The 62,438-nt window shown below is 35.2% G+C and overlaps 2 protein-coding genes and 2 long non-coding RNA genes across 5 annotated transcripts in view; 2 read left to right on the top strand and 2 right to left on the bottom strand.

The window, feature by feature from the left end:
* The first annotated feature begins 2,370 nt into the window (after positions 1-2,370).
* On the top strand, positions 2,371-19,237 carry POU1F1 (POU class 1 homeobox 1). 2 transcript variants are annotated; one of them, XM_032277188.1, is made up of 6 exons: positions 2,371-2,637; positions 5,765-5,836; positions 14,364-14,588; positions 16,621-16,785; positions 17,514-17,574; positions 18,780-19,130. In XM_032277188.1, the coding sequence occupies exons 1-6, from the start codon at positions 2,496-2,498 to the stop codon at positions 18,988-18,990; spliced, it is 876 nt and encodes a 291-aa protein (XP_032133079.1). In that variant the 5' UTR covers positions 2,371-2,495; the 3' UTR covers positions 18,991-19,130. The 2 variants fall into 2 exon arrangements, with proteins under 2 accessions (XP_032133079.1, XP_032133078.1); XM_032277187.1 differs by having other exon boundaries at positions 2,374-2,637; positions 5,687-5,836; positions 18,780-19,237.
* A 4,195-nt stretch (positions 19,238-23,432) lies between these two features.
* On the bottom strand, positions 23,433-51,307 carry CHMP2B (charged multivesicular body protein 2B). The gene is made up of 6 exons (XM_032277189.1): positions 51,036-51,307; positions 37,474-37,565; positions 34,159-34,353; positions 29,069-29,171; positions 25,295-25,401; positions 23,433-25,101 (listed from the first exon to the last, which is right to left on the bottom strand). The coding sequence occupies exons 1-6, from the start codon at positions 51,067-51,069 to the stop codon at positions 24,991-24,993; spliced, it is 642 nt and encodes a 213-aa protein (XP_032133080.1). The 5' UTR covers positions 51,070-51,307; the 3' UTR covers positions 23,433-24,990.
* Positions 43,109-48,121, bottom strand: LOC116550987. Its single transcript, XR_004268653.1, has 2 exons — positions 43,430-48,121; positions 43,109-43,394 (listed from the first exon to the last, which is right to left on the bottom strand). It is a non-coding gene; the product is annotated as an uncharacterized LOC116550987 (long non-coding RNA).
* Positions 51,308-58,919: 7,612 nt separating the features above from the next.
* Positions 58,920-62,438, top strand: part of LOC116550712 — a 16,770-nt gene continuing 13,251 nt past the window's right edge. The window contains exon 1 of the long non-coding RNA XR_004268543.1: positions 58,920-58,956. This is a non-coding gene — a long non-coding RNA (uncharacterized LOC116550712). The remainder of the gene's footprint in view (positions 58,957-62,438) is intronic.

Genomic DNA, 62,438 nt, shown 5'->3' with positions numbered 1-62,438 from the left:
GCCTGACCAACATGGAGAAATCCCATCTCTATTAAAAAAAAACAACAACAACAACAAAGGAGGGAGGGAGGAAGGGAGGGAGGGAAAAAGAGAAAGAAAGCAAGCCAGAGAGACAGAGAGAGAGAGAGAATGTCGACTGAGAAGCTACAAGATAGCCTCTTTGCCTCCTTGAAATTTTAAGGCCTGAGATTTTTGAGGTAACAGAGGCAGAGAGGTGTGCCTCATTTTCTATTCAGCCTCTATGACCTGACTTGCTTCTTTTCTGTGGGTGCCAAGAAACTCCTATGTCTCCTGATAAGAAACAGTTCTTTTTGCTCGACATATTCCTGATTTTTTACATCAAAATCATAATATAATTAATTAGTTGAAAATGCGAGTTGGTAATGCTTTCAAGATGTTAAAAGTTTGTAATACTTAAGCTTAGTAATTCCACTTCTAAGAATCTGTCTTAAAGGGGTACATTCAAAATAATCCTGTGGATATTTTATATAGTAGAAGACTATAATAGAAACATTTATTTTCTGGCTTTACCTCATTTTATCAGAACGTTTATTTAATTTTTAAGAATCATTATGGAAGAAATTCTGTCTAAGATTGCAGTTTAAAAATGTTTAGATAGCATGGTAAAGTACTGGGAAAATTTTGTATTGTTTGCTAGGCAGGATTTATGGTACTTCATAAAGTATCTTCAGTACACTCCATGAAGTGTATTTTTCAGATACTTTGCCGACGTATTCCAATGACTCTATGTAACAATAGTAAAACTATTAAGAGAAATTTTCAAATTCTATTTTCTATAAATATCATTTAGCTTAATTTTTAACATATATAATATCCAATAAACAGTTTTATTTAATTTTCTTAACAGGAGCTCCTTATAGACATACTGAAAAACCACTTTTTGTATATGTAAAGTCTGAAAATTATCAGTATTCTGCAAGAGTATAATAATGCTTTTGATTACTTGAAGCTTCATCTCATTAGAGAACATTAATAGAGCTTCAAAGATACAGAATTCAGAATGAAAAAATTTGTCACTTTTAGAATAAATATTTTCACTCCATATCTAATGATTTGGGCAAGCTTTTACATATTTTCCTCCAAAATACCAGCCACTTATTGACAAAGTGTTCAATTTTTTCAAAATGTATTATCAATATTAATATTAAATTTGACACAGAGCAACCAATTCCAAGTTACCTTGAAACGTTCCATAGCACAAAATAAGTGTCTACTCATGTCAATAATATCTATTCCTATTTGGTTACTTCTATTTGGCATATTACTTTAGTACACATGACATAAATAGTATTTTGTTTACTCATTACATACATAAATCATGATCATTGTAAAATTTTGATGCTGATATTTGTGTTTGAAATAGTTGTTTGTAGCGCAATGTTTTTGCATTCTCATATAAAGTAAATACATTTCGTGTGAGAAGTTTGCATCTAGTTAGCAGCTACCATGGTTACCTCAGGCTTTGTGGCAGAACCACCAAGATTTCAGCCTCTGGCAAAGTCTGGCTTAGTGATGTTGGCAAGGTGCATTAACTCACATAGATGTTGTGAGATTTGCATGACATAACTGTATAAATACTGAGAATGTTGTCAGCATCTAGTAACAGTTTACCAAGTGTTGGGTTCTTAAAGAGCAAATTGAAATCGAGGTAAAGATACAACTATCCATATCTTACTTGCATTTGAGTTTGGTGAAAAAGTGACTGCAGTTCTTGCCAAAAGTAATGGCAAGAACTGCAATCACTTTTGCACCAACTTAACGCTACTATATTTTATCCAATTTTTCCCATTTATAATATAGTACAACTTATATTGATTATCATAGTTTTTAAAAGCTGTGCATTGTTGAGTATTAATCAGTAATTGACCACGTTTTCTCATATTGAGTCTTATATGCTTCTCAGTATAATCTTATATATTCAGTTTCTTAAAATTATGTATAATAGTATGCATGTCTTTTGTTTCATGTTGTTTTGTAGATTTATGGAGAAGTTGTTAAAAAAGAAAAATATCTCATGTTTATACATTTGCAATTTTGTTAGTAGCAAAAAGACACCTACTATTTTTCAATTCATTGTGGCATTATTTTTTTTCTGAGGGACACATTTTCAAAGTTGTTGATTCCTCTCTAAATGATCTAAACTACTGAAGTTGTCAAATAAGGTTTCAGATTTCTCCCTTCCCCCTCCATCTGTACCCCAGAATCAGCTTCCTTCTCTGCCATGGATTATGTTTGGGTGAAAAAGGAAGACAGTTCAGATTGATAAAGCAATACTCCTGAGAAAAAACCATTAACATGTATAAAGGGATTTCCTTGCAATATAAATACTAGCACACGCCCTCCTGGTGCCTCAGAGCCTTCCTGATGTATATATGCAGGTAGTGAGAATTGAATCGGCCTTTTGAGACTGTAATATAATAAAACTCTGATTTGGGGAGCAGCTGTTCTCCTTATTTTTCTGCTCTCCTGTGGGAATGAGTTGCCAATCTTTTACTTCGGCTGATACTTTTATACCTCTGAATTCTGACGCCTCTGCAACTCTGCCTCTGATAATGCATCACAGTGCTGCCGAGTGCCTACCAGTCTCCAACCATGCCACCAATGTGATGCCTACAGGTACTGACTGCTTTGACAGTTTACATATGGCCGGGCCTAAAGATTTCAGAATGAATGCTTTGAATCTTGATAGTTAAAGATCTCTTTGCTTCTTTCATTTGGCCCCTCCAATTTAATTTGTCTTAAGTGAAATAGTAAGCATATCTAAATAGGCAACATGCCGAAGAATTTTTTAAAGAAATATTATTAAGTATAGTAATTTAAATCGTTGTTGGCTTTGTTGTAATGATGAAAATCTGTTTTCCACATAAGAAAAGTGAACTTGGACATTTCAAATCTGAAAACCATTTTAATTGAAATATTTATAGAATAAGAAGCAAATGAAATGAATATTATAAAATAACGTAATATTTAAAAGGTGTTATTTCTTTATCTTAAGGATTTATTTGGCTGTTAGATTACATTTACTACTTCCTAAAGACAGATATAAACCTTAAATTAAACACAACAGAATAATCCAAATATCAACAACAATAGATTTCATGGAATAAAATAATTGAGTTTTAATAAACATATTTTTAGTATGAGACACAGAAATTTTAGCCAGAAATAACATGGCATTTAAAGTCCATTAATTAAGGTAAATTTTCTCAATTGTGTTCTGAAGAGGCTGCTTCATTTCTAAACAAGTTTTAACATTGGTTTTAACTTTTTAAAAAGTTAGGTGACTTTTTAAAAGTTTTAACTTTTAAAAATAAAAAATAAACTTGAGAATTCAAAAATTCAAAACTTAAACTTGAGAATAATTGTCTCAACACAATCAGCCATATACGTATGTTTTGCCAGTGTGTTCATTCTTTATGCAGTCACAAACTGTTTTAAAGTTGATTTACAAATAGAAAAAGACTTGAATTGAATAAATTTTTTCCATTAAACAACAATATAATTGCTGAATGCTTTGAATCTTATAGTTAATAATCTCTTTTCTTCTTTCATATTACCCCTCCAATTTAATTTGTCTTAAGTGGAACAAACTTTCCATTGGTTTCAAATGCAATCTGTCTCATATTTAGGAATATAATAAAATTATGTACATTTATAAATCAAATTTGAGTTGATACTTTTATATTCTGATTTGAAGGATTTCAGCTATATCTTTTATTATAATTAAGCTTTTCCCAAATATATGTGTAAGTTTGGCATCAATCTGCTGAATTTTAAAGAATCTGGAGAATAGATATTTGGACTTTGGTAAAATCATTTAATGTAGAGATTTTTCAGTGTTATCTTTTAAATTAAATTATGGGAATCCACCAGATTGGTCCAAATCCACGAGATTCCCATAATTTAATTTAAAAGGTAATACTGGGAGTATCCTCCAACATAATTTTTGCAAAAGACAATAAAGGGTTTTTATCAAAAATACACGCTATAAATAAATCTAAGAAATTACCACATTGCTAATCATATATTTTAAATAGTATGTCATTCTATAGATTGAGAATAATAGATTATTTCTGTGTTTGAAGATAATTTGGCCAAAATGGAAATAAAATTCAGAATTGAGGTAATAATCTAGTAAAATCTAATTTTGTGCTCAAAATGCCATTTATTTATTTAAAAATAAGTAACAATGTATTTAGTAAATTAGCCTATCCTGTATTTAACTTCCTAAAATCTGGAAAGCAAAAATTTATTAAGCTTTAAAAAATTATTAATAAAAGTGACCTACAAATGTTTTAAATGATAGTAGCATTGATTTTTAATATTTTAATGAAATTATAAGCATCTATACAAGTGTCTAAGGAACTATAATAGAAATACTGGCTTTAATGGGAACACTTGAGTATTAAATGTGTTTAATAATAATTTGTTTAATTTTAGAATGCACAGTAAGACTTTTATATGTAAGCATTATATTGCAAAATAACTTTAGTTCTTTTGACTTATTAGTTATAAAATAAAAAAATAGATATTTAAAAATTAAAGATTATTCTCTATTTTAAAATAATATATTTTACTTTATGAAGAGAAGGCATGTGTTTAATTACTAGACTGTATATCAGTATTCTCAAAGGAGTCTAACTCTGTACTTTATAACCTCTCAATTATTAAAGAAGATAGTTATATTTATGAAAATTAACCAATATATTCAGAATATAAAAGAAGAAATTGAGAAAGTAAAATATATAAGGAAATATTGACCAGTGTTTTTATTGTCAATATTTTATGATCCCTGTCAACTTGATGATTTTTGTTTAAAACTTGATAAAAGTCTAATAATTCCAATTTACTTTCAAAATACACATTGATTCCATGAAGCATATAACCATTTATAAACAGTTACGTTTATATACAGCTTTATGGATGTTAAGTCACTCAATCAATGAACTTATTTTTTTGACCGGCTTTATCATTAGAATGGTTGTATCAATTGTGCATATATAGAAACCTTACTAAAGATAGCCTTCCATGTCAGTACATAAAAATAAACATTTTTAATGTTTGAATAGAAAAAAAGAAAACTTACAATCTCATGATTTCAACATCAAAGTAAATAGATCATATATTGTCACAGGTTTTTAATAGCACTCTGAATGTGGTGAGATTTTTAAGACTATATCTAAAAGGCTAGTTGCTCTGCCATTTCCACTTTGATGAAACAAATTTGTTAGAGAAATAACCAAAAATACATTGTTGAAGAGTTAATTTCTGTATTAATTCATACAGACTGCTTTATAATACCATGAGACACAAGAATTTTAAGAGACTTTTCTTCTAGTCAAGGAGTTGCAATGTCTGCATTGAACAGAACCCACAAGAATTCTGCAACTCCCAAAGAGCCAAGGTCCAAATTGGTCAGTCCCCCCTTCGTGGAGCACTGGTAGCCATAGCACACAGAGCACAGGATAATTAATGAAGTCCATTTTGATGACTTATTATCTTGTTACATGAGACACACTTTGATCCCCCCCTTTTAACCTGCTCATCAGAGAACTTCCCCCAAATGAGAAAAAAAATCATTAGCATATAACTTTAAGAACCACATAAATGTGTACTTTTGAGATAAAACGAATGTGTCTTGAATCCTCATACATTTTCTTACCAGTCCCATCTATTTTGTCTTTGATCCAAACTGCTGAATGTTTGCGCACACATTTCTTGGTGACAACGTTGGGAAACACAGCAACAGGACTTCATTATTCTGTTCCTTCCTGTCATTATGGAAACCAGCCATCAACCTATGGAGTGATGGCAGGTAAGAAAAGTTGTCTGTTACATGTTATTGAATTTGGGGACACTTAGATGTATTTTCCGGGCCTGAAATAATTGTGATCAGAGTGAAACATGAAATTCCAGTTTCTTAACTTTGAAAATTATTGTTAAAAATTACCACTTCTTGTTTCATGCTCTGTAACATCTTCATAGACCATAGGGATCATATCTAATTTCCCTACACACATAACCCTGAACTGCCGTGCTTCTTAACTCTTGCTTTTGCTTTGTATGGTTTTTATTCAAATTCACTATTGTCAAACTGTTAGTTGTAACTTGATGTGATTGGTAGGCTTACCTGCACTAAAAAAAAAATAGTAGCTACTGGCCTCATGTGGCTACTTAAATGAAATAAGATTTCAAATTTGGTTTCTCAGTTGCACTAGCTACATGTCAAGTGCTCAGTAACCACATGTGGCTAGCTACCGTATCAGGCAGCACAGGGTTACAGAACACCCACTTCATCATTATATTTCTTCAGACATTTGGTCCATAAAGATAAATAAGACATTGATTGATGCTAAGAGTGATTGGCAGGGGCTTTAGTGATAGCTGTTTCAGGCTTTAGCAACCCTTTCTGAATTGCTTCTCAGTGAGTCTTAACTGAGATTGAAATCATCAAAGTTATCTACTTCAAGTATAGCTACCTGTTTACTGATTTTTATAGGAAGGCATTGAAGCACAGTTTTTGAGGAATGGGCAGATCTGGCTTATGAGATCTACTCGCCAAAAACTCTTGCTTAATTTCATGGCATCGCCACGTAAATGATTTTAATCATTTTAAAAAGTGCAGGGTTTTATTATGCACAGGATTTTCATTTGTTTATTTTTAAAGAAATTATTTGATATTTTACATGTTTTACTACAGCAGGGAAAGAACTCTATTGATGACAAACTAAAACTGTGATAAAATGTGTATGTGTGTGTGTGTGTGTGTGTGTGCATGGTATGGGTGTGTATGTGTGTGATACTGAGGGAGAAACTGTGGATAAAGGAATCACCTATTAGTGAAATCTTTTCTAATTGACTTGTGTTTTTCTTATCATCCAGGTAAGCAGTAAAGAAACAAACAACCAAATAGTGATTTATTCCTATAATTTTGAAGTGAAATGGAACAAATAGTTCAATTTTAATTAAATTGTTTAATCTTTGATGTCTTAAAATTTATTCATTTAAGACTAAATAAAACATTAAAACTTTAAAATTATAATTCAGAAAAATGTTAGCTTTCCTACATTCTATCAATCTCTTACTGATTCTGAATAAACCAGTATCCTCATATTTATGGTTAAATGAGGACTGGTGTTCTTAAGGATGACCTGTAAATCCTGATATCTTTTTTTTTTTTTTTTTTTAATTATTAAGAAATAAAGCCATTTTTTTTCCTCCCAGAAAATTATTTATGATCAACATGTTTAATTAGTATTCATAGTTAATGAGAACAGACCTCATCAATGATGAACTACTTTCATTATGAAATAGTAAAATATGTGCATTTATCTACTGGAGGTGAGGGTGGAATGATTTCTGTGGCCTTTACAACGTTTTGATTATGAGACAGGAAATGACAAACACATGCTGCTGTTTCCTGGAGGAAAGGCCTTCGAGGAAGTCCCAAAAACCAAAGTCCATCTTTAGCTTCTCTCTTAGCCCAAACAGAGAGGCAGTCCCTGCCAGCCCATTAAGGTTGCCACCAAGATTAAAACCAGTCACAGACCAGCAGCCAATAATCTCTTGCCCAAATACCTTCAGATAATTTTTGCTATCACCTCCCACCCCGCCAAATCAGAGAGGGCCAACAGCTGGCCTCAGGAGTTTGCAGGTGGCCTCAGAATTCTCACACCCTTCCTGCTTCCAGGATGAGAGCCATTGTGCCAGTGTTCACATTGAGCGTGTTGGAGCTCATGTCTTTTGAAACATGTTTCCTCAAGCAGGAGCTCAGCAAACCCTCTTCCATGAACCTCTTCCTCATTGGGTGAGCCTTTCGGAATGATTCAAAATGCTGGCTTAGTGACATCAAGAGCAAAATACTTACACCAAAGTGTAGAGGTATCATTGTTGTCTTAAAGTTAAATATATTTTGTGACTGAAAGAAAAACTCACCATGACAATCACAGAGATATTTGAATATTTTTGAGAAGGATTTTGTTAAAATGTGATATGCTTTAAATGTCAGAATGTCTATATTTGGACATAATTCAGTATTAGATTTGCTTCATGAGAGATTAAATCTTAGAGAATCTAAACTCTCCTGCTTTTATCTCCAGACAAGCTGCACAAATTGAGTTACAAAATAACAGGAATTCAGACATGAGAGAGAAAAGGTATAAAGTACACAATAGAGGCCTGATTATGTCATTTGAATTTTCTGAGAAGTCTTAAGGCATGAATCAGATCAGCCACTTTCACAGAATCCACAGAAGTGTCTTAACAACAACGACAGGGTGTCACATACTCTACATAAAAGTGAAGTTACAGAAAGAACCATATTTCTAAAAGATGTGAAATCACTTTATTTTCATATGTCATTTCATTACCCGTACTCCTACATTTAGTTTGAGCAGTTCATTAAATTAATAACCCACAGGAAGAGATATAACTCATATTTTGTCAGGTTGGCAGGTAGAATTTTAATGATCAGATGAATTCACTGTTCTTAATAGTCCAGATGCAAAAAAAAAAAAAATAAAGAGAATGGCTAATTGGGAGTAATGATTATCCATGCCATTAATTAATTACTAAAATTTGTCAAGTGACTTAAGGACTCTGAGTTTCAATCTCTACATATCTAAGCTGTGGTGGGTACTACAACTCTGTTGGAGTTGAGTAAGCAAACTTGTGTCAGCTCAACATGATTTCTCTTTTGATCTTCTCTTCAGATACTCTTGCAGCTAAATTCCTTCTGTCCCTTCACTCCTGAGAGTTTAGAGAATTCAACACCTTATAGTACAAATAACAGAAAACGGAGAATTACAAATGCTGTTCAAAATATCTTCTTTGAACAAAACAAAACAAACTTTGAAACAAAAGAAAACAAAATATCAACAAAAGGTTATCAAAACCCTGACTCTTGGGTTTCTGAGATCATTTCTGTTCTCCAGTATCTGAAGCAGAGTAAAATTCAGAAAACAAGCTCAGTGGGCGTTCACCCTTTCCACTGTCCTGTGGAAAGAGCAACTGAACCTCACTGTGATGAGTGTTAAACCCACCGTCTTTAGATGATATAATGACCAATCCAAGAAGTGGTGTGAAAGTCCTTGCTTTAAAAATTAATTTCAAGGGAAAAACGAAACAAAACTCTTGGGAATTAAACAAGCCGATGAGCATCCAATTCTTTTTGATGACAAGTGGATATTAAAAGAAAAGATTGATATGGCTGAAAATATTCTCACTGCCTGGGCTAATACAGAAGAAAACAGAAATCAGCCTAACAGTTGACAGGGGGAAGTAGTCTATTTTGGAGCCCATTTTTTCGTTCTTTGAAATTTGATTTTTTTTTTCTTAATTTACTTCTTTTCCTTGGTTCTTTGTTTTATTTGGCCCCGAATATGTTCTGGTTGTAACGACTCTAAGAAGACAAGTAATTCTGAAGATGTTTTGCTTCTGCGTCATGAAAGGTCTTTGGTAGCAGTAACATGATGTATTTTCACTTCTGGAGGAGGGATTGGAAACCCTTTCCTGTAAAGAACCAGACAGTAAATATCTCAACCTTTCTAGTCTTTGTTGCAACTACTCAACTCGGTCACTGTAGCAGGAAGGCAGTCACAGGTGGTATGTAAACGAATAGGCATGGCTGTATTTAAATTAAACTTAATTTTCAAAAAATAGGCAATGGGCCCCTGTTGTACGTGGATAGGATTTGCCAATGCACAAAAATGAAAATATCACAGCGGAAGTTTATAATTTCCTTTGAATTTTCATGCATGAGGAACTAGTGGGAGTATGTAGACACATGTTCCTGTACATGTTACAGCACAGCAGGGTGGTGTATTTTACTATGTCCCTCTGCTTCCCGTTTTTGTTTTTGTTTTTGTTTTTTTTTTTTAGGCGGAGTCTTGCTCTCTCACCAGGCTGGGGCACAATGGCAGAGTCTCGGCTCACTGCAACCTCCATCTGCCGGGTTCAAGCGATTCTTCCGCCTCAGCCTCCTCAGTAGCTGGGACTACAGGCCCGTGCCAAACGCCCAGCTAATTTTTGTATTTTTAGTAGAGACAGGGTTTCACCATGTTGGCCACGATGGTCTCGATCTCTTGACCTCGTGATCCACCCGTCTCGGCCTCCCAAAGTGCTGGGATTACAGGCGTGAGCCAGCGTGCCCGGCCTTCCCCTGTTTTTTTAAGGCATCCAGGCTGTAACCTGAGATGTTGTCAGCTAACCACATGCTGCAAAGATCAATCTGTCCCATGCTATGGTACATTGAGTCAGCGCCTAGTAAGGCAAGCCCTATCTCTGACCCCCATTGCCTGCTTTAAAAGATTTACCTCTGTTCTTCTCCCTCCTCTGTCACACGGAAATAGATACACAGCAATTTACAAAGGTTCTGGTGAATTAACTTCAGTGTGAAAATGGGTTTAGAACTGCAGTGTGCAAACACTTCTGAGCTGTGTGTGTGTGCTGTCCAGGCCTCAAAATAATTTTTCTTTATCCATGTTTCAGAAAATGTTTTTGAGACCTCCGCTGCACATGACTCACCACATCTTTCATTTTCTTCCTATTTTTTCCAGTAATCTAGGTTTTAAAAGGATTTGAAAAATATATTGCTATACATATTATCCCAGTCGCTCTCCACACTCACCCAAATGCAGGCTCAGATGATAGAAACAGAAGTTCGTTTGTGCTTTTAAATTGTTGTAATTAAATTCGGTGTGAAGTTAGTTCCAGGAAATCTGTGACATTGCAGATAATTGTAGATACTTTCACATAATGAAAAATAAAAGTGGGCCAGGCATGGTGGCCCATGCCTGTAATCCCAGCACTTTGGAAGGGCAAGGCGGGGAGATCACCTGAGGTCAGGCATTCAAGAGCAGCCTAGCCAACGTGGTGAAACCCCGTCTCTACTATAAATACAAAAATTAACGGACATGGTGGCAGGTGCCTGTAGTTCCAGATGCTCAGGAGGCTGAGGCAGGAGAATAGCTTCAAGCTGGCAGAGGTTGCAGTGAGTTGAGATCACATCATTGCACTCCAGACTGGGGGACAAGAGCTAGACTCTGTCTCAAAAAAAATTTTTTTTAAATAAAAAATAAAAGCGTATCACACATCACATTTTCTTTTTTGTCTCTGGGTGCCAAACCTTGGAACATGGTATTTTCTGTGTACTTTTCATAGATTCCATTCAAATTTTTTTCCTGTGCGTCCACTTTCCCAGAGTACTTATAATTTATAAACCACCTTTAAATTTTTGTGGCCAGGTGCTGTGGCTTATGCCTATAATCCTGGTGCTTGGGAAGCGGTGAGTTTGAGACCAGCCTGAACAACATAGTGAGATCCCGTCTGTGCAAAAATTTTTTAAAAATTAGATGAGCATGGTGAAGCATGTCCGTCGATGCTACTCAGGATGCTGAGATGGGAGGACGGCTTGAGCCCAGGAATCTGAGACTCAATGAGCTATAATTTTACCACTGCACTCCAGTCTGGGAGACAGAGTGAGATCCCATCTCTAAAAATAAAAAAAAAAAAATAAACGAACGAACAAACAAACAATTTTATGAAAATAGAAATGACATACTTTATATATTTTTATTATAATATTTTTGTCTGAAAGCATTTGTTTAACATAGCCAAAGGTGTTTAAATGAAGATAAAACCTTTTAAAGAGAAGTTATTTAATTTACCTCAGTACGGACTGCCTGGACAAATGGACCGGGCAATTATTTTGGTGTGGCTTACTGCAGTGCTTACTGGACTTCAGTTCTGGTTTAAACTGCAAAGTTAATTTGTTGGGCACTGGAGGTAATTTACTTAATTTCTTTCTACTTAAATTTCCTACATTGTAAATTATGAGAAAAAATATATATCTTTCCTAACTCATTTTTTGTATAAAAATAAAGAAGATGACAAATGTGAAATTAACACAACACAAAGTGTTGCATAAAACATTTGTAGCAGTACATGATTATGATCAGCAAGAGAAATTGAAAATAATAATCAAATTTGATGACAGATTAAGATCTTATGATATGCTTATGTAAAAGACACACAATTTATATAAAATAAACATAATTTAACATATTAAATGAGTTATCCAAAGTGGCTTAAAATATTTTAAACGTACAAAAATCTAACAGTAGCCTGGATGTTCCTTATACTCTTTCTCAGGGTATTTTATTATTAAATTTATTAAGTGATGCCTGATATACCTAAATAATGAAAGAAGTGAAGGTTGTATAAATATATGTGAGAATCAATTCTGGAAGCATAAGCACCAGTCTTCAGATAAATATTAAATAAATGCTAAAATAAATGTCACCAGTTTTCTTTTTACAACTATTAGTTCTTCTTTCAATTTAGAAGAAAATTAAAATTAACAAAAAGCAAACAATGAACCCACAGACAATAAACATTTTGAAGAAAAGTGATATAATGAAAGTTGGTAAAATTGCTTTTAAAAAAGTTCCCTGGTCTGACCAAGATGCCACACAATAAAACAAAAAAATGGATATTTGGCCGGGCGTGGTGGCTCACGCCTGTAACCTCAGCACTTTGGGAGGCCCAGGTGGGCAGATCACGAGGTCAAGAGATCGAGACCATCCTGGCCAACATGGTGAAACCCCACCTCTTCTAAAAATACAAAAATTAGCTGGGCGTGGTGGCATGCGCCTTTAGTTCCAGCTACTCAGGAGGCTGAGGCAGGAGAATTGCTTGAACCCAGGAAGTGGAGGTTGCAGTGAGCCGAGATTGTGCCACTGCACTCCAGCCTGGCGCCTGTTGACAGAATGAGAATCTTGTCTCAAAAATAAAATAAAAAAGGATAGTCAACTGACTTTTATAAAAGTAAACCTGGATAATTTTGGTTTATAAAAGTAGCAGGAATTTTTTAAAGACAAAAATAGCTTCTTTCACATCTTTTTCCCGGCTTTAAAGCAGACAAATTTATTGTATGCTAATTTGTTTAATCTCTCATTTGTATGTTTACTTTGCTTTAGAAATAATATATCCTATTAGATGGGGTGCACTTTATAATTACATGCTTTTATATAAATAATATAAACCAACAATTTGCTGAATTATACTCTTCTTTGCTCATTACGTATTGATATATTAATGTAAGATTTATGTATTCTGGAAAAATATATTATTACTCATGTCTGAGTTGAGAATGTATGTGTGGTGAAATTATAGGTAGCATGAACTCTTGATGTATTTTTTCAGTAAGTTTCTAAGAATAATTATTGCATGTATTCCATAGTAATTTATTTTAAAATATTTATTTATACTTCTAAGAAAATGATTAATCACTCAATATTTTTATGTAAAAATGTCTTTCTTATACAATCATCCTTAGATATATGTGGGATATTGGTTCCAGGACTCTGAAGGATATCAAAACCTTTAGGTGCTCAAGTCTCTGGTATAAAATGACGTAGTATTTCTTTATAACCTAGGCACATCCTCTACTTTAAATCATCTCCAGATTACTTATAATATCTAAATCAATGTAAATGTTATGTAAATCATTATTTTATTGTATTGAGTTATTTGTATCATTTTTATTTTTCTGATTTTTTTTTTTTTTTTTTTGAGACGGAGTTTCGCTCTTGTTACCCAGGCTGGAGTGCAATGGCGCGATCTCGGCTCACTGCAACCTCCGCCTCCCGGGTTCAGGCAATTCTCCTGCCTCAGCCTCCTGAGTAGCTGGGATTACAGGCCCGCACCACCATGCCCAGCTAATTTTTTGTAGTTTTAGTAGAGACGGGGTTTCACCATGTTGACCAGGATGGTCTCGATCTCTTGACCTCGTGATCCACCCGCCTCGGCCTCCCAAAGTGCTGGGATTACAGGCGTGAGCCACCGTGCCCGGCTTGTTGTTATTTTTCAAGAAAACTTCTCAGCAGAGCACTTAGTCAAAGCATGTACTGCCATGATTAAAGCAAACCCCATAGGTTATTGTTCAATGAATTGAGAAAACAGAGTTCAATACATAGATTCTAGTTAGAGTTTAACCTCAGATTCCCAGGAATAGATGCCATTTAAGAGAAAAAAATGATAGAAAATGTACACTCTGAAAGAAGTTGTTTCTTTTTATTTTAGTTATTGGCAGTCCCCTGCTTCTTTCCTTTAACCCTATCTTTGTTTTTTGCTGCTCTGGAGAAGGTAGAAGATAAATAATTTCAATTCTACTAAGCTAATTTGACTCCTACTTCAGAAGACTGAATGTAAGGTAACCTTTTAAGTACTGAGGCTGGCTAGAGCAGAATAAAGGGCCACATCAGGCAAAAACCTTCCTTATACAGAAACAAGGAAGAATTACAAATGGTCTTTTTCATTTTTTTTTCTTTGTTTACTCACAGGTAGTTTAACCCCTTGTCTCTATAAATTTCCCGACCACACCTTGAGTCATGGATTTCCCCCTATACACCAGCCTCTCCTGGCAGAGGACCCCGCGGCTGCTGATTTCAAACAGGAACTCAGGCGGAAAAGTAAATTGGTGGAAGAGCCAATAGACATGGACTCTCCAGAGATCAGAGAACTTGAAAAGTTTGCCAATGAATTTAAAGTGAGAAGAATTAAGTTAGGTATGTGCTTGTTAAATGCAACAGGAAAAATAACTCGGTTTGCAAATCTGTTTTACTGTTAAATCTCTGATATGTTGCTCAAAATCCTAAGATGATTCTCATTCTTCATCTGTGCTGTAGGTAGTTGTTATGAATATCCTCCAAAACCCTGTGTTTTCTTATAATTTCTTAAGAGCCTAAATACATAATTTTTAAATTCGGAATATTCTTTCAAAACTTTCCCACCACAAGATTAGTTTTGAAGTGTCCATTTTTATCTGTATTTTATTTGAACTTTTGAATAGACCATACATTCATATGATTTGAAAGTAAAAAGAATATAAGCGACATGGATCCCCTCTGCTTTTTCCTGTTTGTCATTGTTGTGAGTTTCTTCTATGTCTCTCCAATGATATCTCATGCCTATGCAAGCAAATATATATATTGTGTCAAACATAAGTATTATTTGAAGTTTTCAGTGGTAATTTTTCTAGAACTCCTTTTCCTTTGTAGAGATGTCAAGTTCCACTTTATGAATATACTGCAATTTATTTGACCAGTCCTCTACTGATGAAATGCAGGTGGTTTCCAATCTTTGGCTATTAAAAACAATGCCACGATGATTAACCCTATAAAGGTATTTTGCACCCATATAAATATTTGTGTAGGAAAAAGTTAGAAGCATAACTGCTTGATCAAAAGTATGTGTACTGGTAGTTTTTATAGTGGTTGTCAAACTGGTCTGCAGAGACGTTGTACCAAATTTTACTACCACCATGAGAATATTTTTCACCATCCCCTGACTATATAAACTGCAAAAAGCATGAGTTTTAAAAATCTTTGTGTTTTATCCTTAATGATATCTCCAGCACCTAGAAGAGTATAACTAGAACATAAAATAAATAAATGGTGGTTGAAGGAAAAGATATGCTGTTATTCTTTTAGATCTTTGCAAATCAGACAGGTCAAAGTGACATCTCATGGTTATTTCATTTAAAGTTTCTTTTATTATGAGTGTAAACTGTATTACTTAATGTGTTTGACAATCAATTATATTTCCTTTTCTGTGAACTGTCTGTTCAAAGCCTTTGCTCATTTTTCTATTGAGTGTTTTTAACATAAAACAACTATAACAATTAACTTTGGTAAAATTGCATAAAGTTGTGTATATTTTTAACGGATAGAAATGATAGTTCAAACCTCTGCACTTGCAAAATGAACCATTGGTAATTTAATAATAATATTTATTGATGGGCATCATATGTAACCATTTTATATATATTGGTATATAGCCTTAGGTCTTGAAATAATATGTAGCTATTACATGTAATAAACATAGTAACAGGAATATTTGTGAAATTCATTTTCAGTTTTCTGTTTATATTGCTGCGAATGTTTCAAACTATATGTTGATTATTTCAACTGTACTCTAAAAATGTTTGGGACAAACAATAGGATCTTTTGTCTGAAGATAGAGGCATTACCAAAAACTATAAACAGGGTCAGAGGTATACATGAAATGTGTAATCATGACCTCTTAGTAAATATGTTTTTAGGGGAAGTAGCATAAAACTTAGTTGTATTTAGTACCCTTCAATGATACCATTGAATCTTTTAGAGTTAAAATAAAAAATTTTGTGATATATAACCAAATATTTGATGCATTATAGTTAATATATTAAAGATGTTTGAGCATATATCATTTGATACTTAACAATAATGATAAAAAGAGCCATAATTTTCAAGTGTCTTATTAAGTGTTTAGGAGATACCTAAACACTGGCTAAATATGATGAATGGCAGAGGTTTCTGTCTGAATTATTTTGATGACTAGATAAAAGGAATTTATTAACTAGAAGAAATATGTTCCAAAGCATTGGACAGGCACTTCAAAGTACAATGAACCTCACTAAATAATTCTACTTTGCCAAGAATATATAGTTAAAAAGCAGTATGTAATAGTTGACAGAGATACAAAGATCTGTGTGACAGCGAACCAAAATTAACCTTTCTTGGAAAGTTGGAGCTGATGGTCTTTATCGCCCCTTCACAGGATACACCCAAACAAACGTTGGGGAGGCCCTGGCAGCTGTGCACGGCTCCGAATTCAGTCAAACAACTATCTGCCGATTTGAAAATCTGCAGCTCAGCTTTAAAAATGCATGCAAACTGAAAGCAATATTATCCAAATGGCTGGAGGAAGCTGAGCAAGTGGGAGGTACTAAACCGTCTCTCTGAAGGCTGTGCTATGTTTTAACCTAGCAATAATGGCTTTGATCAGTAGGATTAATGCTGAAGCAGGAGGTTTGAGGGATTTTTTTCTCCTTTTCTCTTTGAGATTAAAAATAAACATCTTGCTACATCACACTAAAAACAGACACCAAAAAGGAAGGCAATGTAAGTATAGAAATAAATTGATTGAGGAAAGAGTAACCTGTATAAGGAAAACTTACAAGGTAAGGTGGCAGCAACATGAAGTGGTAAAATACTTTTTTACACATCCATATTTTTGTCTCTCTTTTATACTAAAGAAGCTGTATATGAATCACAAATATTAGTGTACACAAAGCATTTGCACACACCAGTCTTCCAAGTAAATAATATAAGCAATTGCTAGATATGCAACTTAATGAGAAAATTACCTACTCATACAAATGTCAGGGCTGGATAAAGAAGAGGTTTGAGAGTATTTACAGCAAGGATTCCGGCAAAAGTAAAGTGAGGATATTGTTTATAGAAGGTGTCTTTGCAAAATTAATGTTTATTTCTGTGTTAACATTTTTCTTGAAGCTCTGTAATAGAAAATGACTTAAACTGCAAAAATTAAGACAAAAATGTCTGGCATTTTTGTATTGTTTTACCAAGAAAATTTGAAATCCAAATCTGAGAGTGTTTTTGTGGAAAGTCTACTTGGAGTTTGTAATTATCCTCTTTTCCACATTATAGCTTTGTACAATGAAAAAGTGGGAGCGAATGAAAGGAAAAGGAAACGAAGAACAACTATAAGGTATTCTTTATATAAAGAGTTTCTAGAGGACAAAATTGGTATTTTATAAATGAAATGAGCATTTGATTGTAATGTAGGTATAACATAACATATTAATGTAAGGTGATTTGGGAGGCCGAGGCAGCTGGATCACCTGAGGTCAGGAGTTCGAGACCAGTCTGGCCAACATGGTGAAACTCTGTCTCTACTAAAAATACAAAAATTAGCCGGGCATGGTGGCAGATGACTCTAATCCCAGATACTCAGGCTGAGGCAGAAGAATTGCTTGAACCCAGGAGGCGAAGTTTACAGTGAGCTGAGATCACGCCATTGCACTCCAGCCTGGGCAACAAGAGCGAGAATCCATCTAAAAACAAATAAAATAAAATAAAATAAAAAGATAAAAAATACAAATAAATATAAGGTGAATACAGTCAAATGAAGAACCAGGATAGGTTTTAAAAATCATAATTTAATACCTTAATTGTGAAAAATAGAGAGCTAATAATTTTTAACATTTGATGGAAAATTTTGTATTGATTGATTCAAGAACACTTTTGCTCCAGAAATTTTGAATAAAAACAGAAAGCAGACAATCATTTCTAAGAGAGTGGCCATATCTGCCATCCTTGTAGATATAACTTATGGCTGTGACAATGTACTATCTATGATATCTATCTGTATTATTTTAAAATACGACACTAGTAAGTGTTTCAGCCTCTTAAAGTTCAACATGACTCTTGCATTTCAACCCAAAAAGATTGCTTGTTGATCTTTTTGTAGTTTCTGTGAGACATGCTTAGGAAATGCTAAAAGACAGGTTTTGTTTTGTTTGGTTGGTTGTTCACTGGAGATTTTCTTTATTGCGCACAGCCCTAAATGATTTTGGGAGAGATTTAGAAATGACTGGGAAAATGTTCACTTTCTTTTCAAGAATTCAGTGCCCTCTGGTGGCACAAAGTGGAATAAACATAGAAAGCCTAGGTCCCCCTACTTATTTCTTTCTGTGACTCTCTTGTGTAACTGTACCTTGCGTAAGACAACACATCTACATATTTAGCAAATTGTACATTTGTCCTTGTTAAAGTGTTTTGCAAGTGTGTTCAGAGTCTTAAAATTTCCTTTTCATCTTAATATTTAGGAAATTAAACCTAACTTAATTTTAATCTGCCAAAAACTTCACTAAAAACAACATAATTTCACCTCCTATCTCTACCCCACCCCAGTATTGCTGCTAAAGATGCTCTGGAGAGACACTTTGGAGAACAAAATAAACCTTCTTCTCAAGAGATCACACAGATGGCTGAAGAACTGAATCTGGAGAAAGAAGTAGTAAGAGTTTGGTTTTGCAACCGGAGGCAGAGAGAAAAACGGGTGAAAACAAGTCTGAATCAGAGCATATTTTCTATTTCTAAGGAGCATCTTGAGTGCAGATAAGATTTTCTATTGTGTAATAGTCTTTTCTTTTCCTGTTTTATTCCTTTCTCATTCTCAACAAAAACAGAAATATTACTTGGTTGACTTAAAATCATTTTATACCAATAGCTTTTACAGAAGCTTTACTTTTCCACTTTTTTAAGCTATTTAAATTATTTTGATGGTATTTACTTAAATAATTATTCTCAGAAGCTACATTATACATTTTAAGCAAAATATATTAACAGTAATAAAACGATCTCTCTCTCTCTCTCTCTCACACACACACACACACACACACACACACACACACATGGATATATCAGCGTATGTATGGGTTTATAGGTTCCTTTTCCAAACTTATTAGCTTTTTAATATTTAAGTCAGTAATGACACATATTTAAAGCACATTGCAAGAAATATCCAATGTTCTGCTTACTGCCAACTCTACTAGTTTGTCTGAACCAAAAGTTTTGAACTTAGAGCTGGAGGTGTCTTATACTTTTATTACTACATTTAATAAACCTCAATCAGAATTGACACCTTTGAAGCTAAAATTTAGGGCATATAGCTGATAGAACTGTTTCAAAAGAGATTTGTAGAAAGCTTGATTTATGATCTTTTTATTCTTCCTAAATATCAGCTTTTTGATGTGTAGCTGTGGAAAATAATGTCTTATGGATTCTTAAGCCCCAAACCATTAGTCTGTAAGCTGCCACAGGATGGGAAGATATCTGGCTTGTTTGCTGTCATTTCTCCAGGGCTTGGGAAATTCTTGCTCATATTAGGCATACAATCTTTGCTAAATGAAGGAGTGTACTGTTAACAATGCTACAAATGTGAATGGTGTCACCTAATTTTAAATCACAATGTTTTTGCAATCTCACATTCTAGAAAATCATCCAGGTTTCTATGATAAGCCATGATCACTTTTGGTATAATGGATTAGAATCCGATTCACTATTTGTAAAAAGTTTGACATATTGAGATTTTAATTCTGAGAACTGTATTGGAAAGGACATATTTATTTACAATATAAGCATGCATTTCCTTGACACATGCTAGTAGAAGCAAACTGTAATGGGATATCAACTTAATAGTGGCTTTTTGCATTTTGAATGTAAATCTGCTGGCAATGTTTCTCTAACTTATTTTATATAACAAAAGTGGTAACAATTAGAACAATTTTTATTGTTGATTTAGAATGCTTACTAAATAAATTATATGATCCAGTCTCTTTTTATGATATTATTAAAGACCTAACATGTTTACAGGTCATAATCTACATAGATCATATATGTATGTGTATACATAATCACCATCAACTGGATGGGTAAAAATTTGATATACTACTAACAAAGATAGACATTTAACTAACAAAACAGGTTTCGGTGGCCTAATCATCCATGTTTAAGCACACATTTAGCATCAAAAACTATAAATACAACATTCGTATTTAAGAGTTAATTCCAATTATTCAGCCACACAGGCATTCAAGAATGTTCCTTCTCTGGATAACTCAATATTTCTTCGCCTACTTAAAACACATTAATTGGGGGAGGGATTCTTTAGTTTGCTAAAAGCCAGATCATGTATACATAAATGTATATGTATATATGCATTTTGAAACTTGCAAATAGAAATAAAATGTAATATAAATCTACATTAGTGATTGTTTCACATTTTAAATATAAATCATCTGGTAATGTTTACTTTTACTTTATGTAGCAAAAATAAGCATGTCTATATGCTTAGATCGTATGTCTAGATCATAATTAGTATTATGAAACATCTATCCATAAGGTCATTCTTTTCAAGTTTAGACACAACCAGTATTGGGTACCAATAGTTTTTTCCTAAAAGAAATTATTTTGAGTTAATACTTACGATTGAAATAGCGAATTATTCTTACTATTGAGACAGAATCTCACTCTGTCACCCAGGCTGGAGTAAAGTGGCATGACTATGGCTCACTGCAGCCTCAGCCTCTCGAGTAGCTGGGACTACAGGTGCCACACTGTCATGCCTGGTTATATTCAAAATTTTTTGTAGAGACAGGGTCTCTTTATGTTGCCCAGCCCAATCTGGACCTCCTAGACTTATGTGATCCTCCTTCCTCAGCATCCCAGTGTTGGAATTACAGGCATGAACCACTGCGCCCAGTGAAATAGCAATTCTTTGGTCACTCATATGATTTGGTTGTGTCCCCACCCAAACCTCATCTTGAATTGTAGTTCCCATAATCCCCACATGTGGTGGGAGAGACCAGGCAGAGATAATTGAATCTTAGGGGCAGTTTCCCTTATAGTGACTTGGTTCTCAAGTCACTATTGTGAGAACTGATAGTGAGATCTTACAGCCTAACAAGGGTCTTTCCCGTTTGCTGGACTCTCATTCTCTCTCCTGCCACCCTGAGAAAAGGCACCTTCCACCATGATTGTAAGGTTCCTGAGGCCTCCTCCCCAGCTATGTGGAGCAGTGAGTCAATAAAACCTCTTCTTTATAAATTACCTAGTCTGAGATATTTCCTTATAACACTGTGAGAATGGACTAATACACTCACTTAGCTATTCATAAGTTAGTTGTAAACAGCAAATACTGGTATTTACTATTAACTCATTTTTATTAATTATGAGACTATTTTCTGACTACATTAAAATAATACTTTAATAGATTTTGATTAATCTTTAATACAACAGAAAATGGTTAATGCCATTTAGAATCCTAAACCTCAATTAAGCAAATGACATAATTTACTATGTAGACTGATACGTTCATACTTTGGGGAATAAATGGCAAAGTCTGACTGTAGCCATACAGTTTTTCCTTCTTATGCATTTGTGAGCTCTTTAAGTCTTCAGGAATTCAGTAAAGTTGTCCATTAAAATGGAAGAAAGATGTTTGTCACTTCTACTAGTTCAGTACATTCAACCTTACCTAGTAAAGTTGGCTGATAAACTCATTCATACAGTTTACTTTTCCATCTCTAATGGTGGTAAGGATCTGTCTAGTCAAATAAATATTTTCAGTGTTTGGGGATGGTTGGGGTGTGTGTGTATTTTCAAGTTGTTGGGGGAATGTGGTTTTCCAACAGTAGGGCACCTGAAATCCAGCTTCATAATCTTCAGGCTTCCTTTAAGGCAACATCAATCCAGTTGACTCCTAAAAGAAGTAAGTTTAGAATGGTTTTGAATCCTCAGCTTCTACAGAGAGGAAATTGGAAAGGTGGTCCGTGTTTCTGAACCTGCCAAAACGTTTTTATGCACAGTAATGGCATCAAAGGGACAAGTCATCATAGGTCTCAAGCCAGGAAACCCTGGTTTAACAGGTTAAAACTCCTGTTTTAACATAGGAGTGTTTAAAATAAGAGTATATATTTAAATTAGGCCCACAGAGATCAGGTGAGAAGCATGGCAACCAGGATGGTAGGAAATGCACATTTTGGCCAGAAAGAGTTCCAAGTTCTCTCTAAAGGTATTCAAACGCAAATAGTAAAATATACATCACCGTATATTTTATATATATACAGCTCCTAGGCTGACAAATTCCTCTCTGGTCCACAGGGTCACAGTCTGGAGCCCTTTTCCATTAGCTCTTGCAATAATCAGATACTCCCCTCAGAGCACATAGTACAGTGTGTGTAACACAATCATCTGACAGGTGGTCATTTTATGTTTTCTAAGAACAGGTGTTATCATTAGTATTGACATTTTTGTATCACATTCTACTTCTCCAGTACTCTGAAATTTCCACCATAAATAACTTCGTTTGGTACTGTGTAGCTTTGGGCTATACCCTTTTCAGTAATAGAGATATCTTCTATTCTTTCTATGGCTACCTCGTTTGATTACAAATGTTAAATTCTTTTTTGTGCCTAAGGACGTTAGAAAAAGCAGGTTAAAAAAACAGAGTATTTTCATTAAGGCCAATCTATAAGAATCCTTATTTCCTATTCTTTAAAGACTCAAAAGGAACTGTTTTCTTTTTAGCAAAGGATAGGGTAACATTACAAATTTACAGTGGCAGTGACTGGGAAAACTGCCACCAGAACACTTCATAAATGTAGCCAATCAGAATGATCACTCTGTCTTTTATATTCCAATTCTTCTGTGGTATCCATGTTTGACTGAAATGAAATAAATCACTAGGACTTATAAGTTTAAAAATAAAACTTAAAAATGCTTAATCCCTGAAAATACTGGGAAAAATTATTAATGTGAAACCATCAATTCTTAGGCTTATCACATTCACAAACATTAGTCTTGTACCAATTATTTCCTAAAAAGATAGCTTTTGTTTTTTGGTTTTTGTTTTAAATGTAAGCAGCAGAGTTTATCTAATTATTCTTTCAGGAAAATAATAAAATAATAAAGATCATTCTTTTGAAAAATTACCAAATATGCATCAAATTTTTAATTTTAGCAGCAGCCGAAAAGGGTAAAAAAGATAAGGAAGAAAAGGACAACAATAATAAATCTTTATTGAGATTTTTTAACAAAATAATTTTTAAAAACAAAAGCCCCCACATGTAAACAAGAAAGTAAATAAGTTAGATGGCATTATTATGTACATTCAAGAATCAAAACATGTTCTGGTAAACATTCCATAATCCAGTAAAATGTTTTGACCCATCACTGTTAAGAGAAACTGTGTATTTAATACTATCAATAATGAAACCTAATCTTTGAACATTATAAAATGGTTTATGGAATATAAACTATACGGTTTAGCTTTTTCGTTCCTCCTAGCAATCCATGTCACATGTATACTAGTCCTAAGACGTATTCTGTCAATATTAGTCCAAAATGTCCATCATCCCAAATTAACCAGGTTACACCTATCTCCTCCAGTTTTCATGGTAGGATGTGTTAAAACCCATATATCACAACATCATTTTTCAAAACTAACCTAATTCTAAATTCTAACTAGTCTGACACTCCTTCACGTTCTCTGTCTACACATTCATTAGATATCATGGCAATTTACCTTAAAAAATACTGCTAATACATATTTAGACAGTAATTTCTGGTAAAATTATAGTTTATTAAAAAAATGTTATTTTTTATTTTTAAAATGTAGGTCAAGCATTGTCATTGTTGTAGTACTTAATTGAGAATAATGGCTTCAATTTAGAAGATTCAATATACACATTAATACAGTTCAAAATTAAAGTTTAAATTATAATTCATAAAATCAATTATAATACTCTCATTTTAGATGGGCAGAATATATTGTTTTCTTACTATAAAGTGTTATTTATTCATTGCCTATTTTTACTAATTATATTCAATTCACTTTTACAAGCTTAGAAAAGAGCCAGGATAATCTTTGCATGAGGCCCTGATTTCAGTTTAAAATGTCATTCTTTTCTGCCAGCCGAAATAATTTAAAGATGTGCACAATAGGTCTGTGTGATGTAAGGTAGGTGCCAAGCACATTTTGAAAGGTAATAAACTTACCAACTAGAATGTTCTCCCAAAGGAAAAAGAACAAGTTATTGACAGTTTTTGTTTAAGACAGATGTTTAAATAGCACTCTTCTTTTTGACCATTTAAAAATAATTTGGCAACTGTAACTGCCTATGGTCATAATACATAATCGCTTACAAAAGAGAAGCAACAGATACAGAATTAACAATATACTTTTAATATTTTTACAACCCTCTTTAAGGTGGTGCCTAATGGCATTTAACAAGAGTTTATATTCAGTGAAAACGATTTTAGAACATAAACTGACATGAAGGAATATAATTTCTCTGTGCCATGCAAAAGAGAAATCAACTTTTTACACATCATCACTCCTAAATAGTTCTAATTAAAATCCAAACTGTTCCCATTTTTGCATCATTGTCATTCTTTGGCAAAAGATTCAAAATAGCCATGGGTTAGGAAACAACTGTTCACTCATGGTCTTCATTTTTTTTGTTTTTGCAAAATACATGTGTTTTGTAAAAGAAATCTGCACTGTGCCTAGTTTATACTACATAATTATAAGTAAGCAAAATATTGTGACTTTCTTTGACTAATCTACTCCTAAAGCCTTGAGTTGCCGTTCAATCTCTTCATCAGAAATTGTAGCCTTTGAAGTAGAGGCAGATGGTAAACTTCGAGCAGCCGATGGGGCTTTGGCCATCTATAGTAAACAAAGAAAAAGAAAAACGTGCATTAGGAAACATTTGGACTAGGACATGGAATGTGCTGTAAAGAGGTCTAATTTACTTTTGAAACAGAAATAAAAACACGCACCTCATAATAAAAATAAAACAATTAAGTGACAAAGGTGGTAGGTAGAAACTATTCCAACTAAGGAAAGATAATGTTCATACCTTTCCAGAAATTTCAATTCCAATTTCATCAAGAACTTGATTCACAATATCCTGGCTTTCTTCCTCATCATCAGAACCGTCAAAGATGTCATCAAGTGTATCATTGACTGGGGGACAAGGGAGAAGAAGCAACTCAGTTACTTTCAAACAAACTTCAGGTTAGATTTACATATTTACAGGCTAGCCCAACTATTTTGTATATTACAAAAGACAAATTCAGTAAACAAACTAAAAAAAATCCTTCAAAATGTCAGTGAAGTACATTGATAAATACATATTTGAGCCATTAATTCTGGAATAATGTTCATTTCAACACAAATTATCCTATAGTAAATAAGTCTCTGATTTTTTCAAAATTACATCTAATAGACAAAAACCATATGATATTCACAGCTACATGATTAAGATTTTTAAATATTATTTCACAAATTGTATCCATTAAGCTGATAGAGGAAGAATATACAAGAATAAAAATCCTGTTAATATCTGGGAAACTATTTACTCTTTTTACCTCTATAATCATATTTTTATACTTCTTAAATTTACATTCAAGATATAGGGAGAATCGTCTAAAGAAATCTAATGTTCAATATTTTATTAAATTTGTCCAAAGAATGATGTCCAATTTAACAGGATTATTACTGCTACAACCTTTTCTTCTTCTCTTCCCTTCCCAAAGTATTTACTGAAAGCACTTTGTATTGAAGGCATCATGTTCAGTTGTGGGAAAGCAATTTCTGATGGATTGAGATTATGCCTTTTTTATCTTTGAAACCGGGCACCTAAGTACCTGAAATGCAATACAAATACAATGGGTATACAGATGGAGAAAAATAAAGACCTCGGGTAGTTCACACTTGAGTATAAAAGAAAAAAATTAAGAAACAGATTGGGGTAAGTGAAAAGATAAATGATTATAAAGTTTCAGAGGAAGAGATGACATCCAACTGGAGGAAGTAACATGTGAAGTAATCTGGCAAATATACATACAGTTTAAACACACTAAGATACATAAAGAGAACAGCATGGGCAAAGTCACCGTGATGCAATAGGGACACAGGCAAGAAAGAGTAAGTTCTTCTGTTTGGTTGTTATTTAAGATATATAAATGAAAAATGTCTGGGAGAAAAAACAATTAAAGCATCTAGCCTGAAACTGTTCCTCTCCTGGTAGAAAGGCAAGACAGGTAACCTAGTCTGATTTCCTTGTAATCATGTTGGTAACTGGGGCTCCTGGCAAACAGACTTAATATTTACTAGTGAGAGAGTCCTTGTCTATGGAATGCTCTGACCAGGGTGTCCTGGTTTAGGACTGCTATAGTAACAAACCTGCAATCAGACTCCCTGGAAAATGTCACATCAGGTAGGCAACCATCTAGAGTATAAACTGAAGATGTTTCATAACCTAAATACTCCCTTCTTGTTTTTGATTTAAAATTTGGGGATTTTACTTTGTAGTTTTCTGCTTACTACAAAATAAAATTTAATCGGTATGCTCAAAGGTAAGTCCTTGGAAAAAAATAATTTAGCAAGCAGTATAGTTACTCAGATGTAACTTAGCAAAGAAATACAGGAGCTGCCAAGTCCAGGTCACACAAAGTTTATAAGGGCCCAAGTAAAGAAGTGGTTGCAGGAAAAAAGGAATGAAGTGGATAGAAGAAAAAGATTAGAGAGGTGTAATCAGACTAACAAGAATGCTTTCAGAAAAAGTGCAATAAAACTCATCAGAGGTATACCATAAAATTTCCCAATGATCTTGTGTCTTAAACTTGAATGTGAACAAGCTTTGGAGCAACATGGCAGAATAAAAATTTCAAGCAGAAAAAGATAAGTTGATTTACATCTTGAATTTGTTTTTGGATGAAAATATTGCTAGTGTACTTTACTAGGTTATTATAAACACAAGTAACCATCAATAATCAGTATTATTTCAGACTAACTTGCAATGTATTAAAATACAAATGAGAACTTCAGTAGGTATGATAGATACATGATTAAGTAAGGGTTACTGATTCTTTTAATTATAGCTTAACGGAAAAGTTAATTTCTCTGGTGAGAATTGTCATCACTGGCATTGGAAACCATATGTTAAATACTATGAACATTATATAAATAACAATTCTCTCAGTCATTAAAAATTCATTGATAATGTTTCAACAACCTGAAAAAACTGATATCAGAGTTTTCAAAATAAAGGCCTAAAGTAAAAACTACAGAACTTTTGGAGCTACCAAATATAAATATGCAGTATTATCACCAATGAGAGGAAAGACGACTATATGAAATAGAATACTAGAACAATAATGAGTTTATTAACCCTGGTAACTTAATTAGATACTATTTTATACACTAAATGTTACTTACTAAAAGCTGTTAAACTAAACTACTGGCAGATAAGCAAGGCTAAATTCATATATCCCTACATAGTTGTAAAACATTTATTTTTGTATTTTGTATTTTTTATAGTTGTAAAACATTTAGAAAACATCTTTTCAAAACAATGCCAGTTTTCGACATAATATAAGTAATGATTTAATACTGATCAGGGTTCAATGAGGGGTCAGTTATTGTCACTGGTGTAGTCTTTATAGAAAGAATTGGTAGTACAAATCAAAAGCCTTATAAAAGTTAATTTTCAAAAGAGATTTAAGAATTCAGTCAAAGATAATACTTAAACATAATTTTTAAAAGATTATCAAATACGTTAAAAATTTTACAGCAATCTTATTGATCAATACAATAGCATGATAAACTAGGGTATACTGACGTTAAATAATATTAAAGCTTTTTTTTTTTTTTTTTTTTTTTTTTTTTATTTTGAGATAGAGTCTTACACTGTCTCCCGGGCTGGAACGCAGCGGTGTGATCTCAGCTCACTGCAACCTCTGCCTCCTGGGTTCAAGTGATTCTCCTGCCTCAGCCTCTCAAGTAGCTGGTATAAACAGGTGCCTGCTACCATGCCCAGCTAATTTTTTGTATTTTTAGTAAAGACAGGGTTTTGCCACGTTGGCCAGGCTGGTCTTGAACTCCTGACCTGGTGATTCACCCAACTCAGCCTCCCAAAGTGCTGAGATTACAGGCGTGGGCCACCGCACCTGGTCTTAAGGCTATTTTCTAAAAAGACTTCAGAGAAGATTTAACGTCAAGGTCATGAGTACATACTTGTGTTATACTATTATGTTTCTAAAAAGCAAGATATTCCTAATTGTACATGGAAGGTGATCTTCCTTTTGTAGATCAAGATTATAAGAAAATACAGAAAAATGTACAACATTAACAGTAACTACATCTGGGTGCTGTGACGATTTTTATATGCTCTGTTTCTTTGTATTCTCTGTATTTCCGCCATAACATGTAATGAGTTTCTATTCAAAAAGACAAAAACTAAATATTAGAAGACTCTTGTGAGAGGGGGAAAAATGAGAATAAAAACTAAAGAGCTCCATTACCTCTACTTCTAATACAGACAAATTGATAGTATCGAAGAGTCGACATAACTCTGAAACTACTTAATTCATGAAGAATTATTTACCTCACGAGTTGGTTTTGGTATACTAATCAATAAAGAAAAACTGCCGAAGCCAATATGTAATAGAGATGTGGAGTAACATATTTTATACCTTTTCCTCAGTTAAATGCTAATAGAATTTTGAGCCTTTCATTTTAGGTTTCATCATTTCTACCTTCGTGAATGAGAATAAGAGATTGATAGTAAATAAATGGCCAACTCAAAGATGAGAAAACTATACATTTCATTACAGCTTATTAAACTTACTCATTTCTTCAGTCATTTCCATTTTCATGTTTTCCTTCTGGAAATTCTGCATTGTTTGTAATGTTTTCTGTGGATCCATCTTCTTGTTTACAGCCTGCATTGTCTATAAACATATTTACAAGATTCATGTTAGTTCCATAATTATGAAAATTTTACTATGGAATAAGTCAAAAGGGAACACATCAAATATAGATAGGCTTTTAAAGGATACCCATCCTGCCGCAATCAAACATAGAGTGCTAAATAGTCTAGAAAAAAATGAAATAGTCATTTGGAAACCATCTGCTTGACATCTATATAGTAAAGGCCAGTGTGAAAAACCTCATCTGAACAACAGGCAAGAAATCATATAATAAAAAAATTATCAGCATAAAATCCTTTGCTATTCAAATAAGAAAATTAAATTTACCTATTCATGTGGCAAGTAGGTACTATCAACAAATTTTTAAATTTAATTTTTATAAACTTTCATTAAAATTTTTAATGTCCAAAGGATTAGAAGATATACTAGCATACATACTTAATCTATTAACACATTTAAAACCATGGTTTGAAGAAACATAAAAATGTGAGTTTTGAAAATTATGTGAAAACAATTCTCTTACATTATATACTCACAACTCATTTCATTAAGAAATTAATGTTCCCTAGTACCACCAAAATTTATTTACAATCATGTGCCATGTACTTACAGTTAGTTAATGGCCAACAGCATACATGACAGTGGCCTCATAAGCTTACTGCATTTTTCCTGTATCTTTCTTATATTTAGATATGTCTAGATACACATATAATTAAACCATTATGTTACAACTGCCCATAATATTCAGTACAGTGTAGCCTAGGACCAACAGGCTACAGCATATAACCTAGATGCATAGTAGGCTGTATCACCTAGGTTTACGTAAGTATATTCCATAATATTTGTACCATGATAAAATTTCCTAAGGTGAATTTTTCAAAATGTATCCCTAATGTTAAGCCAGACATGACTGTATTTTTATATATATGATGCATAATATAAACATATATGTATGCATTATATAGTTAATTCAGTATATTAAAAGAAACTATATAATAGAAAACTTGTTGATTTCAAAGATATGAAGCAAACAGTCCTTTTTCAACTATATGCAATGCTGTAGCCAAAGTAATCTTTCCAAGTATGATGCAGCATTCCCCACACCCCTTATCACCCTCAACACACCTAACTCTCTACTGGCTTTCCATTACTCTTAAGTGCTAAAAGCCAAATACCACAATTTCCCTACGAGACCTAACAGATTAACCTCTGCTTAACAAGGCAGTCTCATTTTGCACTATTGCCCTCTAGACACATAACTTTGGTTCCTTAAATGTGCTATGTTTTCTCCTGCCACAGGACCTTTACATGTACCCGTCCCTCACTCTGAATCCTCTTCACTACTTGCTTTCACTCTCAACACACTTCGCATTTCGGTTTACATACCACTTTCTTAGGAAAGTAGTCCCTGACACCCCAGATTAGAATAGACATGCCTATAAAATCCTAGTCAGGATATATGAAATTTTATATTTATTCGTATAACTTAAATTACTTTAATTGCAACTTACATTGTTGTTGTAAACAATACTAATGATAATGATGATGGTGATGATGGTGCTGTTGATAGAGTAGCTAATGCCTATATAATCTCACCAGGCACTGTTCTAAGTACTTTACATATAATACTATCAAAGTTACATGACATTTAAATCTGACAAAACTTTACGTGCTAGGTATTACCATTTTCCTTCTATTACAAATGGAGAAGGAGGGCACAGAAAGGCAAAATAACTTACACGGGGTCACACTGTTACTATGTGGTGTGAGATCAGAACCCAAGCAGTTTGTCTCCAGAGCTCAAGTTTCCAACCACTACACAAGCTACTTCCCCACGGGCTTCCTCTTAAATAGACTGTAGCTGCATGAAGGTTAAGCTCTTGTCTAATTCTCCTTTCCACTTCATCTCCATCTCTACCTAAAAGACCTAACCAAATATTTGCTGAGTTAACACGTCTAAGAAATTTAAATGAGAATTTCAGTTCACACAGGTCCACATGGTAGGACCAGATTAGGTGGCCCACATGGTAGGACCAGATTAGGTAGCCCACCACCTTCAGAATACTGAAAATGAGTAATCTTTCCCTTCAATACTACTAACAAGTTCTCAGGCTATGTATGTAATCTTCATAAATGATCTTTTCCCCAAATTAGATAATTAGTTGTGTTCGTTTGTAAAACCAAAACAGAAAAACAAAAGTTTTTGCCTTAACAGTGTTTTTCACTACAAAATAACTAAGACTCATGAAGAAGTAGTTAACTGAGGCTGAGCACGCAGTGGCTCACACCCATAATCCCAGCACTCTGGGAGGCCAAGGTGGGCAGATCATTTGAGGCCAGGAGTTTGAGACTAACCTGGCCAATAATGGTGAAATGCCCTCTCTACTAAAAATACAAAAATTAGCCAGGCATGGTGGCTCCGGCCTGCAATACCAGCTACCTGGGAGGCTATGGCAGGAGAACCACTTCAACCTGGGAGGCAGAGGTTGCAGTGAGCCAAGATTGCGCCATTGCATCCCAGCCTGGGAAACAGAGTGAGACTGTCTCAAAAAACAAACAAACAAAAAGAATAAGGAAACGGAGAAACAAAATATATATTGAAACATTCTCTCCTTTGTCTTTTTTTTTTTTTGAGACAGTCTCGGTTGCCCAGGCTGGAGTGCAGTGGCCTGATCTTGGTTCACTGCAACCTCTGCCTCCCAGGTTCCTGCGATTCTCCTGCCTCAGCCTCCCAAGTAGATGGGATTACAGGTGCCCACCACCATGTCCAGTTAATTTTTGTATTTTTAGTAGAGATGGGGTCTCGCCATGTTGGCCAGACTGGTCTCGAACTCCTGGTCTCAAGTGATCCACCGCCCTGACCTCCCAAAGTGCTGAGACTACAGGCATGAAGGATGGTGCCCAGCTTGAAACTTTCTCTTTTTAAAGATTATAACATGTCACTGTACTTTTTGTACTTCAAAAAATGGATGCATTCTACTTTTTATTTGCACAAATGTATTGGGTACATATAAAATTTTGTTACATGTATACAATGCATAGTGATCAACTCAGAGTATTAGGCTGTTTACCATCCAAGTACAATAGATTTTTGTGAACTATAATCACCCTACTCTGCTATCAAATAATGAATTTATTCCTTCTAACTGTATGTTTACACAGCATTCAACTTTCAAGTGCTCTTATGTCTAAAACACAATTACAGTTACTATTCCTTATTTGTGGATTCCATATATGAGAATTTACCTATTCATTAAAATTTCTTTGTAGCCTCAAATGAATACCTGCAGTGTTTTAATGCTCATCTGTGGACATGTGCAAAGTAGCAAAACATTTGAGTCGCCCGACATGCACATTTCCAGCTAAGGTTAAACCAGGTGATATTCTGCCTTCTTACTGAAAATTAAGTGTCTTTTCCATAGTCTATTTAGTGTCATATTTTTCTCGCTTTTGTGGTTTTTGTTGGTGATCTCACTGATTAAAATGATCCCCAAGCATTGTGTTAACATGCTGTCCAATGTTCCTAAGTGAAAGAAGGACATGATGTGCTTTATGCAGAAAATATCTGTTAGATAAGCTTTGTTGTGGCATGAGGTATAGTGCCATTAGTCATGAGCTAAATATGAGCAAATCAATTATTAAATGTGGCATCTTTAAACAGAAACAGTTAGGTGGAGATTAGGTGATGAAAAACAAAGGCTCACAGAGATATAATTCTGTATTTCCCCTGGGAGCAATGGTTTGATATGCACTATTTCAGTGCTTCCGAGTTCATGGGACATAACTACCGTGAATAACAAAAATCGCCTGTATACAATTTCCCTAACATAAACCTTGTACTTTCCTCTGAGGCTTTTTCTTTTGCACTTTGTATTCATACTTCCTCTTCTCTACATCTAGCATCTACTGATATTCTTAAAACCTCTGTCTTACGCATGGTCTTTTAGATTATCCTAGTCAAGGTCTGTGCAGTTCATAAAGCTTAGCAAGACTGATATATAGTGGGTAGGTTCCTAGAGGCATAACTTAAGCTCCCCCAATTGAACTATAAAATTTGTGAAAGCAGAGCTTCTGTCTTAACATCTTTTGATTACCAACAGTATCAAGAAGTGCTTTATTTGAGAACTGGAAGACTCAGAGTCCTTTAAACTCTACAGTAAAAACACTGATTATAGATATATAAAAATGTGTTTGTGTATGTATGCAGTAAGTTAAACATAAGTTCTAGAAAAACATAAGTTCTGATAAATCTTCTTACTATTCATGTGACCTTCTGACACATTCATAGAAATGAATCCAGAAAAATTTATCATTCAAAAGTAGTCAGCACATATAGCTTAATGGGATAAAAAGGTCAAAAATGTTCTGACAATTCGAGGGGAAAAAAAGCAAATACTTTTTAAAGTCAATTTTATAAAATTAGAAGCTACATGTGATCCTCAGAAAATGGGATTGTCGGCCAGGCATGGTGGCTTATGTCTGTAATCTCAGCACTTTGGGAGGCTGAAGAGGGTGGCTCATCTGTGGTCAGGAGTTGAAGACCAGCCGGGCCAACATGGTGAAGCCCCATCTCTACTAAAAATACAAAAATTAGCCAGGTGTGGTGGCACACGCCTGTAATCCCAGCTATTTGGGAGGCAGAGGCAGGAGAATCACTTGAACCCGAGAGGCAGTTTGCAGTGAGCCGAAATGGCACCACTGCACTCCAGCCTAGGTGACAGAGCAAAAAACTGTCTCAAAAAAAAAAAAAAAAAAAAAAAAAAAAAAAAAAGAAAAAGAAAAAAAAGAAAAGAAAATGGATTGTCCTCAAACAAGAACTTGTGTATTAAAACATATCATCAAAGAATGCAGAAGTAATTACCTAGTATTATAACCTGTTTTACTTAAAAATTACACACATTTTGTACCACATATAAACCAAGAGGTGCTTTTAAGTCTGATTGCAATGTTGATATTTAAATATCATTGATAAAATTATAAATCTATGGATATAAAGGCTCTCACTTACTTTTGCTGTGGTAGACATTGCTCCAGCCATCTTCATTTGGGAATTCATCACTTTTGTTTGTGTGGACATAGAAGTAACTTTTGAACTTACAGCAAAAGTTCTTGTCTTCTGTTTCCGTAGATGCACAAGTTGTTTTGCTAAAACTCTGCAAGCATCCTTATTACCAATCTTGGCCATTTTCTTAATTTCTAATTCCTAAGAGAGGAAACAAACAGAAGAAAATAAAATCATTGAGAGGTAGTCTTCAATAATTTATTTCAGAAGAACAGATCTAATATGCATAACAAACCCTTTCTCCCCGATCATGAAGAGGGGAAGAGGCTATTACAAAGTCACAGAGCAGAAGAGTGATCTCAGAAAGCAATTTAGCCTACATGTTTACATGGGAAGGACAGAACTAGTACCTTCATCCATGAATACAAAGCAAGTCCACAAAAACAGTGCACACCTAGAGCCCAAAAGAAAATTTTAAAATAAGAAAAAAAGACAGTCCAAAAGAAGGTAAGGGAAAAGGAACAAACATACAAGCAAAGACTTGGTGGGACAGTGCAATAAAAAGCACGGTGACAGATATAAAACTAATAATATAGATAATTATATTAAATAAAATAGTCCATTTTATACCTCAATTTTAAGACAGGCTGTCAGATTAGATAAGAAAGCAAACCCAACTACATGCTATCTCAAGATACCAACTTGTACAAAAACAAAGTCAAGTGAAAGGTCAGAAAAATACATGCTATGTACATACTTATCAAAACCTGCCAATCTGGAGTGGCTATATTAACAGAGATGAAATAAACTTGAGAACAAATATTTCATAATGATAAGGGAATCAATACATACAGATATCAGGACAATCTTAAGTGAGTATGTACCTAATAAAAGTGCTTCCAAATATATAAAACACAATGGACAGAACTTAAAGGAGAAACAGGCAAATGTAGAATTAGCATGAGAAATATCAACAACTCCACTCTTAAGCATACAGTCTAATTGTTCCAAGTAGACAGACAACCTGCAATGATACAGAAGGCTTAAAAAACATTATCACCAATTTCACCTAATTGACATTTGTAAGAAACTCCAACATTGAAAGCAGAATATATACATTCTTTACAAGTGTACACTAAACAATCACCAAAATATTCCATATTCTACATCAGAAAACAGGGCGCAATAAATTTTAAAGGACTGGAATTACACAAAGTAGGCTCTCTAACTACAATGAAACTCAAAATTAATAACAAAAATATGAAAAGAAAATCACAAGAGAAATTTAAAAATAACAGTTCCAAATAAGTCATGAGTTAAAGAAAAAAGCACAGAGGAAATAATATTTTGAACTTAATAAAGTGAAAATGCAACATCTAAAAATTTGTGAGTTGCAGTCAAAACAGTTCTTAAAAGAGTTTACAGCATTAAAGCTTGTATTTGAAAAAAATAAATACTTCAGAAGCTTAAACATAACAGAAAAAAGTACAACTAAAGAACTAAAACTATAATATTTCTAGAAGAAAACAAGAGAAAATATTAGTGACTTAAGGTTACGCACTCGTAGCTAGTACACTAAAAATAAATAGTACACTAAAAGTACTAATCAGAAAAATAGTACACTAAAAGTACTAACCACAGAAAAAAGGATGAGAAATATTAACAACTCCACTGTTAAGCATACACTCTAATTGTTACAAGCAGACAGAAAATCTGCAACGTACAGAAGGCTTAGAAAACGCTACCACCAATTTGACCCAACTGACATTTGTAAGAAACTCTAACACTGAAAAAAAAGAACAAAAGAATAAAAAATTGTACTTGATCAAAACAACCCCCAAAAAACCCTTCTATATTCCTCAAAAGACACTTAGGAAAATGAAGGACAAGCTTAAGAACTTGGAAAGAATATTTGCACAACATACACTTAATAAAGCATTTGTTTCCACCATACATAAAGATCTATTGCAACTGAATAAGAAAACAATTTGATGAAAAAAATGTGTAAAATATTTGAATAGACACTCTGGCAAAGAACAAAGGTAACTGGCAAACTGGTACCTAAAAAGATGTTCATTAGTGATTAAGAAAATGAAATTTAAAATGACCATCTACTATATACCCAATAAAATGGCTAAAATTAAAGACTGTCAACTCCAAGTAGGTGAAATAACTGTAACTTTCATACATTGCTAGTGGGAAGAGAACATTACAGGTACTCTGCAAATTTTTTGGCACTTTAATTTTAATTTTTTAGCAGTTACACATACATTTACCCTATGATCCAGCAATCTCACTCTGAGGAATATACTCAAGAAAAATGAAAATCATGTCATAAAAACTTTGAATGAATGTTTAAAGCAACTTTATCCAATTAACCAATACCTGGAAACAACATAAACGTCCACTGACTGGTAAATAAACAAATTGTGAAATATTCAAACAATTCAATAATATTCATCTATAAAAAGTAAGTAACAATAATACATGAAACAGCACTGATTAACCTCAAAATAATTATGCTGAGTGAAAGATGCCATAAAAAAGGAGTTGACACTATATGATTCCATTTACATAAAATTCTAGAAATGAAAACTCACCTACAGTGACAGATCAGTATTTTCTTCATCGGGAAGGAGGGCAACAGGAAGGGATGGGTAGGAGGGATTTCCAGGGGCATAAGGAAGCTTTTGGGGAAGATTGGTATGTTTATTACCTTGACTGTAATATAATGATTTCATGAGTTTATATGTATGTCAAAACCTGTCAAATTGTACAACTGAAATATGTACAGTTTATTGCATGTCAATTATCCCTCAATAAAGCTGTTTTTTAAAGATTTGAGGCAACATACACATAAAAACATAGCATAAAGAATATTTCAAAATGAACCAGACTAGTCTATTATAAAAGTATATTCATTGTCAAAGACACAATGATCTTTAAAATATCAAGCAAGACTCCTATGAGTTAACGCATTTTTTTAAAAACCTCCCTTTGTTTTCTATGACTATTTTATCTTTGCTGTTAACTAAGAAGGTGGATCTGTCTTGAATAATATTTCTTTCTAGACACTCATGACTCTCACAAACTGAAAAATAATTTGATTCTATAATCAACAGAATACACAGAATCCCGATAAAAGTCAGCAGAATGACGCAATAAACAAAGATAAACAGAAGATGCGAACATCATTAACTGCCATTTCTTAGTAAATCACTTACCACCTGCCATGTGTCTTTTTCCTAGTTAGCTAATTATTCCTACAGTAATTTCCAAATTTGTTTGAAAAGTTAAAGTGAAATTTAATGTTCTACTTACCAGCTGTTTTTCTTGTTTCTCTAAAGCTGCTCGATCTCTGATTATAGCCCTCTGTGTACCTCGTAACTCTCGATTCTGTTCCTTTATTACATCTAGGAGAATCACAAAAGAAACCTAAATTTATGGGTTGTAAAATTTTCAATACCATTTAAAATATTGGATTCAGAGATCATCACTTTAAAAAAAACTTAGATTGGCCAGGCACAGTGGCTCACACCTGTAATCCCATCACTTTGTGAGGTCAACGCAGGCAGATAACTTGAGGTTGGGAGTTCGAGACAGCCTGACCAACATAGAGAAACCCCGTCTCTAATAAAAACCAAAATTAGCCAGGTGTGGTGATGCATGCCTGTAATCCCAGCTACTTGGGAGGCTGAGGCAAGAGAATCACTTGAACACGGGAGGCAGAGGTTGCAGTGAGCCAAGATTGCAACATGCACTCCAGCCTGGGCAACAAGAGCAAAACTCCATCTCAAAAATTAAATAAACTTAGATTTACTAGATGTCAAAATGTTTTTATTTTACTTTAATATGCTAAAAAATTAATTAAATATTAAGAGCTGAATTATAAATATTAATATATAAAGAATTGACAGCAGGTGAATGGAAACATGCTACAGTCTGAGATTTAGACAAAAGTATTAAATACAATAAAATATTCACCTAGATAAATGATTAGCATACAATGTTTTATATTACACATATATATGTCACACACACACCCTTTTCATGTCTCCTGACTCTAATACTATATGAAATTTAAGAAGGAAGACAGGTTATATGTTTATTAAATCTTTTTGGTTTTCTGCAGTAAACATTAACAGAGTGAAATACCAGACTTTCCCATGAAGCAGATCTAGATTGGAATCTCACCTCTGTCACGTGATCATCATGATTATACCTTGGAAAAGTTAGTTAATACTCTAAACCTCAGCTTTCTTTTTCATAAGGGGTAAACAACATACAAATGCTCTGATATACTGCAAGATCCTCTCAATCATAATATCTTTCTAATTTCTCTGAATTCATTTGGGTTCTTTAGTCCTGATGGACTGTAATCTGGGTTAGTTGTTAACAAACAGTGGTTTCTTCAATAGATCAGATGTCATGACCTGGGAATGTTAATTCTTGGCAACCCTGATCTCTTATTGTCAGAAATTTTGTTGTTACTTATATTACACAATTTAATGTTCATAATAATGCTATGGCATTTCTATTATTTTACTATAAGAAAACTGAATGTTAGGAAGGCTGAGTGACTTCCCCAAGGCCACACAGGTAGCAAGCAGTAACACCAGGTTTGGTTGGATCCAACCATCCTGTCTCTTGAACCAGTGATCTTAACTACTTTATTAGACTAACTTTTTAACAAAGAGATTTAAAAACAACAACAAGAGAAGGAATAGTCTCTTCATCAAATAGTGCTGGGAAATCTAGACATCCATATGAAAATAAATAAAGTTGGGCCTCTACGTCACACTGCATACAAAAATTAACTCAAAAAAAATCAATAACCCCAATGTAAGAGCTGAACCCTTCGAATACACAGAAGTAAATCTTCATGACCTGCGATTTGGCATTACATTCTTAAATATGACACTAAAAGCATAAGGAACAAAAGAAAACAAAAACAGATAAATTGGACTTCATGAAAATTAAAATTTTTTATGCATTAAAGGACATTATGAGGCAAAAAGACAACCCAGAGAGAAAGAGACAATATATGCAAATCATGTATCTGAGAAGAGAATGGTATCCAGAATATATTAAAAAACTCTTATAACTCAAAAAGCAAAATAAAAACAACTCAACTTTTAAATGGGCAAAAGGTTTGAACAGATTTTCTCCAAAAAAGACACATATATGGCCAATGAACACATAAAAAGGGTGCTCCACATCATTAGTCCTAAAGAAAATACTACTACTTCACATGCATCAGAATGAACAAAATAATTTTTTTAAAAAAGGAAGATAACAAGTGCTATTGAAGATGTGAAAATCGGAACCCTTGCATATTGCTCCTAGGAATGTAAAACGGTTTTGTTGCTATGATTAACAGTTTGGTGATGTCTCAAAAGTAAAACATCAAATTACTGTATGACCTTCTAATTCTACTCTTAGATATTTACCCAAAAGAAGTGAAACAAGTATTCAAACAAATACTTCTATATGAATGTTCACAGTATTATTAACATGAGCTAAAAGGTGGAAACAACTCAAATGACTACAAAGAAATACACAGATAAACAAATTGTTGTACAAAAATACAATGGAGTATTATTTAGCTATCAAAAGAAATGAAGTACTGATACATACTACAATATGCACGAACCTCAAAAACATTATGGTAAGTGACGATGCCAGATAGAAAAGGTCACGATTTATGATTACATTTATATGAAACATCAAAAGTAAATCCATACAGAGCAAATTGGTATATTACAGGGGTTAGGGAGAAGGGAAAACAATAAGTCACTGCTTAAGGGGTACAGGGTTTATTCTGATGTGATGAAAATGTTTTAGAACTAGATGCAGGTAGTGTTAACACCCCACTGTGAATGAATGTACTAAATGCTACTGAACTGTTCACTTTAAAATGGTTAACGTTATATGAATTTAACTTCAATTAAAACAACAAAGCCAAAAATCAGTATCTTTTTAGGATAATTATAGTTAATATATTGTTATAGTAGTTACAGTTAATAATTAGTCATATTATTGATAAAACTAATCAACCATAATGACTTTTCTGAATAAAAAAATAAGATGTCAAAGCTCCTATATCCTACCTATAAGACATCTACCGTACCTCCATTGCTTATTCGGTTTCTCAATTATATATTTGTGGACATCTAGTGCTTAGGATTTACTAGTGAGGTATTCTACATGATGTTTAAATACAAGTATATGAAACCATAGCATATCTCTAATAGAGATAAAGAAGGTGGGGGCTTTCTCTCCTGCCACCTACTTTCTTCTTCTATAATGACTGGGACTTGATGGGAAACACACATTGCATTTAAAAGAGAGGGAGTGGATGATCCACAGATAAATATATTTGGGTAATGTTGAAAGTGAAAAAGAAATTAAACACATTTATTTGCTTCAAGGTTTCTGGGAATATTTAATACATGGGTATGCATTGTCAATCCCGAAATGGAGAATATATCGTAGATTACTAACCAAATGTATTACAAATTGTTTTTAAGAAGTATCTATTAATATTTCCTAGACACTAGTGTCTCCTAGAGCATTGGTTGGAACATGCTGTATTAGTTTGCCAGGGCTGCCACAACAAAATATCACAAAGTGGATGGCTTAAACAACAGAAATGATTTTCTCACAGTTCTGATGGCTGAAAGGAGTCCAGGTGCCAGCAGGTTTAATTTTTCCTGAGGCCTCTCTCCTTGACTTGCAGATGGTCATTTTCTTGCCATGTTCTCAGATGGCCTTTTCCTTGTGGAGCTTTCTCTTCTTCTAAGGATAGCAGTCATTGAATCAGGGCCCCATCTGACTTTATTTAACCTCCATTACAGCCTTAAGGGCCCTATTTCCAAATGCAGTCACATGAGTGGTCAGAGTTTTGTCATATGAATTGTAGGTGATGGGGGGAGGCCTAATTCAGCCCCTAATACACATCTTTTCTCAGACATCTATAGACTGATCCCAAACAACAAAATTGCTCTCATTTTCCTGATCTTTCAAAGGAATCATGAACCTCTTCATCCACAACACTCAAACACGCCTAATCTTCTTCTGGACTTAGTTCCCTATTTTGTCAAAGCCAATGGACTGATAAAAAAAACATTTACCACTCACCACACTGTGTCCATAAAAATGTGCTCTAAATTTTAAACTCAAATAATAAATGAGCTTCTGGAGTACAACCCCTTTGTGTACTAAGGACTCCCTAAACTTAACGAGTATAAGATGAAGTGGCAGTATCAGATAGTGATGGTGTGTTTTTCGTTTTTTTGTTTTTTAAGACAGAGTTTCACCCATGTCGCCCAGGCTGCGGTGCAATGGCGTAATCTTGGTTCGCCTCCCAGGTTCAAGCGATTCTCCTTACTCGGCTTCCTGAGTAGCTGGGATTACAGGCAAGCACCACCATGCCTTGCTAATTTTTGCAGAGACGGGGTTTCAACACGTTGGGCAGGCTGGTCTCGAACTCCTGACCTCAAATGATCCACCTGCCTCAGGTTCCCAAAGTGCTGGGATGACAGGCTATAGGCGTGAACCACCGCATCTGGTTGTGATGATGGTCTTATACAAGCTACAATAATACTGTTCAGAAAGACAAGCCACTATACTGAGAAGTTAAATTGTGGCCAGATAATTGACACAGGTGCACAGCAACTGCTGAAAGTTAATATCTAAAATTCTATCTACATACATATTTTTTCATTACTAGCGTGAAATAATTAAAAATATAAATTTGGTCTTTGTCCTGGCCTCCTGGCACAGAGGGCATAAAATCCTTGGAATTTCCTGAATGTCAGAAATGTCTTTTGTTATTCATAACATGCTCCTTTGCACCATACCTGAATATATGGGGTAGGTGTGGGAGGGCAGCCTCAGAATGAGATTGGTCACCAGAAAGACTAAACACTTGATAAGAGGATGGAAGCTTTTAACTCCACCCCCATATGTCAAGAGAGGTGGGTGCCTGAGATTAGGTTATAAAAACACTTTGACAAAGAGATTTAGAGAACCTCTCAATTAGTGAACACAATGATGTACTAGGAATATAGCACACTCAGAGAGGGCACGGAAGCTCTGTCTGCCACCCTCGACCCTTGACCTATGGATCACTTCCATTTGGCTGTTCCTAGTTGTATACTTTAAAATAAGCCAGTAACAGTAAATAAAGCACTCTGCTGAGTTCTGAGAGTTATCCTAGTGAATTACCAAACCTGAACATGAAGTTGTAGGGAAACCTAGTCAGTCAGAAGTACGGTGGCAACCTGGGACTTTTAAGTGGCATGTGAACTAGGGCAGTCTTGTGGGACTGAGTCTTTCACCTATAGGGTATGCCCTAACTCTAGATAATTAGTGTCAGAACTGAACTGAATTGCTGAACACCCAAGGTGCCTGAGAATCAGACTTGAGATTAGATATAATCATCTTTATTGAAAAACAAGTATTACTACATGCAAATTCAACAAAACACGTAACTTAATTAAAATAGTCTGATTTCACTTTTCTCAATTTAATGTAACTCTATATCCCATAACAGTAACTGTATATCATAAAAGGAAAAATAAAGAAAATTAACTACTGCATATTCCACAGCCTTATAGTTGTTAATAGGCTTATTAATATTTAAACAGTTCTAAGCTATAAACTCAGAGCGGCTAATGTTACATACTAAAACATAATTGTAACACTTTAAAACATATTATGGTACGTAGGAAAAGACAGTAAAACATATTTTCATATGAAACAATAGAAATATACTACAATACAACAAATTACTCTTTTTTTTTAAAACAATCCCTATATTAAATCCACATTTAATAATTTGGTCTTCTAGATAATTCAGAAGGAATAATCTGGGAACAGTCTGAGACAATTTTAATGTTTTTACAGCCAAGTTTATTATCCACTAGATTTATTTCTTAGTAGGTATGATTTCATTCCAAGATTGCAATCTCTTTAAGAGAAGGGAATACATGTGTTTATTTATTTGCTTGTTTGTAGTCCCACCCTTCTTCATGCAAATACCATCCCAATATATCATACTTAGTAGCAAACTAAGAGAGTACAAACATATGCACAGAAATGTGAAAGGATTCCACTTAGAGGCATATTTAACACATGCCGTTAAAATATAAAACAAAATCGGTTTTTAAAAAAGATAATTTAACAATGGTAAAATCTGAACTATGATAGGTAGCTTTCTACAACGGAAACGTGCAGCACTGAAATAATCAGCTATTTCCCTTTAACTTTCTACTTTCCCCCCTTTTCAATGTAAGGCAAGATCATGGCAGAAACATGTACAGGGTACTGTTGCCACCTAAGAAAGATGGAGTGCTTGACTCCTGTCTATCCTCTGCTTATTTCTTCAGGCAGATAAGGGTGTACACTGAATTTTTCATTCTCTAGGACTTCATCTACCTTGTGGTTTGTTATGAATCACATCGTAATGGGTGGTAATAGAAAAGTTCACATTGTGAAAATGCCAAAGGTACATAAATATGACATGGTATATTCTCTTTGCTACCATTCAATGAGATAAAAAGGGTCTGGAGCCTTGATTGATCTACCACCCTCTCAAAGCCCAGCACAACAGTCAGAAAAGGCCACCCAGGCCAGCTCCACTCTGGGCATTAAAAGCCTATCTCAACTAATTCAGGTTCTTCTTACTGAAGGAAATACACAGGTCTACAGCAGAGTGTAAGATCATGGACTTAAGTCTTGGGCTTAACATTCGGACACTAGGTGTTTCTGCCTTTTTTGGTTCTGAGTCAATATGGTTTATTTGCTTACAAAAATAAAAAGTCAAAAAATAAAAGAACAAAAACAAAACAAAAATGGTCTCCCATATGGTCCAGTCTAGTTCACTAGAATTCTCTACTTGGGGTTTGAGGCCAAGCCCCAACTTGAATCATGCCTGTCCTCCCTACCATTGGTTTAGATACAATTTGTACATTTGAGGATAAAAGCAAAAAAGTAATTATCAAGTATAAATATGGACATTCATTAATTTGTGAGTAATACTATTTAAAGTGCCTTTCTTTTAAGGAAATGTGGGTGCTATCTCAAGCTAGCAAAGCAGTTCAGGATGAAAGCCTTAGAAACGCTGAAACAGTATGTGAATCACCACCATTCAGCAGGATTCAAGCTGATCTATCTACTAGACAGTATCTACTATACTGTATGTCGTGTTCTTCACTATAAGGTTATAACAGACTTTTTAATCTAATAAGCCAAATTTCCTACAATTAAATGTATTTCTTTTGATAAAATACATTTTCATCTATGTGATTTTTATTGCCTATCAGTTACTCTAAGCCTAATCAAAATATGAAGTGAGAAGGATCAAAATGTTCTCATATCCTACTTTACAATCTCCATTAACTGGTTTTAAGTTATCAAGATATCCAGAGAAGTAGTAGCTTCTACTTTAAACTTTACCAGCAAGCTCTGTAACAGCTGGTATCAGTGGGAACAGTGGGCATTGTGACACTGGTAATATAATTGGATAAACTCTAATCGTGCGATGGATACAAGAAAAGCCCAGAGTGAGTGTGAGTTGAGCTAACTAGGCATGATGAAGCTTGCCAATGAACAGTAAAGTAAAAAGAGGTTCTGGCTATGTGAAGATGTTTCATCTTCTTGGGTTGATGAGAAAAAACTGCAAAAATACTACAAACTCAAAAACTAAGGCATTAAAAGGAAACATTAAAGGTCACTATCTAGAGAGTGCTGGTTCTAGGAACAAGATTTACTCAGACGCAGAAGGAAAATGACAGTCAGAGTGGGTGAGAAGTAATTAGAATTTGATATGCAAACCAAATTTGCTTCTCAGGTTTTGGGAATAGTATTTCAGAAACTCAGGGACAAATATTATCAGTTTAACTAACCAGTTTTAATACATGGTAAAAAGAAAACAAAACGTAACTATAGAAAACAGAAAGAACAAAGGGGAATCATGGCTACAGCTTTATTCTACCTATATATGGTCAAGGGAGTCAACCAACCTAAGAATCAGGTTTAAGTTGAAAAACAGCAGGACTTGGGAGAGGCAAAATACTGAAGAGAAAAGGCGACAGTCAAGCCAACTCATATGGCAGCATAAGTGGTAGCAAAAATGAATTTTCCTACTAGTAACTCTCAAGTCACTCAAGCCCTGAGGAATTCATCTGAACAAATTTATTATTATCAAAATGGCAGTGTTTTCAAGAGCTAAAAGAAGGTTTAGAGATGGGCACATGTCAGCAGACCTTTGAGTCTCATTTAGTCCTCAAAGACAAAGGCATTAGCAACACCATCAATAAAACTTCAGTTCAGAAAACTGTCAAAGTGTATTTTTCAGCTTAAATGAGAGAATTAAGAGGGAATGTGCCCTGGAAGAAAAGCCTCACAGGCCAATGGGCCTGAAGACAGGAAATGGTAGCAGGAAAGGAAAAGTCTGTCTTTGGAGTCATGCTGGGATGCAGAAATACAGAGGGAACAAATTTTTCCTACAGAAATATCTGTTCTGAAAGTAGGGAGAATGTTTTTCTAAGAAAATGCTCAGAAAAGTATACTGTGTTCCTGAATCTCATGTTCAATTATTCTTCTTTGGTATGTCAATAATGTAGGGGTTAAGTAGAAAGTAAAACTTGATGTTTTTAAATATTCAGAATAAGGAGCACTATAGGGACACACTGCATCCTGGGAAACATCTGAGTTCTGCAGGTACCACCATGAGAATGGTGTATTTTATTCTGGAAGACAGAAGAAATGTTTCTGAAAGGTATTCCGTTTCATTTCCTTTTAACATTAGAAATGTGGCATCACAACTATCTATTGACGGGTGATTTATCCCAACTTCGTCAAAACCTCACACTTTCCGAACTTTGGACAGCTAGCATATATAAATAGCATCCCAAAGAGGCAAAAGACAAGAAGCTTTGCTCCTCTTCTCTCTGTAGTGTTCTTCAAATTATCTCTAACTTGCACTAAAGTTCACAGTGGGTGGCAAACTGTGGATGTAGACTATTCTAAGCCCTGGATGTTAGAAATACTACTTTGGTGAGTAAATGGTATTATTTTAGAGACTTAATCTCTAAATTAGAAACTATTGCAGATATATTTTCATTTCTGCTGAAGACTCTGAAACCCCTTACAAATATGGAATGTGGAAGAGACTCAGAATAAGCATCATTCAACTTTGAAAGTGCAGGAGGGTCTACTACAGTTCTAGTGAATCCAAGTTAGAAAGAAATGCTACAAAAGGGGAACTCAAGGAGTGAAGTACTTAATACAGACTCAAGAAGAAATAAACCTGGGATAGTTCAGGTTAGCTAGAGGAAGAGAAAAAAGGAATTCTAGGCATAAGGACATTATAAGCAAAAATATGACAGGGTGAGAAAGAGTATGGTAGATACCAATGAATAGAACAGTGCTGTGGGATACTAAAATGCCCAGAGACATGGCTAGAAAGAAAGGGAAGGGCTAGTTCAAGGAGAGCCAAACATGCAGTATTAAAACACTCACAGTGGATCCTGTTGGTGTCAGAGACTTCATAAACAGGTTTACACTGAGGAGAAGCATAGCCAGATTTGGGTTCAAGTTTCAATCACATACCCAACTTTATGGATGAAGGATTTAGGGGCTGTGAAGCTACAGGAAAGAAAAGCGAAAAGGTGATATAGTACAGTACAAGGTAAGTAGGATCTGAATTAGAGAAAAGAGTTGCAGTCACACAGAGGGAGATCCTATGTGTCCAATATTTAAGAAGTAAAAGAAGCAGGACCTGGTAATTAGTTGATGGTAGAGGGCAACACCAAGCACTACCAACCCTGGAAGAGGAGAACTCAAAGGATATGATGATGAATTCTATTTGGGATCTCAAGTTTGAGATATTGTGAGACACCTAGGTAGAGGTATTCAGCGAACTGCCAGACATCTGGCCTGAAACTCAAAAATACATCTAGAGACACAAATTTGGGATCTACCAGTACTTAAGTTATAATTATAACAGGAGTAAATAAGATCATGCAGGAAGAGAATACAGTTAGAGCAATGGCAGCGCAGGATAGAACCAAGAAGAACACCAACATATAAGGGGTAGGTTTAAGAAAAAGAAAGAAAAAAGAAAAACCAAAAAGAAGAAAGAAAAGGAGTGGTCAGAGGAATTTGAGGAAAATTAAGACAGTGCTATATGTCTTAGAAGTTAAGAGACAGAACTTCCGAAAATAAATTATCAGGATGAAATGCAAAACATAGGCCCAAGAGATGATCATTAATAATGGCCATTAGATTTGACAGCCTAGAAGTTACTGATCATCTAGTCAACATCCCATTACATGCCATGCAAGACAAACTGCTATAAGGTGGGGGAGGCAGTCTGTTAAGTAAAGAAGTGGAGTTAAGACATCACTACTCCTTCAAACAGTTTAGATGAAAAGCAGAAAAAAACTGACCACACTTCTGAAGAAATGCTCTGTCCAGGGGATGGGTTATTTTCAGTTCCACCACCATTAGAAAGCAAGTTCTACCACTAATTTCAAAACGAAATTCTGGATCTAGAAAGAATGTAAACGTTGCATGGTAGCTACCAAAAGTTGAGAATTCCATGTGCTTGATAAGAGGAGCAAAATTAAACTGTGTCATCTATCAATCTCTAATAAGAAAAAAGTAATAATAATACTCAAAGGGATGAGGTCCTAGCTCTGACACTTAATAGCTGTATAATCTTGAACACATGACTTAATCCTTTGCTTTTCTCATTGTATAAGGACATGACATGAGTACTTATGAGTTTTATGAGAAATAAGATACTGCATGCACAAGGCTTAGCACTGTGTTGGTTTAGTCAAATTTGTCTTTACTGAGGTTAAAAGACAAAAATTATATAGTGCTTAAAGAACTTCACTTTTTGTTTTCAGACGGAATTTTGTTCTTGTCGCCCACGCTGGAGTACAATGGTGAGATCTAGACTCACCCCAACCTCTGACTTCCGGGTTCAAGCGATTCTCCCGCCTCAGTCTCCCAAGTAGCTGGGATTACAGGCATGTGCCATGACGTCAAGCTAATTTTGTATTTTTAGTAGAGACAGGGTTTCTCCATGTTGGTCAGGCTGGTCTCCGACTCAGGACCTCAGGTGATCCACCCGCCTAGGCCTCCCAAAGTGCTGGGATTACAGGCGTGAACCACCATGCCCGGCCAAGAACTTCACTTTTAAGTCATTTTTAGTTGTGCATTTATGACAAGTCCTAGTGGGATCCTGATTTACAGGTTCATAATCAGCTTCCCTAAATAGGTCACTATTAGTCTACAAAGGAGGAAAAAAAAAAAAACCACACTGCAGATAAACATACTACACTATATATATGTACATCCTTACACAGGCAAAAGGAAATCCAAGTAGTAGTCAACTGTAATTTCAAATTCTAAAGAGTCTTTCTCTTCTCTTGAGGTATTCCTCTCATTAATTTCTTTAGCAAAGCATACACTGCAGATTTGTTCATCTTTGTGTCAAAAATGAATTAAACCTAACTCTGAATAGTAATAAGTGCTGTAATGTTGTCTTCCTTTTTAATTTACACGTGCAGTAGTCTTTAATGATACAGTATATAACTCTTCCAGCCAATCCAAACAGAAAAAAGATTCAATTATTCCCCAGACCTATAGGCAGTTACTTATATATCAGAATTTCATTACTGCTGGAATGGATTTAAAAGTCAGCATACAATAAAAGAGCTCATGATCAATCCAAGGATCAGAGGTAAAGAAATAAAAATACATTAAATTTCATATTCATAATATACAGCCTCATTACCAAGAAGAATGCTGTCATCTTTTAGATAAAACAAAACAAAAAACCTTCCTTTCAATAAAACAGGACGTGAAAAAAGTAAAGCTCTATATCAAAATAATGAAAATACAGATCTATTTATTAAGATGTCAGTAAATGATTGGAAATGACACGATAATGTAAGAAAACATCAAGTATGCATCTTGGTAGTTTATAATAAATGTACCTGCTGGCCAAATTTAAATTTGGAAATTGCACATATAGTTAATTTAGTGGCATAGTTCCTAGCAAAAGTCTTTAAGATTTTTACAAATAAGACTATTCAGCAAAACGTTATTTATTGGAAGAATTAACTGCAAATGAGTATACAGTTAAACACTCATTGCACACCCCCACTGTCTTTTTTTTTTTTCCTCTCCTCTACACTTCAAGTACAATAGTCACTAGATTTCCAAAAGCACCAGAAAGCACATAACTGAGATTTAGGTCTTCGAAAATATTTGACAGGTATTAAGTAATTAAAACTAGAATGTTTGGCTTTTATTGTTAAAAAAAAAATAACTCTAACTGTAGCATCACAGTAAGGAAGACGAAACCATTTTTCTTCCATTTAGCAAATTCTCACCATAGAAAACTAAACAACAAAAAAATTTTAACTATATAAAACTCGAGCAACAAGAAAATAAATCGTTTCCCCCACCCCCACTCCCTAGAGTACTGTAAAATAAGTGAAGCTCACAACAGTGGTGGCTAAAACACTGAAAAAATAAAGTGCCATATTAAAGATTAAGCAGCATTCTCCTGAAAAGCACACATAAAATCCATCTCACATAATTGTATCACATTGTATATCAAGTTAGTAGTTATTCCAGGTATTGGAAATGGTACTTCTTAATAAAAAGTCAATAAATCAGAAAAAAAGTTCAATCACCCAGATTATGGAAAAATGTATTATGTCATGTGATAAATCAAAGATAAAGTGGCATTATGTGTTGCAATGAAGAATAGAGCAGCAGGGCAGAGACAGCTTCTTTGTTATCCTCCCAAAATAATTTTGCTGGCATTGGAAGAGTCAACACAAAGGAATGAAGGAGTTACTTCCAGGTCTGGACTGAGCACCCTATTTGTACCAATCACTGTCTAGCTACCACTGCTCCTTTTGTGGCAGAATTAGACAGTTACAAAGAAGTGATTCTTTGGTTGAACCAGCAAAAACCTAGACTAAACGTACAATGGGGAACACAATTTTTAAATAACTTGAATGAATTTAATTCATGGTAGCAGTCAATGAAAATATCATGTGTTATATAAACACATTATAGGCATCGCAGATGAGTACCATAAAACTTGTACATTCCTTTACATCCACTTTTTTCTCCTTTTAAGGTGATATTAAGCTAAATCGGGGAAACAACGCCAATTATCTTTACATGCTAAACGTCTATGAAGACAATATATACCCCATCACTTACTTTAGTTGGCAAAAGATAATCATATGGGAGAAAAAATCCATTATGAAAACTAAATCTGGGCAAGTCCCTTGGGTTTATTTTTCTACTGGGGTCAATCAAGAAAGCATTTGTTTCACATCTCTCCACTGATGGGGTGTTCTTGAAGCAACCGACCCAGACCCAACTTCATTTCCTAACTGGAGCCTGTTATCCCCTCCTCACTCCATTCTGAGACTGAAGGTTTCCTGTCTGGATGCCTACAAGTATTACATCGCCCAAATGAAGAGCAACAATCCAAGCAGAGGCAACCAAGAAATCCATCAGATCTCCAAGTGTAATGGCACTCAGGGCCAGCAGTACCCCGCTGGCCTCCTCGAAACGCTCAGGACCCTGCTGAGGAAAACCCGAGGGTGCGGGCAGTGTGAGGGGAGGGAAGCAACCAGACTGCCTTGGTGAGCCTAAGGTGAGCTGAGTCAGAAGCAAGAGGGAGGCAGAGAAGTGGCGCAGAAAGGGCGGTCACCTGTGGGACCACTTAATCCAGCCCCGCCTCCAGGGACAGCAGCCAGAACCGCGGCCGGCAGACCCCGAAAGACGCCGGGAAAACCCAGAGCTGGGCCCCTTCGGCCGCGCCCGGAACTCACCATCCACGGTTTTCTTCTTGAAGAGGCACGCCATGGTTAAAGACCGCGCCCGGGCGGCCCGGCTCGGCCCGATCCGGCCCGACGCTGGGGAAGGACTGGAGGAAAAGCACAGGCCCTTAGTGGGGTCGGGGTGGCGGAGCTGAGCGACACCGCGGAAGGCGGGTATCCGCAACTACCGCAGCCGCGTCACCCGGAGCTCAGGTGACCGGGAACTAAGACACTTTTCGGAGAAGTCACCTCTAGGCGGCGCCTGCGCGTTGTGCGCTCGCGCCTGCGCACCACGGAGTTTGAAGCCGCTGCCCCTTTTACCTCGGCGCCTGCCAGTTCCTCCTGAGCGCGGACTGGCGGTGGGGCGAGTCCCGGGCTGGCGGGGGTAGGAGAGCGTGCGAGACCGCGGGCGGGGTCCGCGGCTTCTGTGCGCGGGTTCGGTGATGACTGAGGACAGTGATCAGCCTTGCTGAGCGCGTCACCCCTTGCGCCGGGGGAAGCTGGGTGAGGGTTCTCCGGACTCCTAGACTAAGTGTGGGTTGTCCCGGAACCGCCTGCACCCACTCCCAGTTGATTTATGACCGTCCCATTGCTGTTGGTAATTTTTTTGTTGTTGTCGTTTGTTTTTACTCAAGTCTAGGAACTGGCGGGAACGCTGAGTTCCGTAGCCGGTGTTGCTGGTCCCTGGAGTTCACGGGCCCTTCGTCAGTGACTGGCTTGGCAACCTCCCAGCGCCCACCCGTGCAGAGCCCCGAGCCGCTCCCCGGCCGCCCCTGGCCCCGGACTCCGACGGCCCGGTGTAGCTCTCCGGGGATCCATTGTCTAGAGTTGGGGGGACTCGGGGACGAAGGGAAGTGTCGTCATGCTACACTTTTTGTTTAAGGTTCTTGGCTGGAAACAAACAAAAAAGAATCCACACTGATTTGTATGCTGGTCTAAATGTCTCCAACTCTGTTTCTTGATTTCTTGTAAAATCAGAAACTGTCATGGGTGTACTGTGATCCTGCTAGTAGAATTCCTGTATTTGGGCTTGATGTGAAAAACTGCATACCATGTTAAAGGAAAAATGTAACTAATTATTTAAAGAATCCTTGCATGTGTAAAATATGGAAAATACAGTCTATGCGTGTGTACCTGTATACGCGCTCTCAGTCTACTGTTTAACACTGCCTTCCACAGGGTAAAATAATAGTAGCATTTTTTTTCATAAATATCTCTGATATGGAAGAAATCCAGAAGTGACTAATAATATTGACAGTCTAACAATAGTGTCAATATTATTAGTGACTTCTGGATTTATGAATCATGTCTCAGGAATTATTGAGTATTTATGATAATCAGGCCAGCCTTTCCCATGTTTTCCCCTCCTGAGATATCCAAGCCGTGATAGCCACTGATAATGCCGCTGCCGCCAAAAGTTAGCTGAGTCTGTTCAAGAAACTGTCTTAAGAATGACGTAGTAATATGCAAGAAATAATTTTTTGTTCCTCCTCAAGTTATTGTCAATATGGGAAGATGAAGTAAGGAAACATTAGGAAGAAATGTAAATGAGGAGATTTAGTCTCTGCGCTCAAGACCTGGCCCTTTCTGGAGTGAGCTCTGTGGCAGTTTGCCCTGGCTGTCTGTTGTAACGAATGGCATGGAGCTGAGCTTCAACGCATGAGAGGCAATAGGCTGTTGTGTGTGTAGTGATCGTACTCCTCCCTGCTGCAGTCACCCTTGTTTTATTACTCCTGTACAATCCCCCCCACTGACCCAATTGTAACAGTTGGGAAAATGCCAAAATGCTTAGCAGCAACCATATGGAAGACCCTCCAAAAGTGCACAGCAGGAGGTAACGACAGGGCTTGTTCATTACAATAAAGACAAAATAGAAATACTTACTATTTAAACTCATTACTCTAATAGCTTTTTCTCCCATAGTTTGAAGCAGGCTGATATTCACCTGATTGTACCAGTCTAGCTGAAGTCCATTCGGATTAGTTCGTGTCCGCATTCGCCTGTATATGTTTTGTATTAATATACCACTTCTTATTGAAAGGGCAGGATACACTGAAATCTTGTTTTCTGTGGTATTTCATAACCTAGTTTCCCCCTCTGAAACTGAAATGTTTACCATTTTGGTACCTTGGATTATCATTTGAACGGGTGCATTCTTCCACTTGCTCAGCTTTTGAAGAAAGCTAGCATCACATTGGAGAGTGCTGATTCTGGACACAGACTACTCAGGCCTGTAACCTATTCTGTGACTTTTGAGTTTTAAACCTGGGCCAATTCATTGAAGCTTTCCATGTTTGTTTCATCACATATGTAAGAGATAACATTAGTCCTACCTTTCATATATTTGATTGGTGCAAAAGTAATTGGCAAAAACTACAATTACTTTTGCACCAACCTAATAGCTGTTGCCAGGATTAAATGAGTTAATGTGTTAAACACACAAAGTCATGCTTGACACATACCGTCTTAGTTCCTCTGGGTAGCTACAACAAAATACCAAGTTGGGTAATTTATAAACAGTAGAAATTTTTTTCTTACAGTTGTGGAGGCTGGGGAGTCCAAGATCAAGGAACCCAGAGGTTTTGTTTCTGGTGAGAGCAGTTTTCTGCTTCCATGATGGTGCCTTGCTGATGCATCCTCCAGAAGAAAGAGATGCTGTATCTTCACATGGCAGAAGGGACAGAAGGGTCAAAGGGCAGTAGGCAGCTCCCTCACACCTGTTTTATAAAGGAAGCTAATCCCATTCATGAGGGCTCCACCCTCGTGACTTAATCATATCCTAAAGGTCCCACCTCTAAACACTATCACATTGGTGATTAAGTTTCAACATATGAGTTTCGTGGGGGTACATTCACACTATAGCACATAATAACCATTTAAAAGGTATTAGCTATCTGTGTTATTGTTCCCAGCTCTCTTACCCTTTTGTGCTTTCTCGAGTAATCTATTCACTTTGAAATTCACTCCTCTGTAGTAGAGAAAACAAAAATGGAAGATTTAGGCTTTCTGATGCTGATCTTAGTTACCTTCACTCTATCAGCTACCACCTCCCAAATTAACCCATTTCTTTGTCTTCAATTAAAAAAAAAATGGTTTTATTCTCAGCAAACTAACATAGGAACAGAAAACCAAACACTGCATAGTCTCACTAATAAATGGGAGTTGAACAGTGAGAACACATGGACACAAGGAAGGGAACATCACACACCCACACACAGTGGCCTGTCAGGGTGGGGGGGTGTGGGAAAAGGGGAGGGAGAGCATTAGGACAAACACCTAATGCCTTCAGGGCTTAAAATCTAGATGATGGGTTGATGGGTGCAGCAAACCATCATGGCACATGAATACCTATGTAACAAACCTGCATGTTCTGCACATGTATCCCAGAACTTAAAGACAAACAAATAATTAAAAATGGTTTTGTTGTCCTTAAATCTATTGTTTTTATAGGAATTAACTTGTTATAGAACTATGTGTTTAACAGTGGTATTGGAAGGATTCAGTGCAGATTTGTTTCTGTTGGTCTTTTCTCCTCACCTTCAATCTTAAACTCCTTGGGTTCAGAGAGAATGTCTTGTCAGGTCCTTCAATAATTTTCCTACTGGAATATAAATATACTTAACAGAAACTTAATACACAATAGCATTTTCATATTGCCTATGTTTCAATATTTTCATGCCCAAATGACAAAAAAATATATATATGGTACATTTTTATTGATTTGACACATTTAAATATAATCTGAAAAGCAGCTAACATCTATCTCCATAAACAGCAGAGATCTAGATAACCCAGATCAGGGTCAATAAATAATTCTGTATTTATGTAAGGATTTAGTATAAACCTCAACTCATTTGTTTCGTGTTTCACATAGATTCAAATTTGAGCATACTGTAAGCTGTTTTGCTATTTCACTAACTACATTGTATTCTGTTTTATGTTTAATAATGCTATAGTGACTATCATAATGCTACATGACTCATACAAAATCAAGAATAAAACATTAACTTATATAACGTTGAAAATTTTTTTAATGATATATAGAAGCTTATGACAGAATCACCATTTTTGAAATCTAAAAATCTCTTTTAAGTGACTTCATCTCTTCAGGCTGTTATAACAAAATACCTTAGACTGGGTAATTTATAAACAGAGATTTATTGTTCACAGTTCTAGAGGTTGGGAATTCCAAAATAAAATCTCCAGCAGGTCCCATGTCCAGTGAGGGGTTGTTTTTTCATAGATATCATCATCTATGTATCCTCACATGGCTAGAGAAAAGGATAAGTGTTTTAGTTTGTTTTCATGCTGCTAATAAAGACATAACTAAGACTGGGTAGTTTATAAAGAAAAGAGGACTCACAGTTCCACATTGCTGGGGAGGCCTCACAATCATGACCAGAAAACAAGGAGTAGCAAAGTCACGTCTTACATGGCAGCATGCAAGAGAGGATGTGCAGGGGAAATCCTTTATATAAAACCATCAGATCTTGTGAGACATATTCACTGTCATGAAAACAGCATGGAAAGACCCACCTGTATCATTCAGTTATCTCCCACAAGCTCCCTCCCATGACGTGGGAATTATGGGAGCTACAAGTTCAAGTTCAAGTTCTCATCTTGAACTACAAGATGAGATTTGAGTGGGGACACAGCCAAACCATATCAATAAGCTTCCTCATACCTCTTTTGTAAGGGCAGTAATTCTATTAAGAGTGGAGCCCTCATCTAAACACCTCCCAAAGCTCCACCTCTTAATCTTAGCATAATATGAATTATGTTTCAACATTTAAATTTTGGGTGCACACAAACATTCAGCCCATAAGAGGTAAGCAATCAACAGAGATTGAAAATGGCTTCCCCAAGTTATACAGTGAGTAAGGTATTAAGCCAGAATATGTGAGGACAGATCCCTTGAGTGTTTATACCTTATAACCAGCAATGTAAGCTATTTGTCAGTTTTCCTGTGATGGTATCTAGGTAGGTTGTTTGTGGTTGGGGATAGGACAGTAAAGAGTGTTGACCTGTCTAAGGTTTTTACTTTCAACACTTACTCACAGAGGAATACACGGTCTTGTTTCAGGAGAGGGTTAACTACAAGGAAATCCTCGTGTATCTTCCCATCTTGTCTCCATTCCCTTCTCTCAACTTATCCAAATTCAGAGCAAGTAGGCAGCACTTAATTTAGCTGACTAAATGACAACAATCAAGTAAAATTACCCTAAACACATGCATAATTTTTGTATATTTCATAGCAAATAATGCATGGAATATTATTTTCATGTTTCAATATGTAAGCCTTAAAATTTGGATTTTTTCATAATCTTTGCCTTTACACTTTAATAGCTCCAGGAATTCAGCACATTTCCCTCTTTGTCAAATCTTGCTTTTAAAACTATATGCCATAAAGAATGAGTGAGACTATTCAGACACTTAGTCAATGGAAAGCTAAATGAGTACCCTAAATGTGTATGGCTGCACATCATTGGTTTTATAGTCTAAAAGACTTCATGTGTTATTTGGAATATGTAACAACATGATCCTTCTTGAAAAATAAACTTTGCCCTGAATTCCTCACAGTGTTAATAGGAGTTGCACATGGGTAAATCAAAGCAGAATTTGTGCCCCCTGGCACAACAGAGCATATGTATACATTTGCTCCTCAATTCAATAAGGACTCTAAAGTGCAGAGCTACTCCCATACAAAATAGAAATGAACTTAAGTATGGGAGTAATGGATTTGGTTCTTCAATAAAATAAAATAAAACTGAAATAGTTATCCCACTTTATATTTTAAATGAATAGGAATTAAGAGAGGCGCTGGATGGATGTTCATTACTATGTATGAATAATTTACTAAAACAATGGCATTGTGTTTTCTACACAAATAAGGTGGCCTTTTTATAATCACCATTTCAAGCTACATTTATGTGGTCTTCTGTACATTTTTTAATTTAGTCATGTAACAAATCCTTATAGAGCACCTAATATATGAAATGCAGAGTGCCAATTAGTCACTCTGAGGAGCCTAAGATTGAACTAGATATGGATCCCTTCCAAACAAGTTCAAAGTCCAATAAAGTTATTGGAGCTACATCAAGAGTTAAGTTACAACACACCATAGATAGCCATACAACTTGGGGTCACTAACAAAATTACATAAGTGATTGAATTTCTGAGTTCAAATTTTGTTTAGAAGTATTGTCAATAATTGGGCTATAATGTATTATATTTAAAATATATCTTTATTTAAAAAAAATACCTTCACTTTACTTTGTTTCTCCTATATACAAGAAGTGGTTCAGAAGCTCAGACATGCCTAAGATCAGATAAAAAACTTAATTTTGAAAATAATTTTAGATATTTTTATATTTGGAAATACAAGAATGTCTAAACTGTATAACCGTGAATTTATTGATAGACACAACAGTATCGATAAGTAATATCCGAATGTATATAATGTGCAGACTCCAGAAGTATACTGTATCATATTTTCAAGAATTTAATATGAAAATTGCTTATCCTCACTTGTAGTTTATAATTTATTTGTGAGAATTATAATTTTGGCTACTAACCACCATTTTAAAAGAATGCAATAAGAAGTTTGAATCTGAATATTACTTTTATATTATAAAATGTTAAGGTAATTATTCATAAGCAAAGACCTAAGCATTCAGCTTGTTGGAATTTTATCAATAATATGTATTTATACCTGTGGTAGGATGGCTCTTTATCTGAAACTAACTTTTAGGTGTCCTTGTGATAATGCAATCAATAATCATATTTAGTTATTTTATACATTACATAAAGAGTTATAAAGAAGTATTAAGATAGGATCTTTACCAAAATAAGGATAATCTATTTTGGATGGTGACTGATATGGTTTGGCTGTTTCCTTACCCAAATCTCATCTTGAATTGTAGCTCCCATAATTCCCGTGTGTTGTGAGAGGGAGCCGGTGTGAGGTAATTTAATCACGGGGATGGGTCATTCCCATGCTGTTCTCATGATAGTGAATAAGTCTCATGAGTTCCGATGGTTTTAAAAAGGGGACTTACCCTGCACAAGCTATCTCTCTTTGCCTGCTGCCATCCAAGTAAGATGTGGCTTGCTCCTCCATGCCTTCTGCCATGATCGTGAGGCCTCCCCAGCCACGTGGAACTGTAAGTCCATTAAACCTCTTTTACTTCCCAATCTCGGGTATGTCTTTATCAGCAGCGTTAAAAAGGAATAATGTGACAACTAACCACACAAGCAAAGAACCTTATATTAAGAGGACTAACTTTGTACTTCAGAATAGCAAGTTGAATTATCATGTCAAAACAGACTTTGTGAATTACAACAGTTATTATGTCAACATCTGCTGCATTTGGAGGCATGAAGAGCCTTAAGTACAATTTTGACTTTAGGTGGAACAGGATATTGATTTATAAGAGAGATTGTTCAGACCTTGTTTTCTCCCAACTCTCTAGGATGTTGTCCCTCAGTTGGGGACAGAAGGATGCTGTATTACTTTCCTATTGCTGCTGTACTAGATTTTCACAAATTTAGTGGCTTAAAAACCCAAATGTATAATTTTATAGTTATGAAGGCCAAAAGTATGAAATGGGTCACATTAAGCTAAAATCAAGCAGTCCTCTCACTGCAGCCTCCCAAAGTGTTGGGATTACAGGCATGAGCCACTGCATCCAGCCTACAAATTTTGCTTAATTGACATTTAATTTGGGACTCAAGCTGCATTCACGGTATTAACCATCAACCCATTTTAAATGTTTCAATGATTGACTGACTTTTTCTTTTAACCTCCACATGTCTGGCACCTAAGGATCCAATACATATTTGTCATATTAAGTAAAAAGAACTCAATCACATTTAGTTTATGATTAAAATACATTTGGGCTGGGTGCAGTGGCTCACTCCTGTAATCCCAGCAGTTTGGGAGGTCGAGGCAGGCAGATCCTGTGAGATCAGGAGTCGGAGACCAGCCTGGCCAACATGGTGAATCCCCATCTCTACTAAAAACACAAATGTTAGCCCTGCAGTGTGGCACATGTCTGTAGTCCCTCAGCTTCTTGGGAGGCTGAGGCAGGAGAATCGTTGGAATCCCGAACTGGAGGTTACAGTTAGCCGAGACCATGTCATTGCATTCCAGTGTGGGTGACAGACTGAAAAAAAAGTTTTTTTTTAAATAAAAAACATAGATGTAATTAATAAATTCAATAATTTAGTTGAACTACCCATAGAAATAAATTTTAAAATACATTGTAAAAATGCATATTTGAGTGACACCATTCAATTTGTATTGTAAAAGGACAACTAGGCAGAAAAATACATTTTCAATAATTGTATATCGTCATTCATTTATGCATTTGTTCATTTACATATGCTAAAATTTTCGAGGTTAGAGGGCCCTTAGAGGTCATCTATTATAAGCACTGCATTTTACTAATAGGTGTATCAGGACACATAACAAAGAACTGCCACACCTCGTAGAATTGCACACCTCTTTGTCAGCAGAAGGTCTACAACTAGCAACCCACCTGATCCAGCTTTCAAGCCAATGCTTGTCCTGTACTATAAATCTGTCTTAATAAAGCAACAAAAATAAAGAAGAGGAGAGACGATCTAGAAGGTGAGCTCTCAGTAATCTCTACAAACTGTTGATACATTCAGATATTTGGCATATGAAGAAATGCCAGGATGTGCCCTCCACCTTCAGTGCCCAGGGTATAATTTATGTAGTTTACTGAGGCTGATTGTGTAAATATCTGAGGCCAGCCTCTTGGGAAAACTTATTCTGTTATATACATTTGGGCTAAGAACCTTTTTTTTCCCCTATTAAATATTCCTGTCATTCAATGTGGAGATTTGGAAATGCACTCATTACTACAAAGATAGTAGGACTTTAATGAAAACAGAAAATTATTTTAGGACTGAAGCTTAATTGGACTGAGATGAGATCAGTCCCTGAAAAAACATAAGCAGAAATGGGATTGGGATCATGATCACATTTTGTAGCCCGAAACACAGTCTGCTAAGAAAATTAGAAAATGAGGAAGGCAATTACCATGGACAAGTCATGATGGGCACATGCACCCAGCTCCTCATACAATCTCTAAGCTGTGAAAAATAGTTTTGAGTTCTGACTGTTCTCTCAAACCCAGTCTGAAGTTATCCTGGTTAGGGTGAAGGGGCAGGGATTGGGAGAAAAATACTAGTATTTCTGTGGGATACATTCTTCATTGCAAAATCAGAAAAGCATAAAAATAAAAAGACAGACACTTGAACTCAATTAAAATTTGAGAGACATCCAGTATCTTTGAGGATATAATTTTAAATTTAAAAATTAATCAGAACAGGTTTTATATAAAAGAATGACTAGGAAGACTTTTGCATAGAATCAGAAATATTGGTCAGATAAGAAGATATATGAAAACAAACATACACAGATAATCTTCGTCATATTAGTAATATCTGACATTACAAAAGAGGGCAGATTCTTTTTCTATATTTTGCATATAACCCATTATGTAGAAGAGCAGATCTAAGCTCAAGGTTGTGTTATCAAGGGAGGTTGGGGACTCTCTCCTTTGGGGTCATAAATATAGTTTTCCATCTGCCCGAAACTGTTTAGGTGAAACATGCCTGAAGACAAGGGCTGAATCAGATAATCTCTAGGGGTCTCTTCCAGCCTATGGGTCTTTGAGAGAAGTTCCTAATCAGCATGTTAATGAGTACTTTAAATTTGTGTTCTGATTTTCTTGAAGATAATTACCAGAAACACTAAATAGAGAACAGCATTTCTACATGCCTGTTTAAAAGAAGAAAGAGAAAGAAAAGATTTCTGCTAACAAAGAAAAAGAGATGTGGCTCACTTGATGTTACAAAAGTCAGTTACCTGGAAGGTAGTATGGTTCAGTGGTCTCGGAAACGTCTGAGAAAGTCCAAGGCTACTGGATCTGTTCCCTGGTCTTATGATGTCTTGCTGTGTAACCCAGGGCAAGTCACTTGACCTTAGTTTCCTCATATGGAAACACAAGAGTCCAGGAGCTGTGCTTGATTACCTGACTAATATCAAGTTACAGGAATTGAATGAAGAATGGAATTTCGTTTTGGATTTCTTCACTGCTGCAGAGATGACAGATGGGAATCATATGAATTAGGTTAGCCCCTGTGCTTCATTAACTGACAGGAAAAAAAAAGTCAAAACAACACGAATGGCAAACTAAACTTTGAAAATCCCTTAAGAAATCTTAATTTTAAATGATAAATGTAGCAAAAATTTATTATGATCTGAGTTATGGTAAATTAATTGTGATATTATCCTATGTGTTCAGTTAACCAAGTTTCTCCAAAATTGGCCCTAGAAGAAAAGGAATTGATAAAATACATATGTAAGCCAATACCTTTTCTTTCTGTACTTAGTTTTTTGAAAAAATATCTGTTTTTAAATATTGAGGTATATCTGTTTTATAAATAGGAACAAAAGTATATCAGTCCAAATTATTTTTCTTCCTTTTCCTTTCTTTATCAGTAATAAAATACATTTAATTTGAATTTCCATGTTTCTTGGATAGGAGGTGATTTACTATGAATGATTAATCTGGCAGGTTTCCAAACGTGGCATGTAGGGTTAAGCATGTAACCTGAAAAGAGAAACATTTTCTAACAATATTTAATTACCAAATTTTTCATATGATTTAACTTTATGCACATTTCAAAACCTATGAAGAACAACAAAGGAGAAAAACACATTCATTATCTGTTACATGAAGGATCAGATAATGCTAGATTCTCTTTGTAAGTTTATGCAGTATTTATTATTGAATTAAACCTTAATTAAAAGATTGAGCACTGTACTTTATAGCACATGCTGTTTTCAACATGTTATTTCTACCAGAAATCACTGCTTGCTTTCAATAAACGTCCCCCAAATAAAAAATCAATCAAGAAAGGAATTAAACTTATGCATAATACAGAAGATAATACTTTTTAAAATCAGCCAAGAATTATGTTTCTGATTATTTAAGGAAAGCAAATAAAAAAATTTTAAAATAAACTAAGATGATAAAAAATGAATTGGCATTATATTTATGATCAAGCCTGAAAAAAGGAAATACCTTTACAAGATAAAATCTTTGGTAACCTGATCTGATAAGATAATTGATAACATTATCTTTATTTTAATACACTATAGTGCACTGAAATGAAAGACCAAACCCATTTTGAAAATGTAGTTGGCATTTTGATTTGAAATTAAAATTATATGCAGCCTTTTGTTCATGAACATTAAAGAGAGGGCAGGGATATCACAGAAGATACTGCTCTACGTGAGGTTTGGGGAATCATAAATTCTGGTTTCAACTCTGCTATTAAGCTTTTAGATGGCATTATACCTTAGTCCCACCATCTGTA

The sequence above is a fragment of the Sapajus apella genome, unplaced genomic scaffold (assembly GCF_009761245.1).
Source record: "Sapajus apella isolate SASKATOON/1434 unplaced genomic scaffold, GSC_monkey_1.0 scaffold8, whole genome shotgun sequence".
NCBI classification, from domain to species: Eukaryota; Metazoa; Chordata; class Mammalia; order Primates; family Cebidae; genus Sapajus; species Sapajus apella.
The sequence above is the reverse complement of the archived record's forward strand: the minus strand, read 5'-3'. Positions and strand labels throughout refer to the sequence as shown.

Excerpts from the sequence above, each read along its gene's own strand:
- CHMP2B (XM_032277189.1), bottom strand. The coding sequence starts at position 51,069 with ATGGCGTGCCTCTTCAAGAAGAAAACCGTGGATG. Across the intron at positions 29,172-34,158 it reads CAATGTCTACCACAGCAAAA|ACAATGCAGGCTGTAAACAA; the intron begins GTAAGTGAGAGC and ends ATATGTTTATAG. Across the intron at positions 25,102-25,294 it reads GAATTGAAATTTCTGGAAAG|ATGGCCAAAGCCCCATCGGC; the intron begins GTATGAACATTA and ends TGTTTACTATAG.
- POU1F1 (XM_032277187.1), top strand. The coding sequence starts at position 2,496 with ATGAGTTGCCAATCTTTTACTTCGGCTGATACTTTTATACCTCTGAAT. Across the intron at positions 14,589-16,620 it reads AGTGAGAAGAATTAAGTTAG|GATACACCCAAACAAACGTT; the intron begins GTATGTGCTTGT and ends GCCCCTTCACAG. Across the intron at positions 16,786-17,513 it reads GGAAGCTGAGCAAGTGGGAG|CTTTGTACAATGAAAAAGTG; the intron begins GTACTAAACCGT and ends TCCACATTATAG.